This window comes from Pinus tabuliformis, chromosome 6, assembly GCF_031772625.1.
Source record: "Pinus tabuliformis cultivar Carrire ecotype Pingquan chromosome 6, CPIR1, whole genome shotgun sequence".
Classification (NCBI taxonomy): Eukaryota; Viridiplantae; Streptophyta; class Pinopsida; order Pinales; family Pinaceae; genus Pinus; species Pinus tabuliformis.
The window spans coordinates 1,395,745,401-1,395,817,489 of NC_142292.1; the positions used below are offsets into that span (position 1 = coordinate 1,395,745,401).

Sequence of the window (72,089 nt, forward strand, 5' to 3'; positions counted from 1 at the left end):
ATTACCTCAAGACTTGCATGAATATGTAAAACAATGTTTTTGGTAGTTGGCACGGTCTGCACTTCCGGTCCCCAAATAGAGGTGAAAGTGAGTGTGCATTCAACCTTTTTTGGAACTCTGATTAACTCCAATCCTCTTACTCTAATCTAAACTACTGAAGCAATTTTGTTCATAACACTAACCTATGTAACCACACCAAGAAATTTGAATAAGCAAACTGTGTTCCCAGGTGCATGTAAAGGAAAAGAAATATAATGCTGAAAGAAAGAAAAGTAACAATACAAAGAAAGGAGGCCTATTGCTCTCAGGTTGGGCCCAACCCTGAGAGCTATAGCTCCTCTAAGAACTCAGAACTGAACTCGAATCTGCCTGCCATTTATTAAAAGATCATAGTCATAAGTCTAAAAACATGCCAAAAATGGCTTACAAAAAGCAAAACAGAGCTATAGCTCGTAATTCAGAATCTGCATCCAAGGTTCAAAAGTCTTTTCATCGAAGGCTACAGCCTCAATATTTATACATTATGAGGGCCAAGCTGGCCTCCTAAATTAGTGGGGCTTGGCTAACCAACTAAAAGTAAATTGTTGTTCCCTTAGAATCTGTTGGCTGCCTTCTAGCTCGATGGTGATAGCTATTGGAGCTCGGAGTTGAGGTGGAGATCACGAGGAAGGTCATTCAAGGCTGTGGACAACCTTCCTACAAAACCGCAATTCCACCTTGGCTGTCTCCTTGTCTTCATCTGCGTGGTTTTACTCCATTTAATGTCAAAAAACCTGAAATAAACATGTATTAGCCACCTAGGAATAGTGACTGCCCTCCTTCCTACAAATAACATGAATATACTAAAAAATGATGCATAAGTGATGAAAAATGAAGGGTTGAGCAAGGGTAAGTAGGCCAAATGAGCCCAAAATGTTACCAAATTTGGGGCTCATCATCACCCCCCAGCTAAAATATTTGCTCATCCTTGAGCAACTAGTCCAACTCCTCATCCTTCATCGCCTTTATTGCCACCCTTACATCCCAAGCCTCTGTAGTAGTGTCCTCCTTGCTGATGTGGAACCCAGCGTTTTTGTTCACCTCTTCCCACTGTTCATTATCATCCTTATCTGTGCTGCCTTCCATCAATCCTAGCAGTAGTGGTGGGCTTAGCTTGAGGCCAATCCAGCTGGCTTAGAGGTTTTGCATGGATTTCTTATAGAGGGCCACCCGTACTAGAGCTTCCCTCATCTGAGTTGGGGTATGATACTCTCTGATTTTCAGACTGTGGGCCAATGTATTCCATCGGCAGGTGCAAGCTTGGACAGCGTTGTCTCCTAACAGTCTCTCCATGTCCTCAAAATGCGCTATGGCTTGGGACTGCTAATCCATATATCTCAATGGAGCTTGAGGGTCAGTGGACAAGTGTTGGTGTGCCGAGATTAGTGCAACTGGATCCCCTGGTTCTGCTCGAATTAGCAATGGCTCATTCAGCTCTCGGTTCATGACCGCTTTGGCTTCTGCTGCTCTTTTGTCCTCATGGTTCAACCATGAGGCAAATGCCATTAATTGCATATCTCCTAAGGCCGTATTGGGATCCCATGAAACTACATTAGGCAGGGCCCAATTATGGAGATAGAACTCCGCTAATTTGGCCTTATCTTCTGATGAACTGGTGCTGCATAATTCAGTGAATTGTTGTGGGTCTTGGAGCTGAGAGATAACTCTTTGCGCCAAGGTATTGATTTAAAATTGCAGCCATTGGTCTTTCAGGTACAGGCCATAGGATTTGGTCGGCTGTCTGCATTGTATAGCATCCATGGCCCAACTGGCCATGCAGGCCAATTGTGCCTCTTTCTGCTGCAGCTGTTGTTTGAGAGCTTGTACCTCAATTTGTGATTGCAGCTCTATTTCCTGTAGATGTGTGGTTGGCTCCCCAAGACCGGTGTGCAGTTCCTTTTTGCCTTGCTGTTCTGCTGTGGTGTCCCCGGAGGATGTACCTGTTCCTGTCCTCAGCTCCTGTAGCTGCAATCTAAGCTTTTCGTTTTCTTCCTGTAGGAACAATCGTTGGTAATTTGCCATGTGTTTAGCCATGGCTAATTCACTTCTGGCCTCCCTGAGCTGCTCCTCCAAAGGGCCTATGTCCGCCACACCATTTGACTTGGCTATTTTCATCCACGTGTGCGTACGTACTCTCTCTTCCTCCAATGCAAAGAACAATGGCACAGTGAATTTCTCAGGTATAATTTTGCCAGCCTCTAAGAATTTGTAATATGAACTCAGGCTTGGCTGAGGGCTAGGCTCTGGAATATGTTCTTTCTCCACTTATTTTGGTGGCTCTACTTTGCCCTCCCTCGGTAGTGATGAGGGTGCTTCTCCTTCCATTCTCTCCGTTACCTTAAGTCGGGCTAAGGTTTCCTCTAAAGCATCCTCAGCATCCTGTAGTCGAGCTTTTGAAGCCAATTGGTCTAACCTTTCTTTCCAAGTAGTTTTTTTCGGGCTCCCCCTCTCATAGGTGACTGATATCCTTGAGGGGGACCTCTCCTTGGGCGAAGTAGGGGCATCATCTATAGTGATTGGGCTGCAGGACGGAGGCTGTGGCTTGCCCATCTTTATTCTCACACTTCTCCTAGCTTTAAAATATAGAGGGGTATCCCTCTTTCTCTTCTCCTTGGGCTTTGGAGGTGTACTGAGGGCGGCCAGTACAGCTGCTACCTCCCTAGCAAGAATGTCAGCTTTCTTCTCCTTGGGTTTCGCTTTCTCAGGGCTTCTTGTAGAAGACCCTTTTTCAGTTGATTTCTGGCTTCCTGTAGAAGGCCCTTTTTCAGCTGATTTCGGGCTTCCTATAGAAGCCGGTTTCAGTTTTCCTGTAGAGACAGGTGGCACCACTTTAGGTTGCTTTGCTGTGGGTGTTTTACTTTTTGACTTGGTTGCGGCTGCTGTCGAGGTGCCTTTGCTGACGTGGACCTGCTCAGCCTTGTCCACTCTGCTTTGTAATATTTTCTCTCTGGTCATCAACATGGGTGTGTCATCCTTCTCTTTGGCACCCTTTTTCTCTTGTTTCTTCTCTTTCTTTTTCTTCTGCTCCGTGGTCGTGGTCTTCTGGCCTTTTTCTTTCTTCCCTGCGGGCACTGACTCTTTCTCCTCACTGCTGGATGAACCGAGCTCTTCGGTCAACATCTTTATATCACCATCCTTGGTCAAATTTCTGAAGGCTTCCCATGAGAGAGGAACCTTGTATTTGTGGAGCGCATCCTCCACGAGGAGTTTAATGAGTCCATGGTGGGCTACCTAGTCTTGTGTGCCTTCTTTCAACTTGGTGGCACATTCAATCATAGACTGTAGTAGAAAGTAGGGGATACTTAGTTTGTTTTCTACAGGTAGGTCCATCTGGTGCCTTAATTATGTGAGTAACCGAAAATGGTACCCATATACAATGCTAAAACGACCTTCGCAGGTGATGTACTTCATAATCTGGAGGCTAACTTCACTCCACAGTTGCAGTAAGCTGGTTCTACGAACCCCATTTTTATCTTCTGAGAATTCCTCCTCTGGGGGGAAGAATTCCTTCTTAGCCTTCTGGCCCAATTTCCTCTCTTCTTTATCCCATGGTAATCCCATTAGGAGCTCAGTAACTCGATTGATGAATTGTGGGGTGAGTCTGAGACTCAAACCCCTGAAGTTAACGGTGGCCAATGTTTTGGATTTCGGCTTCAGAGCTTGCAAAAACTCCTCTGCCACTTCATCGTCATAGCCCTGCAGTTTGTCGCAGAACAACATCCACTGCGCTTGCGTGAACATCTCCACCACCTCAGGATTTTCTCTTAGCTTGGTTGAGTCGGTTGGTTCCCTTCTGATGAACCCACCCGGCATGGTGAAAAACTGCTGCGTTAGCTGGAGGTGGTGAGTGCGGAAAAAATTGGCCTACTGGGACAGGGTGTAGAATTACGCCTCTATCACGCATACAATTCACGAAAACTTATCTCCCGATGACCTTAACACGGCTTAATTATGCTCACATCCTGTAGGACGACAATTCATGCAAACGGCAGACAAGACTTGCAATTTTTTACGACCAGGCTGTAGAACGTCAACTCTGCCACCCTCAAAACCAATTGCATGGAAGGTTCAGGCTTACCTTTTTAATCCGCCACCTTTTGACGTGAGGAACCCAATTTCCTGTAGAAGTAGCTTTCCTGTAGAAGCAGTGCACGAATTCTGGAGGATACTGCAGTGGGTCTGCGCTCTTTGTGCTGCTTAACAGGCGTTCGAACGGCTGAAGACTTGGAGTGTCGAGCTTTAGAGGAATTCGGATGCTCACTTGACTTTCAAATGGCGAATGATAAATGTGTGGGGTGGCAATCTAGCCGATTAGATTTGAATCCGGCGGAATCCGTGGCGCGGGGGTGAGCTGTCCCTGCTGGACCGTTGGACGACGTCACTCCATCATTCTTCTGCAAGTTCCCTTACTGCCGCGTCATTCCCCGCAGATACGCCGCCGTCATTTCTATTAAAACGCGCTTCTCCCCGAGTGGATGGCTCTCACGTGTGCACTGCTCGTTCCTTTTGCCACGACGACCGTTTACCCTCTGACTAGACCATCTGACTGGTTGATGTGGCCAGTCGAATGGCCATACGACCACTCAGCCCATTCACTTCACACTCGCAAACATTTCAAAGTAAAATTCATGCAATTCGACGGAAGAAAGGGCGAGGCATTTACCTGTGTGGCCGCGACACGATTTTTCAGGCTCTTGGACGATGATGAGTAGATTTGTTTGCTGTTGGTGGATTGCACAGGCCCGGAGGTCCCTCTTCACAATCCACTGACGATGAATCTCATGATTCGGCTGCATGTGCCTGAATTAACCTTGCATGTTGCGGGCAATGGAATGGTGTACACTCTAGTTGGCTTAACTGCTACGGGACTCCTGCAGGATGTCCTGTAGCAGTTTTTCCTCCTCGGGTGCATGTTGCACGATGAAGACAGTGGCCTCACGATTGCGCTCACAGGGCTCTTGGATAGCTAGGATGGGTATGGCATGGCATCTCAGCGTCTTTTTTCATTTAAAAATTTATTTCTCTTGATAACTCAATGATCTGCTTTGATTCTGCAGGTATCTTTATTGCATGTCAACAGGGGTGGTAGAAGAAGGTGACAGCAGTGTGTGAGGGAGAAAATGGTAGCTTGCATGCATCCATACCGGACCTTGGTCGTTAGATCTCCTCATACAATCAGTTCTGGGTCGTCCAAAACTTCTACAGGAAGTTTCCTGTAGAAATACATAACTTCCTGTAGAAAGTCTGCACCTTCCTGTAGAAAGTCTGCACCTTCCTGTAGAAGACTTAGGGTGTGATGAAATCATGCCCATACCTTGGAGAAGATGAGTATTCTTGGAGGAGGTGCTGGTGAGGTCTCCTAGCAGCATGATAAGGATCCTCGACTTTGAGTTGAGAGACCTCCTCTCCTTCATAGAACACCTGCAACCTGCATGCATTTCAACATTATAAACTTGTTGTCCCTGTCTTTTTTGCTTATTGTTTTTTTCTTTCTTTTCTCTTTTCTTCTTTTTTTTTTTTTTTTTTTTTGAAAGATAGCAGGAGTGCCTCAATGAGGTTTTCACCCTTGCCACCTGCCTTAAGCGCCTCAGAGAGGTTTTCACTCAAGGATCTTTTTTCAAATCCTTTTTTTTTTTTTTTAAAGACAATAGGGGCGCCTCAATGAGGTTTTCAACCCTACCACCTGCCTTGGGAGCCTCAGAAAGGTTTTCACCCAAGGATCCTTATTTTTTCTCTTTTTTTTTTTTTTAGATCTTTCAGGGTATGCCCAAAGCAGAGGCAGAACCCTTCTCTATGACCAGCACTGATTTCTCCACAGTTTTGATGAACTCTTGTCTTGAGAGAGGTTTCCTGTAGATCTTCAGTCGATGCCCATTGACAAGCATGGGGATGGCCTCCTCATCAATGGTCCGAATAAGAACAGATCCATTGTCATGACATTTTTCCACTGCATATGGTCCCAGCCATCTGGTTCTCAGCTTTCCCTTGAAATCTTTATGCCTGGAATCATACAACAGCACCCAATCTCCTGGCTGGAATTGCTTGTCATTGAGGTGTTGGTCATGCCACACCTTTCTCTGAAGTTGAACCACTTCCGAGTGAAGGAGGGCCTGCATTCGGTGCTCGTCCAGTCCATTCAGCTGCAATAACCTTTCTTGTTGTGCATGGCTAAGATCTAGGTCCAGCTGAGCTGCCATCCTCAAAGTGTTGAATTCAAATTCAATGGACAGCAAAGCTTTCTTCCCATAGACCAGCTCATAAGGTGTTAAGCCGGTTGTGGTCTTCCATGTGGTGTTGTAAGCCCATGTGGCCTCAACCAGGCGATCTTCCCAATCTTTCCTACTGCTGCTCACCACCTTAGTCAAAATCCCTTCCAATGCTCTATTGGTGACTTCCACTTGCCCATTTGTCTGAGGATGATAGAGGGTGGAAGTCCTATGCTTGATTTTGTGATGAGCTAGTAGGTCTTCAATTAGGTTGGATGTGAACTGGCTTCCTTGATCGGTGACTAGCTCTCTTGGGTAGCAAAATTTGTAGAAGATGTTTTCTCTTAAGAACTCAACCACCTTTTCTTCTGTTGCTGCTTTGATTGCCTTAGTTTCTGCCCACTTTGTCAGGTAGTCAGTGCACACAATGATGTAAGACCTTTGCCTTGAAGGAGGGTTGATTGGACCCACAAAGTCCATACCCCACTTCTCAAATGGCTCAAGAGTCACTTGAGGTTGGAGAGGCATCTCATCCCTTTGAGTTGGTTTCCCCATTCTTTGGCATCGGTCACATTGGCTGATATACCTTCTAACATCTTGATGAAGTGTGGGCCAATAGTAGCCTGCCTGTAGGATTTTGAAGGCAGTCCTCTTTGGTGCAAAATGTCCTCAACAAGGCCCATCATGACAGGTGAGGAGGATATCAAAGACTTCCTCCTCCCTTACACAACGCCTTAAGATCTGATCAGGGCCAAGCTTGAACAGGTTGCCCCCGATCCAAGTAAATGAGGCACTTTCTCTGATGATTCTGCTCTTCTCTCTTGAGGATAGGTGCGGAGGGAACTGTGCTGAAACAAGGTAGTTTGCTATATCAGCAAACCATGGAGAGAGTACTGAAATAGCAAACAGATGTTCATCGGGCATCTGGTCATCCAGTGTTCCATCCTCATCTGTAGATAAATCCAATCTAGATAAAAAGTCAGCAACAACATTTTCTTTACCTGGTTTGTCAACAATGGTCAAATCAAACTGCTGCAACAAAAGTAACCATCTAATAATACGAGCATTCACATCTGGTTTATTCATTAAATATCTAGTTGCAGCATGATCAGTATGTACAAATGTTTGATAGCCAGTGATATAATGTCAGAACTTGTTCAGTGCATGGACCACAGCCAAGAATTCTTCCTCGGTTACAGTGTAATTCAGTTATGCTTTGGACAAGTTTTTGCTAACGAAGTAAATGGCATACGGAAGTTTTTGTTCAACTTGTCCCAAGGCTGCCCCTATGGCTTTGTTCTAGGCATCAGTGTGGATGTGGAAAGGTAGGGCCGAGTTTGGACCTCTCACGATTGGGGCAGACACCAACTTGTCCTTTAATTCATTCAAAGCCCTCTAACAATCGTCAGTCCATTTAAACTCCACATCTTTTGCCAACAAGCCAAAAAATGGCGAGGCTAGCTTGCTAAAGTCTTTAATGAATCTCCTGTAATACCCTGCTAATCCTAAGAAACTCTGAACATCCCTTACCTTTTGGGGAGGTGGAACTTTCTTGATGAGAGCAATTTTGTTAGGATCCACTTGTAACCCTTGGCAAGAAATGGTATGGCCTAGCACGGTCCCTTCAGTCATCAAGAATTCACATTTTTCAGGACTAAGGGACAGGTTCATCTCAATGCATTTGGTTAGGACTTTTCCCAGATTGGACAATGCTTCCTTGAAGTTGGACCCATAAGGAGTGAAGTCATCCATATAGATTTCCACCACATCATGGACCAGTTCAGAGAAGATGCTCAAGACGCCTCTCTAGAAGGTAGCAGGAGCATTGCATAGCCCAAAGGGAAGAACTCGGTAGGCAAAGGTACCCCAAGGACAAGTGAAGGTGGTCTTATCTTGGTCTTCCGGGCTGATTTGGATTTGGTTGTACCCGCTAAACCCATCTAGGAAAGAGAAGAACTTCTTTCCTGCCAGTCCATCCAACACTTGATCTACGAAAGGTAGAGGGAAATGATCTTTCTTGGTAGCTTTGTTCAGTTCTCGGTAGTCGACACAGATTCTCCACTTCCCATTTTTCTTGGGAACCAACACCAGAGGGGACACCCATTCGCTATTCGAGATGGGGTAGATGAATCTGGCATCCAACAGTTTTTGCAATTCTTCCTTGACAATGTCCTTAAGGGCTGGATTCATTTTCCTCTGGGGTTGCCTAACTGGTTTACAATCCTCCTTGATGTAAATGTGATGGGTACAGACCAAAGGATGGACTCCTTTCATCGCCTTATAGCTCCAAGCAAAAGCATCTAGATGACTGGCCAACAGGCTACATAGCTCCTTTTCCTGGGAAGGAGATAGGGAGGAGCTGATCTTTAACGTTCTCTCAGGGCCGAACTCCACATTTTTGACTCTGGGAGTGATAAGGTTGGTTGCACAAAGGTCCACTAAGGCGTTGGCTTGGGCATCCTCCACCAATTCCTCTAAGGTCAGTGCACTGGGAGGTGGATTCTGGATCAAGGTCTCAATCAAGTCATCCTCGGTTGGGGGGTATCTTCTAGTGGTGTCTAGGGTGCACAAAGGTGCTGAGTACACCTCGTCCTCTTCTCCTTCCTCCAACCGAAGTGGTAAGTCATGCTCTAATGAGGGTTGGGCAGGAGGGTATAGGACTAGCTGCTTGGACATAGGATCATTTTTGATGGTCATGTTTCCTGCACGACAACTTATGTAAGCATCTGCAGTGGCTAACCAAGGCCTTCCCAAAATGAGAGGGTATCCAGTATGCTTTGACTTTGGTTGCAGAACTAAGAAATCTGCAGGATATTCCCAAGAGTCAACAGAGACCAAGACATCCTCCACAATCCCTTCGGGAAGATCTGCTAGTTGTAGGACTGTCGAGGTCTTCCTCAAGGAACCATGAAGGTTGAGTTTGAGCATGGTATCCCTAGTCATTACATTAATGGCAGCCCCCAGATCAATCAAGGTGTGAGGTATGATGGTGCCATTGATGTGGACATTTACTACAGGACTCCCAGGATCTAGGTACTTTGGGCAGATGACTTGTCCCAACATAAGGTCAGATAGTTGTCCTATGACATTGATGGTTGAAGTATCTCTCTTTCGCCTGCCTGGGTGTCTGAAACACTTTTCCTTAACTAGTTTGTTGTATATCGGTACATCTTTGATGGCTTGGAGAAGTGGTATTTTCACACACAACTGCTTGAGCTCTCCTAGAAGCTCATCCTCCTCTGGGTTGGTTTGTGTGGTGGCTGTTAGTCTCTCAGGAAAGGGTGGAATAGCCTTTGGTTCACTTTCCTGCTTATCTTCCTCATCCTTTGGGGGAGGAGGTTGGCGATCCGGAAGAGTCTTTCCAGATCGCAGATTGATTTCCTGGATCTCCACAGCATAGGTAGGGCATGATGTTTCCCCAATGTATACCTGCTGGGCCTGTCTGTTGTTGGGGTTCAGGTTTGGTTGAGCAGGCATTTGAGGTTGCCTTGGAGGAGCAGGAGGTAATGGTTGAGGTTGAACTGGTGGTGGAGGCAAAATGGCGGGAGGATTGTTGTATTGGGGCCTCCACCCCGATTGAGGTGCATTTCACTGAGGCTATGGCTGGGCATGTGAGTGATATGAATGAGTAGTGGGTTGAGTATGGTACTGAGGTGGATAAGACCATGGAGGGGGCATAGACCAGGAAGGATGAGCAGGGGGGCCCCAGGAAGGCATTGGAGTAGATGGGTTGGGGCTGTAATAAGCTTGGGGTGCCCCTTGCATCCCCTGTTGGTAAGGTCTAGGTCCTTGTGGCCTCCTTTGGTTGAGGAAATAGAGAGGTTCATTGGGGGCTTCTGTCCCTTGATACATGGCTTTAAGCCCAGGTAAGGTTGGACATTGATTTGTGGGATGGTCCTCCTCACAAAAAAAACACACCTCAACCGAATGTAATGGACATTCGTTCTTAGGGTGTCTCCTTGTACATCTAGGGCAGAAGATAGCCAAGGCCCTCTCAGCGTCTTCCTTTTTCTGCTGGATCCTGAATGTATCAAGTTGCATGGCAATGGTCTGTCTCACCTCACTTTTGAGATCCTCTAATTGATTTGCAAACTCATGTTTGGAGAAAGGAATACCAGCTGAGAGGAGGTTTCCTCTACCTCATTTCTGGGCTGCCCTAGAGTGGTTTCTAAACACAGTCTTTATGTCCTCATAAGGCAGTTGGTAAATATCTCCTCCAGCTAACATGTGAAGGGTATCTAAGAGGTCTTCAGGGACTCCCCGGAACAGGACCAACTTGAGGGATTCAGGGTCAAGTGTGCCCCTGGCCCGTTTATAGCTAAGTTGGAACCTTTCCTCATAATCCTCTAAGGACTCATCATTTCCCATGGTCATCCGAAAGATTTCTCCCTTGGTTTCCTTGGACCTACAGTAGTCCCGGTATTTAGTGTTGAAAGCTTGCTGCATCTGAGCCCAAGTGGTGATACTGTTCCCAGGTAAGCCCATGAACCAACGTAATGCTGAGATGAGATGCATGGGTCTAAACTACTTTCATTTGAAGAGAACATGTTTTTGTATTTTTGCTCAAGTTGCGGGAGTTATTATGACTGTGCGTCTTACTGGGTCTTGACTGTGCAGGGGTAGATCAAGGGAAGGAAGGCTTGAAAAAGGCCAGGAGGACTCTGACGGGGTCTAAGGGATCCCTAACATCATTCCACAGGAGTTCACAAAGTTCAAATGCCTAGCAACCGTGTTTGCAAGCTTCTACAGGATGTCTGCAGGGGATTCTACAGGAAGTTCAGGATTTCTACAGGAAGTCTGCTAATTTCTACAGGATGTTCTGCAATCGGAGTTTTGGGTGATGGATGAGTGGGAGAGGCTATAGGGATGGTCAAGGAGGTAGGAGGGGAGCTTGTGATGGCTTATGGACAGAGAGATGAGATGGAGAGGGGGTGTGTAAAGCTGGTTGGTCTAGAGGAGGATAGAGGCAATGGAAGGCCGAAAAGATAAAACAACGTGGATGATAGAAGAGTTGGGAGGCAAATGATCTAACTGGGAGATGAGTAGATGGCCTAGGCATGGCTGAGAAGGATAAGGGAATGATAGAGTGGTGCTGTGCAGTGTAAATGAAACAAATCACCCCTGTCTTGCGTATAACCGATATGTCATAAACCTACTCTAACTGTTTTATTAAAAACCAAAGAACAACAATGTAGTTTAAAGGGAAATCGTGCATGTTGCTAAAACAAAGAGTTATTCCGCAAGATCTGAATGCATGGACACTTCTACAACTGAAAACATTACCTCAAGACTTGCATGAATATGTAAAACAGTGTTTTTGGTAGTTGGCACGGTCTGCACTTCCAGTCCCCAAACAGAGGTGAAAGTGAGTGTGCATTCAACCTTTTTTGGAACTCTGATTAACTCCAATCCTCTTACTCTAATCTAAACTACTGAAGCAATTTTGTTCATAACACTAACCTATGTAACCACACCAAGAAATCCGAATCAGCAAACTGTGTTCCCAAGTGCATGTAAAGGAAAAGAAATATAATGCTGAAAGAAAGAAAAGTAACAATACAAAGAAAGGAGGCCTATTGCTCTCAGGTTGGGCCCAACCCTGAGAGCTATATCTCCTCTAAGAACTCAGAACTGAACTCAAATCTGCCTGCCTTTTATTAAAAGATCATAGTCATAAGTCTAACAACATGCCAAAAATGGCTTACAAAAAGCAAAACAGAGCTATAGCTCGTAATTCAGAATCTGCAACAAAGGTTCAAAAGTCTTTTCATCGAAGGCTACAACCTCAATATTTATACATTATGATGGCCAAGCTGGCCTCCTAAATTAGTGGGGCTTGGCTGACCAACTAAAAGTAAACTGTTGTTCCCTTAGAATCCATTGGTTTCCTTCTAGCTCAATGGTGATAGCTGTTGGAGCTCGGAGTTGAGGTGGAGATCACGAGGAAGGTCATTCAAGGCTGTGGACAACCTTCCTACAAAACCGCAATGCCACCTTGGCTGTCTCCTTGTCTTCATCTGTGTGGTTTTGCTCCATTTAATGTCAAAAAACCTGAAATAAACATGTATTGGCCACCTAGGAATAGTGACTGCCCTCCTTCCTACAAATAACATGAATATACTAAAAAATGATGTATAAGTGATTAAAAATGAAGGGTTGAGCAAGGGTAAGTATGCCAAATGAGCCCAAAATGTTATCAAATTTGGGGCTCATCAACATCCTTCACAAAGGCTGTCCGGTTTCTCTATCAATGGTAATCCTCTTACCATTCCTTTTCTGCTCAACAAGTTAAGACCTCCAAAGTTGAGATGTCCAAATCTCAAGTGCCACAACCAATTTTCATCTTTTGGCACACTTTGGAGAGCCTCTTGGGAAACTGCTGCAATTACTTCTTTGTTTTTCAATTCTGCTCTTATTCTGAGAGGGAACATCCTGTTCCTTGTCATCTTCACTTCAGCAATGCATCGCTTGTTGGGTGCTCTATCCATGATGGTGCATACATCATTCTCAAAGAAGACATTGTAACCCTTTTGAACAAGTTGTCCAATACTCAAGAGGTTACATCTCATTCCAGGAACATAATAGACATCTGTTATGGTTTTCCTTTCTCCTTGCTTTGTAAATATTTTAACTTCTCCTTTACCCATAACAGAAATTTTGCTATGAGTCCCAAGTGTGACTTGTGACTTCACAGTTTGATCTAAAGCAGAAAACAAAGCTATGTTTCCTGTCATATGGTTGCTGCAACCAGAGTGTAGAAACCATATATCTTCACTATTTGTTTCAGCCATGTTACAAGCTAACAATACATTATCTTGGTTGACATTTTCTCTAGTAATATTTGCATTAGATCTATTATTCACATCATGCTGCTTCTTCCTACATTCACTGGCATAATGCCCATATTTTTTACAATAATAACATTGGACATTGGGTTTTTCATACCTTTGTCCTTCAGCATGATGTTGTCCACTTTGTTGGGTGCCGCCTTGACCTTGGTTCTGATTTGGATTGCTGCGGCTTCCTTGAGCATTCACTGGACTGTTCCTTCCACCTCTGTTCTGGCTTCTGCCTCTTCCTCTCTTGTTTCCTCTGCCTTGACCTCTTCCTCTTCCAAAGGACATCTGGGTCTTGAAGGCTTGCTCTAGAGATGAGTTTTCATTTCTACTCAACCTCTGCTCATGTGTGATGAGTGATGCATGAAGTTCATTAACTGAAAAGTTTGAGAGATCCTTTGTCTCTTCTATGGTGGTGACAATCACATGGAACCTTGTGGGTAGGCACCTCAATAGTTTCTCCACAATCCTCCTTTCTTCAAGTATCTCTCCATGAGATCTTATTTGTGTGACCAGGCCAATTACTTGAGTGAAGAATGAGTCGATATTGTCTGACTCCTTCATGCACAGGTTCTCAAAATCTTTCCTCAGCAACTGTAGTTTTGTTGTCTTCACTTTCTCCATGCCTTGATAGGCTGTCTTGAGAGTTTTCCATGCATCTTTGGATGTCTTAGCTATTGCTAACCTTGGAAACACGCTTCCATGCACTGCCTGATACAAGAAGAATAGGGCTTTTGAGTCCTTCTTCTTGTGGCTCTTTAACAGATCCTTCTCTCCCTGAGTTAATGCATTAAACTCATTTTCATCTGCTGGTTGTTCAAAACCATCTTCAACTATTTCCCATAAGTCTTGGGAAGCAAACAAGGCTTTCATTGTTATTGCCCAATAGTCATAGTTTTTACCATCAAATAATGGGAGCTGCATACCCATGTTATTGTTGGTGCTGGTGCCAGCCATTTTTGCACTCTTAACTATGCTTCAAATACTTCGCTGTGTATTTAAAATAACAGACTGTCTTCAACAACAACACACACAAAAAAACATGAGAAATACCTTCGATTCTTTTGCCTGAGTCTTCACACTGCTGGAGAAGTTACTGCAATAAGAATCCTTCCTTCAGCTTCTTTGACACCTTCAAAGAGCCTGGACAAGCTCTGATACCACTATTGGGAATTTTTCTGTTAACATTTCAAAAACAAAATGACTAAACACAGAGACAATGCTCTATTTTCTCCACAGGATCTTGGCACAAGGAAGCTTTAAAATTTTTGAGCAGACAGAGATTTCACACACAAACAAATTCCTATTCATTATTAAAAGCAACTGTTGTTACAAACTTCTTCCTCTCTCTCAGAGGGATTCACCAAGAACATTTAACACAAAAAAAATTACTTTGTCTTCTCCTGAGATTTTACACTACTGTGTGTAAAGATCTCTTTTACATTCACTGTTTTTAAAAAAACTTTACATTTACATTTACTGGTTGTTTCATTCACTGTTGTTGCGTGCTCCTTCTTTTCATTGCGCTGCTGTGCATTACAATACAGTTCTTACATGGGCGCTTGCGTCTCCTTTGCAAAAAAAAAACTTTTCTTCACGTTGTTGCGTGGGTTACAATAAATTATTCATCGAATACAGGAACATTACATATATATGACAACAAAAAAAACAAAAGAACTTACATCATTACATCAGTTTTCACTTGCCATGCTTCCGTAAAAAAAAAAAAATGTTTTTACCAGCCTTTACTTGTGCCCATACTCCTGCTGAAACAAAATTAAAAATTTCATCAAAACTTACCAACCCATAGTAAATTGCATTTACTATTTTACTCACATTTACTGATGGTAAGTAAAACTTTTACTTCATGTAAAATTTCATTTAATGCTGGCCTGTACTTCAACCATTGACTTCATTTAAATCGCATCGCATAATCCCATTTGGTCGGAACACAAAATTGGAGCACACACATATGATGCAATCTGTGATATGCGATTGGATCGCATCGCACCATCGCAATCGGAGAAATCAAGTGAACAGACGAAGGCTCCAAGCATACTTGTGATTTGCAATCTGCGATCTCATCGCATCGCAAATCAAATAAACTTGCAGTTGAAATTATTAATTCAACAGGGAATTCTCTCCACTAGACAAGATATCCTATACATCAAAGTTTGTTGTTTCCAGTTAAATTGGCTTTGCTTTTAAATCTATGGTATTATTTTCTGAACATCTGTGACATCCCTTGGCTTTCATTATTTTCCCTGCACCTTCATGTTAGTTAAGGATTCTTCTCCATAGCCTCATAATGCACCTTCATCTTAGTTATTCTCTCTACCTCCTAATTTCATTTCCATCCTTTTTCGTTGGGTGACCAATCCTAAGGAAATATGTATATGGTTGTGCAATTGCCTAGTTCTGTTGGTGCCAACAAATGTGTGGTTATTACTTTGACATTATTGCTTTCAGTGTTTCGTTTGATGCAATGCGGGCATGTAGCCAATTTATCAGCACCTGAAGTGGATGGTGTTACAGTACCTCACAAACGCCCTATTAGATTTAGAGTCGATCTTGTGCACAGAGATTCACCTCTCTCTCCATTATTTCCAGGTAATATTACATCCGCTGAGCGCTTGAAACGAGCAATAAAACGCAGTCGAGTAAGACAACGGATATTGTTGACGTCTGTTGGTGACAGACGGTTCAATGCGCAGGCTCCAGTAAGGTCAGGAGGCAGAGATTATTACTTGGCAGCGGCCATTGGCACGCCATCCATACCCTTTCTTGCAATAATGGACATGGGCAGTGACCTGATATGGATGCAGTGCAAGCCCTGCTTACTATGCTTCAACCAGTCAGATCAAATCTTTGATCCTTCCAACTCTTCGACTTACCGTATGGTTCACTGCTCAAGCCCTCTGTGCCAATATCTACAGTCACATAGTTGCACCCGTCCTGACCTCTGCAGCTAGACGTACGTGTACGCTGACCTATCGACAACGGGCGGTATCCTTTCGTCCGATACGTTAGCTCTTTCTTCTCAAAAACTTTCTGGTATTCTGTTTGGTTGCTCAAATTTGAGTCACGAAAGTACCTTCAATGGCACAGATGGATTAATAGGGTTCGACCGAGGTACTCTATCCCTCATCTCACAGCTTGGCCGATCAGGGGGTAATAGGTTTTCTTACTGTCTAGTTTCTCTTAATGATTCTGCTTCCAAAACCAGTCCTTTGTTTATAGGCAACTTTGCTACCTTGAAATCCGAGAAGTTCACTTCGACTCATCTTTTTCAGATCTCTGAGAAACCAAGTCTATTATATTTGTTGAAGGGAATCAGCGTTGACGGTAAATCGTTGGATATCCCTGATGGTATTTTCGATTGTGCACCCGATGGCTACGATGGAGTTATCATAGACTCTACAACCACCATCACATACCTGAAAGATGTTGGACACGAGGCTGTGAGTAACTCACTGATCTCAGCGATTAGTCCCGAAGACCGATAGTCCCTCGAGACTGGACCTCTGTTTTAAACTATCGTCTGGCTCTTCAACTGTAAATAACAAATATTTTATTAAATTTGGAATTAAATAGTCGATCTAGAATTTCAAAATAACCAAAAAACTCAATTCTATTGATCTCGTTGTAATAAACAATTTCCAATTTTAATGAAATATCTGTTAAATGGTCTGGCTCTAACATTCCACTTCGATGGAGCAGATTGGGATTTGCCAACAGAGAACTACTTAGTCCCTGATGGGAGTGGCGCAATCTACCTTGCCATGAGAAATGGGGGATGGCAATCAATAATTGGTAATTTCCAACAGCAGAACTTCCAAATACTGTATGATAATGAAAAGAACTTGTTGTCCTTCACGCCTACAGTTTGTGATAGTTTGTAAGACAAAAATATGGTTCTAGGCTAGGGTGCTTTTCTCCCAGGGTATGGATTGGATTTTAGATATGTTTAGTTTTCTTAATTGCGCAGTTTAAAAAATTTAAAAATTAGTTTGGAAATTTGAGTAAGATTAGGATAAAATTTAGTAGAATTTTTGAAGATTTAGGTTATATGTTTAAATTTTAGTATTTTGAAAACTTTAAGCATATTTTAAGTTTTTAATATTTTTAATGGTCTTAAATTTATTTTTACAATTCCTGCTCATTCTAAATTTTAATTTTTTTTTAATCGAACTTTGAAAAAAATTTAACATCGGAATGAATATGTACCATCAGTAAACAAGCCCCAGCTTTTTTATTATTGTCATTGGATACTACATTATCTATTTATCTTATTTTAATATATATATATATATATATATATATATATATGTTTACTGTAACAATTTAATGCAACCATAATTACCAAATTCAGTTGTACTAGCTGAATAAAAAAGAAAATTTGGTTGTGGTTCCTTGAATAATTTGCTAATTCGAAGTTCGGTACCGGAAAAACAGTGCGGATAGCATTGAAATTTTGGAGCGTAAATGAGACAACAAGTTTTTAATGAAATTCATACTCATATATATTAGAAATTGTCCTAAAAGGTACAAAGATAGGCCGATAGGATTATTAAACTGGAATTGTTGAATTTTTCTAGAAGAGTTGTTGGTTCAAGCCTAAAGGATGAGCAATTTGTGCTGGCATTATGAGACAAGTGTTTTCCTTGATGGCAAATCACACATATGATAAATTATAGTGTAGCAAAGTTATTTTCAAGTTCACGCACTTTCATAAAAATAAAAGTTTTTTTCATGTAGGGAAAAGTTCACGCACTTTCATGCAGTGAAAAGTTTCTTTCATGTAGAGAAAAGTTCACGCACTTTCATGCAGAGAAAAGTTTCTTTCATGTAGAGAAACGTTCACGCACTTTCATGCAGAGAAAAGTTCCCTTCATGCAAGAGAAAAGTTCACGCACTTTCATGATTGGTTCATGGTATTAGTCCGACAGTTTTTGATCCTATGGTTTTAGTCCGTGGTATTGCATCCAAAAATGTTGATCTCACGCACTTTCATGGTTGGTTCATGGTATTAGTCCGACAGTTTTTGATCCTATGGTTTTGGTCCGTGGTATTGCATCTAAAAGTGTTGATCCCAAGTATTGGGTCCGTGGTATTGTGTTATTATGGTTTTGGACCATGGTATTGTGAAAGGCCTAAGACTATAAAAGAGGAAGGAGATCATTTGGCAAAGCATCATCTGAATTATTGAATATTTGATAAAGTGCTAGATCTGGAATATTGTGATTGCGTTATGATGCAGATCTGGATCTGATCTAAAGAGGGATCTCACTGGTTGATGGAGAACAAGATCGAAGGATAGATCGGGATCAAATGGTTTGAAATGAACTATCTCTATATAGTTGATTATGCTTATTCTAGATCTGTATACTAACGCTTGTAATGATCTGAAATGGGTATAACTTAAGTTTGAAATCGCTGCAAGTCATGATTGCATATTTATAGATCTGTACACAGGTTGGCTTTCGTGAAAGCGCATATGTACGCAGGTTTGGTTCATTGTAGTAGCGTATACCATTTGAGCTATGATGTTTAAAGTTACAGGTGGTTCAGGTTGTTGATGTGTTTTGATGACTGTTTAATGTTGTCAGTATTCTACATATTCAGTTTGATTGATGGATGAGATCTAATAATGGATCAGGATCATAATGACTCATATTTATGTGATCTAATGGACTAGATCGAGTTTCTAACACACATGTTATCCTTGATCTAGTCATTGGGTGATTCATAAGATTGATTTATTATGTGCTTCAATGATATTTTGATGAAACATGGCCTTTCAAATTATGTGTTGTGCTTCAGGAGTATCCAGTCTAAAAATGTATAAAACGTGGTACCCAAAGGAGAGAAGATTGTAGGACGGTGCCTACATACTAGTATGTTAGCTAGTACAAGAGCAAAGGGGGTGGCAGTTCCCTTCCAGTAGCAGTTGAAAACTTTGGAGCATTGTAGCAGGTAGCAGCCTGCGTACTAGTAAATGGATTGGCTAGTACAAGAACTATGGGGGTTGTAGGTCCCTTCCAGGAGAGACTAGAGAACAAGAGAGCGTTGTAGCTCTCTGCAGGTAGAAGCATGCGTACTGGTATAAGACTGCACCGGTACAGAAATATTGTAAAAGGATTTTCTTATTAAGAAGATTGAGATGACTTGAAGCAGGTGGTTTTCTCCCACATTGGGTTTCCACCTTATATCATGGTCTTCATGTGTGTGGCTTATGTGTGATGATCTGTTCTATTTTATTGCACCTGTTTGCTGTTAATATGGTTGATAATGTTCTAATGCACTCATTGAAGATCAATTAAGTAAATCATAAGTTCACTGAATATACGTGGGTATTCTTAACTGAAGCAGCATATATGAATCAGAGTATGGAAATGAAAAAGTTTTATTGACTTGATAATACTGATTCACCCCCCCCCTCTCAGTATTATTTGCAACAATTTGGGATGGCTAAAGGCTTTCTAATTGTTTTTTATTATAGTAAAATTTGATAATTCATTGGTTTTACTTTCAAAAGCTTGAAGGAATTTGAAGAGCATGTACAAAATTGTTTTGTGGGATCCCAAAATCATTGATTTGTAAATACATACTCAATGAAATGTTAATGGGTTGAAACCCTACACAAATGTTTGATATAAGCAAATAAGCTGGAAATTTCTCCAGAAAATTATTTGGTCATCACTGTAAGCATGCATAGGCTTTGACATACTCTATTAGATTCTCTACCATGTATTAGAATGATATGGCATACCTTCAAAAACATCATTGTTGATTAAATTTCTCGTCCTTGAATTTAAGGTAATTTATCTTTATGTTTCAAAACATTTTTGTTTATGAATTTGATTTCAATTTACAACATTCAAAAGAAGCTTTTTTTCCTGAAATAAAGGATAAGATTGCAGGATTAAATTTCTATAATCACTCTGCACACTCGGTGAGGGCAGTCTATAAAAAATAGTTTCAAGTAGATGGTTACAACTTATAAACCCCCAAGTTTGGTCAGTTAAACATCTTTGAAGGTTTTAGGGTTATATTTGATCAAATTTAAATTAATTTGGAGTAACACTATCGTAGCTTATAAGCTTGCATGCTGTAAGGTGCTACACATTTTTACCTCTTATAAACCTACCAAGCATGTAGATCAACACAAAAATACTTTAACCATCTTATAAAAACATAATAGTACATGAATTATTTGACTTCAAAACGGCACATTTGACTATTCTCCCATATCATTCAGAAAGAGATATCCAAGATTAAGTTAAAATAGAAAACATTGCTTTCAAATCAAATGCATATGTTTTAGGAAACCGCATCACACAAATGAATCCGTCATAAAAGACTACAACTGGATTACTCGTTTAAAATCATGAATGAAATCTTAAAACATTTTAAGAACAAATTATTCACAAAATTCATTGTTTAACTATACAACAATCGAGACACTCTCGTTGCATGTCCCGAGCATTCCCACCATGGTAAATACCTAGCAGAATTGAGGATTCAGGGTGATTATTCACATATTTATCGAAGAAAACTTTTTCTGGCCGTTTAAAAATAGTTGGCAAGTATATCTCTCTTTTGAACTCTCACACTTCAATGGATTTCAATACATTCATTATTTTATACCAAGAAATTATGCTCTTCTCCAAGCTAAATAAAGGCAGAACAGGATACTTCACCAAATCATCCAATGAAAGACCCGCAGATTTAACCATAAAATCTACATTAAGCTTCAATTTTTCCATAGAATGGGACAATAGCTATGGCTATCGACGAACTAATCCAAACATTTGTTTTCTGAGAAACTTAAACATATCAAACTCTACAATTTTCATTGTAATGTTTCTTTCCCTAGTCCCGAAATCGCAGGTATACGTGTACAATAAACACTGAACACATGAGGAAGAAAACACGATTTTTTTCATATTTTCCTTTACATATATATTTTTCTCCTTCATCAAAAGCTTTCTTTTAGAGAAAGAGAGCCTAAACTGTCAAAGCCAAACCGGCAACACAACCTCAGCCTCTTCAGACCTACATGATCATTTTTTACAAGAGATTGACAAGATAAACGAACAGCTCATCTTGCTCATAAACCTACCTTGAAAATGCAAACATACCATGGAGCCAATTGTCAATTTAGAGAAATGAAGACCATGTCCAAAGATCCATTTAGATATTTTTGAACACACTCGATTGAGAAGAACTCATCTCGCTCAGAAACCCATCTTGAGGATGCAGCCATGCCACGAATCTAGAGAAGTGAAGAACATGTCCAAATACCTATGTAGCTAAAGAACCAATCAAGACCATAGAAGTGTTTCAATGCACAGCAGAAATCGGAGGTGAAAAAAGGTCAACTCAATCGATATTAGGAAAAAGCAGTCAATGTGCAATGTATTCTTGGCTCTAATAATAACAGCGGGGATGCATGCAGCCCAGCCTGTAAATAGAAACAATACCGGGTAATAATAAATAGCTTCCCACTCTGAGCATTGTGCCATAAACTCCACAGCCCGTAAATAAATAGCTTCCCACTCTGAGCATTGTGCCATAAACTCCACAGCCCGTAAATAGAAACAATACCAGGTAATAATAAACAGCTTCCCACTCTGAGCATTGTGCCATAAACTCCACGAACTACTCTCGGAAGCTTGGCAGACTCATGTCAAGTGGAGGGTAAAAGTGTGAAATTCAATCCAAAAAAATTGCAATATATAAGATTTAAATTATAATTTAAGTAATCTAAAAAATAAAATAAAATAAAAATAATTGTATAAATTTAATAATAAAATCATATTTAAAATAAATAAATAAATTAAAGTTTAAAAAGATTAACCAAGCCGATAAAAATAGAACTGTATCCATTGGCCAGAAACAAACTACCGCATCATCATGGATGAGGAAAAGGCACCAGTCGCAGTTTCCCATGTTACCGCAACTCAAACCTCAAACCAAAGTCGATTAAAAAAGCAGTTGTCTATAACGAGACTTTTTGAAAGTTTTTTTGGCGGGTTTTTCCGGTGAAAATTTGGCAGCAATTTATTGGAATCGAAAGTTTGATAGCTAGTTTCTGCACAATCAAAGCGTCCCAGGGGTTTTTCAGGGTGCTGAATCCGAATATGCAGTTAAAAAACCATTTTAACTGCAACAAATCATGATTTAATCTCAATTTCTTCCGCCGGATTTCGTCACCGGAATCTCCAAAAAGTCGCATTATAGACAACTCAATTAAAAAATATCAAAACACTGTATTTTATTGATAATCTTTTATATTCTAATGATTTATATTGCATGCCACAGATTCTGGCGACTTCCAATTCAGAAAACACGTGAATGTTTACGTCATGGAGGTTTCACCGCTTAGGTAGTAGTCAAATAAAAATAGTTCAGTGAAAGAAAAAAGGGAAATGCTTATGGGCCTTCGCTCCCACCGATCAATAGCACCCAAGAAATGCATAGCATGTCCCAAGGAACGCGTTAACCCTGCAGTCGAGGGATGATCCTCTAAAACACAAAATTTAGATGTTTATTGACAGCATTCAGAGTCCAGCTAAAGGATACCATGCCTGTTACTCACTTTATGTTATTGAATAGATGCTCCTCCAAAACACAAAATTTAGATGTTTATTCACAACATTCAGAGTCCGGCTAAAGGATACCATGCATGCCACTCACTTTAAGTAATTGAATAATAAAATCCGAAAATTCAAGTGGACAAGTGGAAAATACAACATTGAAAGAAATAAGGAAAAAATTATATTTCCTGCAGCTCTAGGTTCCCTCTCGTCATCGTCATTCAATTATAATTTTAAATAATAAAAAGTATGATCTCGTCTTTCATATGGATAAGGATTTATCTCTATGGGCAGAATACAACGTTGAAATAAATAATAAAATTATTTATTGAAGCTTTAGACAAAAAAATGGTTAACTATAAACATACATATACTATAAACTAATCACCGCTTCATTCAAAATAAGCTTCTACAAGCATCGTTGCTACTTTTTACTGGAGGAAGAGATATTACAACATTAAGAGAAATATGCTGATGTTATAAAACAAAGTGACAAATAATGATTACGTAACTAATGGATGCACACAATCGCACAGACATATCAAAACAAAAGGAAGATTCCGAACCAAATCAGATCAGAACACAGCACACAAAAGCGAAGAAAAAAATTCAAGAAGAATCCATGACCGTCTCATTTACTTATAAAATTCTACAGTAATACTAAGAGTATATCCTTTGTGTGATTCCTTTCAGCTAAGTGCAAGGGCCGCGTCGGCACTAAAACCGCAAAAGAGCTTCTTGATAATGACTTAAAACAGCTAAAAAAGGACAAAAAATACCAGCAATAGTAAGAGTATCTCTATCTATAGTGTGATTCCCATCAACTAAGTGGTCCCGCCCCGCGGGCACTAAAACTGGAAAAAAACCTACTAATAATCACTGAAAACAGCGAAAACGCAGTAATACTAAGTGTATCTTTATCTTTAGTGTGATTCCATCAACTAAGTGGGCACACCACGCGGGCTGTAAAACTGCCAAAAAGTCTATTGATAATGACAGGAAACAGCAAAAAATTTGCAAAAAACAGTAATACTAAGAGTATCCCTATCTTTTGGGTGCGCCGCGCGGGCGCTAAAACCGCCAAAAAGCATATTGATAATCACTGAAACCAGCAAAAAAATCTTATTTATATTGACTCAAAACAACGAAGAAGCGCAAAAAATCTTGTTTCTAATAATAACAGTCGATGTGCATGCAGCCCGGCCGTTAAATGGAAACAATACCGGGTAATAATAGACAGCTTCCCACTCCGAGCATTGTGCCATAAACTTTATGAACTCTCCCGGGAGCTCACAGATGTCAAGTCGAGAGTAAAAGTGTAACGATTATTGATGAATAAGAAAGCCTATTTGCCTAATTAAGTTAGTTAGAGTTTATGAGATATACCATAATCTACAGAATAGGTTTCCCACAGCACAAACCTTTGTAAAACATAATATTGATATATGTTATATTTTTAATTTATAAATTAATAATTTGTAAATATGTGTGAGAGGTATATTTATTTAAGTTAAATAAAAACAATTTGGTTTTGCTTGGTTAATTATTAATCAACAATTTCATTTTATTAAAATGCATGATAATGTGAAATTAGTATGTTTCTGTAATATAAAATTTATATAGAAATTTATTTTTTATTAAATATTATATTATATAATTTATAACAATCTCAATGGCTAGATTGATTAGTTTCTTGGTTAAAATATATATTTAAATAATTGTGATATGTATTTCTTTACACTTCTGGAATCAAGCTCCAAGGTTGAGCCAATGGTAATGAATTTTCTTATTAGGTGAATATATTAGTCACCAATCACTAATATTTTGAGTAAAGAAACACCTAAAGAAAGAAACCACATAGGAAGAAAAATAAGAAGAACCGCTCTTCTGTGAATAAGGTAATACAATCACCAATCTTTGGAGTAAGGAAACCATATAAGAAAAAAGAGAAAAGAAAACGACCACATAGGAAGAAAAAGTAGAACAACAATTGTTTTGTGATTAATGCAATACATAGAAGTATGAAGTTAAAATATTTCATTTATGTTGAGTCAGCATACATTACATTCTCCCCGATCAGGGTGGGAGCTGGCCCCATTGGGCCTGTCATGGCCCAACAATTAATGTGAATGATCCAAGATCTTTTACTTACAGATGCATCAGAATAAAATAAGAATAAAATAAACAATGCAGAAATAAATAGAAGAACATAAAAACCATGACACAATGATTTGATTACGGAGTTCGTCCAGTTTGGACTACATCGATGGGCCCTTCTTAATAGTGGAGAGGCTTTCATTCATTAAGTGGCATAAAAAGAGATAAAAGTACAAGTAACATTCTTTACAATCCTTATACCTCTAAGTTGGAAGACGGAAGAAGAATGGAGAGCCCACCTTCAGAAATAGATATTACCACTAAAAACCTAGTGAAAAATCATGCAAAAAAGCTTATCCAAACAACCAATTCGGATAATTGGGTCTTTTGCAACTTCTCGGATCCTCCTTGTTGCTCAAGGCGAGGTCTCGGCCTGCTTCTAGGTTAGGGTTTTTTGCGTGCAATGCTTTTGAACTATACCACCCATTCTCTCTGCCTTCTTCCGACATAAGTGGTCTTTTATATAAGCATGGCAGCAAATCCATCAATACCTGAGCAGTTTCCAAACATAGACCAAATTAAGCAGGCGGGCTTGATTCCGAACAGAGGTTCTCTAGCCTAACTAAGATGTGGAAACAACCTTACAAATATGGAGAAACTCCTTTAAACTGTGCTTTTAACTTGGCGGCATGACTATTGGCATTCCTGGCAAGACGGTAGGACCCAAGCCCAAACAACAAGCACTTTGTGATACAATGGACTAGTGGGGAGTATTAAACGTGACATATAAAATATTGCGTTTAATATTTTTAGATCACCCTTCATTGGTATGAAGCTTGGCAGTGTGACATTTTCGTAGAGACAAATTACAACAATCCTCATTTTAGGAGGAGTCATGATTTCTTCAATCCTCCCGCAAAACTTATTTTGAGAAAAAGTATCAATCAAATAAATAAAATAGAATATTATTTTTAATTCTAAAATTACTAAAAAAAAAATTCAATTTTTTTTTATTTTCCAAAATATAAAAATTGAAAAACATACCAACAAAATCGTTTTTATTATAAAATCGTTTATTTCTCATCCTAAAAATAATTAAATAAAAAAAAAAATGCTAATTTAAAACACCACATATAGTTTAACAATTTTGTAATAATCACTTTAAATATTTACATAAATAACATAAATTAGGAATATTTGCATATTTAAAATTAAATTAAATTGATTTTAAACTTAAATTTATTAATGTAAGAGATAGATTATTTTTTTTTAATTTAATTTTTTATTTATTTAATTTATATAAAATTTAAATTCTAAGAAATATAACAACTTAATTGCTATGAGTATTTATTATATCATAATTTAAGATAGTTTAAGGGATCAGAATATAAAGTATTGTGTGTATTGTTAAGTCATTTTGTGATGTGAAGATTATAGTTTTAAAATTTTGTAAGCAAAAATCCATCCAGGTTATTGACAGAGGCAACCCCGAGTAATTTTGATGGCTCAAATACTCCTAAATCAGTCACTATTTCTAAAACCACAAGTCAAACTTGATATAACCTTTAGAAAAAATTAACTATGAGACAAACAAAATTTAACAATCCTTAGATGTGAAATACCATATAATTATTTCGTATTTAATAATATTAATAATATGTCATAATATTAGTTTACTATAATTAATATCAAAACAACTAACATTTTATATATTGAAATTATATAGGTTTAAAGATTAATTTAATCAATAAAGTTTTTATTGTTAAAATAAATTAAGTTATTAAAATATTAAAATTCAATTTTCTAAACACTCTATCTTAAACCAATAGTAATAGTGAATATCCTTATTCATGAATATAGTAATCACCAATCAAAACCATAGTGAATCTGCTTACTCGTGAATATAGTAATCACCAATCAAAAGCACAAGAAAAAAACGACGACCAGAAGTACTCTTCTGTGAATAATATAACTAGCAATTGTCCCAAAAGGTACAAAGAGAGGCCGATAGGATTATTAAATTAGAGTTGTTGAGTTTCTCTATAGTAAATATTAGTGGATGTAAGGTAAGTTCATAACAAACAAACATTCTTTCAGGACGTAAATTTGATAAGAATATTCGAAGTAGACGACTAAAACGGAAACGAATCTTGTAGAGTGAAATCCCATCATATTAAAAAATGAAATCTCATTATATAGGATTTATTAGGGGCAATACAGAGAAAATTAACATCAGTGGAGAGCTGATTCAGAAGGTATGACATGGACTCTGTAGAGTGGATCCCCTAATCTTGTAGAGTGAATGACATCATATTACAGAATGAAATAGAAGTCTAAAGTTTTTATCAGAGACATTACAAAAAAAGCTATCACAGTGGAGAGCTGCCTCACAAGGCAGGACATGGATTCTGCTTATTCACCACAGAAACTCTTGTTGTTGAAGATGAGAAGCAGCACAAGAGTCAGGCATTCCAGAACTACTACAAACTTACAACAATATGAACATCCTGCAAATATTCTCATCTATGAGGAGCTTTGGGGGCCAATAGATTACAAGAGAATAGCAGAAATTCTTCACTAAACATGGTAGTAGTGTACTGATCATCTTGGCGGTTGGAGACAGAACTGGTGTTGAAGCTCTCTTTCCTTACAAACCAAGCAGGGGCTTTCTTGTGATAATTCTGAATACAAAATTTGAGACTCCTGTACAAAATTTCCCACAAAAGAGAAACAAAAGATGAAAACCAACATGAAATGATGATTCAAGCACTACAATGCTAAAGCGTAGTTTTCAAAATACGTTCTGTATTAACTACATGTGGGCATCAGACTGTCCTTGTATAGTGACTTAAGGGACACAACCACCTTTAAAGGAAAAGAAATGCAGCAATAACCCTTTACTAACCGTGAAAGAAGAGCAATATCTACTTGTTCGTAAGAAACGAGTACATTATCTGTAGAGAATTGCTTACCATAACCTGAAGTTTGAATACCATGACACCATTTATGTGCAAGTAAAAAACATGTAAATAGTAGAGTTATGAAGCTCAAAGTTCTGGAAAGCTGGGATGAGTTCAAGAATGTAATCACTAACGGATAATAGCCACTCCATCTATTCGCCACATTGATTTCTTCTCCTGCACCAGAGGTTCCAAAAATAGTAGCTGCCACAAGAGATCCGCATGTTAGGAGTTAGTATCTTGAAATTAAGTGAAAATTTATGTCTTAAGATTAAGTAAAAAATTTTGCTTAAGACTTGCATAAAATCCTGTGTGATTCCAGAACAGAATTAAAAATGTTATACCTGAGAGGTGTGTAAAAGCATTAGATATTGCCAGGGTTGTACATACTCCTTTACCACCACCTGACATGTCTTCAACCAGCAACAACTTTGAAAATCTTTGTGTCATCATTTTAACTTCTGCAAACATAAGCTGGAAAACCTTATCATGTTAAAGAGACCATACCAATAGTAACTCTGGTTTAATCATGTTACTCAGCTTTCATAATGTGGTGAGAAAACGTGAATGAAGGGCGATAAATGCTTAAATGCTCATAGTGTAACTCTGCTCTCCTACTATTTGTTACAAATATTAGCTCTACTTTAAATGATGTGAAAAAAAGTGTATCAACGACGCTATTTTAATGATGGTCACCCTATCTCTTACAGATAGTACCTCTGGTTAAATGATGTTACTCTGTTTTCATATGAAAAAGATGTTACAGGACAAATGAATAATTTAAAATGCAATATCAAAACTATCTTATCTTGTTAAAGAGTTTGTGGACGCAGCAAAACTATCTGATCTTGAACCAAATTGCTAAATGTTATAGATTAGGATAATTGATAAACTGTGGAAAATTGTGTGCAGTATCAGAGTAAGATAGACCTTATGTGCACTTAATCTGCTGCTCACTTTTGAATTAAAATCTGTTCAGCCATCGGTATAAGCAATTTACAGTGTGATTTGTATTAAAAACATGCATTAACCCAAGACATCCCTTGCACTTGTATTTTCATATTTCACTTACCTACATTAAAAGTAGGAAAAAAAAATAATAAATATAAGTACTGAGTATGCACATAAATAAACCACTCCTGAGAACACTAATTGAAGTAGGGGCTTCATCATACTGCATTCGTTTGGATGATGCAACCTTGGTGATATGCTCACTTTTTAGGTGAAACAAAGGTGTACAACACATGAGTTAGTGCAGCTGTAATCTACAGTAAAGAATGTCAACTGAACAAACCTTGAAGAGCCCAGAATAAAAGAAATAGTTCATTGTAAAGAAAAATACTTTATTCACCGATGATATATCAACATGTGAATGTGGCTCACAAAAAACACTGTTATGACTTGCCACATGTTCATGCTAAAATTGTCTTCAAAACTATCAATAATCAATGATGGTTATAACTTATCAAATTATTAGTTATAGAACATGGATGGCTAATTGTAATATGCTTGAGAACTCTTTTTTTGGTTATGGTTATTCGCAATAGTCCTCTTTTTTGTTTATTATAAAAACATTCTTATAATTTTTTGTAATTGCCATTTCTGGATCCCAGTTTTTCAAGAATTTGGTGGATCCATATCCATAACATAAGCTTGAGGCTCTTGAATATGGCCACCATCATATGTACATGATGCAATAAGTTAACAGGAGTTGGAGAAGTCAGTTTATTTACTGACTAACCTGCAATGAGCACTACATACTGACTTTCAAAGCATATATTCAGCGTGCTTTTAAAAAGCATTATATTTTGTCATTCTTGGTTGACATGTTAATGACAGCTAGGAAATATCCATATGCATTATATTTTGTCATTCTTAGTTAAGATGTTAATGCAGCTAGGAAATATTCATCATAACCCCAGACCTAAGTTGCATGAAACATGTGCTGGTTTCAGACACGAGAAAGGCTGGAAACACAACCCCCTCAAAATGGGTGCGTGGGGCATGCATGTGTTTGTGTGTAAAACACATTATCTTGCAAGCAAGTGAGAATGATAAGCTAAGTTGTAGGTAGGCTTAGAAATGAATTAAAGGTTGAATTTTCCTCATTTTTCTTAGATTAAAGTCTTTCAGGCTTCCTATAAGTCCCAGGCCCCTCATGGAAACTTGGACATTTCGAGCAAGCTTCAAAAGTTCCACAAGTTTCTGGTACTGGTACGTGGGTAGTATTAAGAGTCTCAGGCAACAGAAACCCCGATCTACTAAGCATCACAAAGGATTAAAGCTCAGGACATAAACCTCCACATTTTTTCAACTCTTACACACTTACAAGAACTAAGGTTGATGTATCTATGCTAGTTTATTTACTAAAGTTTAATTATGTCAGCACTTTTTTCAATTTGGTTCTACATCTATTATAATTTAGAGAAATAGGAAGCTGGTTGTTTTTTGAACTTTTAGCGTTACAACTTACAAGCACACCCACCATTAATAAAGTGCTAAATATCTCCCACCACTCAGGGTGTGAAGCACCTCATTTCTCTTGGTGCATCAGCAGAACAAGATCTCAATGAATTGTTAAACAAGCTATGGTGTCCAGTACACTCTTTTCAGCACATCCTTTTACTGTGATCCATGTTAACTTTACAGAAAAGCAAGTGTCGATTTCAAGACTAACCAATACTCTCACTGTTATCAATGAATTTGTTTACTATTACATTTCATTCCGCAAAACTATAAAAAAAGGACCCTGTAACAGGAATTAAAAGGATTCATTGAGTGGACTATTTCAAACCAAGTGTTTAGCCATAGAATACCAAAATGCATATATGTATTCGATACTGGGAAATTTAACAATTAAGAAAGGTACTGCTGAAATCCAGATACTGAGAGATTCAGCGCTAAATGAAAAGTTCCCTAATAGGTTGATGTAAACAGCGACCTTTCTAAAGTCAGAAACGTGTTTCTTTATACAAAAAGTTGTTGGTTGAATCATAAAACCGAAGCGACCTATCTAAAGTCAGAACATGTTTCTTTATACAAAAAGTTGTTGTTTGAATCATAAAACCCAAAACGAAGCGCAGTGGACCACGTACTTGAATACTCTTTGTTCATACAACAGAGAAGAGTTCTATTAAGATATAACTAAACATGCCATATATAAGTGAAGATATATACAATGAAAGTTTTGTTGGCTTGTAAGCATATGTACAATAACAACATTATGTAGAGATGTCATTGAGAATGAGCCGCTAATCATATATGCATGATGGGCCATGGCATCGGCAACACCAGTTAGTGTTTATTGTGCTGCCATGTTGTGCGAGCTGTTCCTGTAGTTGATGTCGCATCTGCCTGTGTGCATCCCTTTCATGGATGTGAATTGTAATTTTAAGTAGTTTCCTTATATTCTTTAACAGCGAAATTGCTGGGCGCAAACGGTATAGTGGCATGGATGGTTGTGGCAGGATCCTTGTTTGCATATCCTGTAATGTAAGCTCTTGTTGCTGGATTTCTTCGCAACACTCGTACAATTGTCGTAAATAGCATGTATTCATACCTGTTGGCATCAGAAAAGGGAACACTGTAAATGGCAATGAATATGTTTGACGATTTTGTTTGAAAATGTGAAATAAATTAAACGATTCCAAATGAATATAAAAGCGTATGAAATTAAATGTGATAGCAAGGAATCTATGTGAAACTTTTGTATGTAGTGACTGGTGTTTACCATGTGGGTAAATCTGGAAGGCAGGCTGTATGATTGGCTAAAGTGTATTATACTGCATAGATTTTGATGCAAGGAATGATTCCTCTTGATGTCTATGCTTAAGATATGGATTCTTGTGCATGTGTGCAATGCGGGAGAATGGGAATGCTGGATTGATGTGTATGTCCGATAGTGACCGCACTCTTGAAATTGCAGTGAATGTTAGCCCTTGGCGTTCTTTGGTCCCGATGTCCACTGTTGCTTTGTCTAATTTCATTCCTTGTGACTTGTGTATTGTTAAAGCCCATGCCATTTGAAGTGGTATCTGACGGCGTGCACCCCTTGTGATGGGAGGAATGGGTACATATGTTGGGTGTGAAATGTCCCACGTTGTTCCTCTGTATTGTTGAAAGTCAACAACCGCAAAGGATGGTAATGCTGGGGGCTTTGAGTCAGTTGAATAAAATATTGAGACGACCTTCCCAAGCGCGCCATTGACAAGGCCTGCATGTACCCATAAGTTGTTGGTGAGCATAACTTTTTGTTCATTGCATAAGAGCACCTTGGCAGGGAGGTGCTCATCTTCTGTTGTAGTAGGATTTTTCTGTGTTTGTTGTTCGGCAGAGCAAAGTGCTACTGGGATGTTCAATTGTTTGAGCTTTTTCTTATTATGCAAGACAACTGCGTTGTTTGTTGCGAATAGGTGCATGGACTCGCTGAATGTGCAAGAGCAAGAGTCTTTCAGGTCCTTACGAAATAATGACAAGATAGTTGTTCTTAAAGCAGATAAAGGAGGAGCAGCAGTTATCCTCGATAAAGAGGACTATGTTAAGAAAATGAATGATCACCTAAACTGTGGCAGTTACAAGAAGCTGAACAGTAATCCCATGGCCAAGATTATGAAGGATGTAAAAAAGATTATCTCAGATTCCAACCTAGAGGAAAAATTGAAGAAGAAATTAACCCCCTCGTGTGAAACCATTCCCAGAATCTATGGATTACCCAAGATCCATAAGGAGGGGGTCCCCCTGAGACCGATAGTTAATACCATTGGCTTTCCAACATATGAGCTTGATAAATATGTCGCCAAGATTCTGAAGCCCCTGGTTGGAAATACAGACTCCTTCATTAAAGACTCGCACGACTTTGTGAATCTGATTAAAAATGAAAGAATGGAAAAGGATGACATCCTTGTGAGCTTTGACGTGGTTTCCTTATTCACGAAGATTCCTCTTGATGAAGCCATTCAGGTCATAAGAAATGTCACTGATCCAGAGACCGCAAAGCTGGCTGAAGTCTGTTTAAGGTCAACTGTATTCACATTCCAAGGAACATTTTATGAACAGACATCTGGTGTAGCAATGGGATCCCCCCTTTCGCCTATTGTGGCCAACTTATACATGGAATATTTTGAGAAGAAGGCCTTGGAATCTTATCCCTTAAAACCAGCATGGTGGAAGCGCTTTGTCGATGACACCAATATAAAATGGACCCATGGTAAATCAGAACTCGACAAGTTTTTCAATCACCTTAACTCCATCTCCCCTGATATAAAATTCACTATGGAGCTTGAAGAAAATATGTGCATCCCTTTCTTGGACATTCTTATCATCAGAAAAGAGGATGGCTCGCTGGGCCATAAGGTTTTCAGGAAATCAACTCACACGGAAAGCTACCTTCATGCAGATTCCCACCATCACCCAGCCCAAAAGCTTGGCGTTCTGAACACTCTTGCCATTAGAGCCCTCCGTATTTCTGACTCAGAACATATAAATGAAGAAAAGAGAAATTTAGTTTCAACTTTCAGAAATATAGGCTACAAGGATCATGAGATTAAAAAAGCCATAAAGAAAGCTGAAAGGAGGTTGTCCTCTCCCAAACCTAAAGAGGAGGATCAACCTCATGGTGGTAAGGTTTTTCTACCTTATATCCACGGGGTCACAGATAAAATGGCAAAGATCCTAAGAAAGAAAAACATTCTAACTCAATTCTCAGCTCCTGGTACCATCAGACAAAGTTTAAAATCTGTTAAGGACGATATTGACAAACAACAACTTAAAGGAGTCTATAAAATAGACTGTTCATGTGGAAAAAGCTACATAGGTGAAACTGGTCGCTCCCTCCAGACAAGACTTAAAGAACATGGCGCCGACATCAGGAATGGAAGATCTCGTACCTCAACCTTAGCAGAGCACTCCTTGAAGACTAAACACCACATCTGCTTAGAAAACGCATCAATTATCGCAAGAGAAGAGCAGCAGCAGAGACGGAAAATCAGAGAAGCCCTCGAAATCCTGAAGCATCCTTGTAATCTGAACAGAGACAGCGGTTTGGAGATTAGCGGAAGCTGGCTTCCCCTGATCAGTGAAATCAAGAAGCGTCAGCCCGGCCCCAGGTAGGTTGTCAAACAGGTAAGTTGTCAAGCAGGTAAGATTGTTATTATCATAGATATTAATATATGTTTACATATTAAATATAAATATTATTATAGATATATTGTTTGATTTTAATATTAATCCTGTCATTAGGTTATTTATATTCTATTAAAAGCTCTAATTACTAATATAACTTCTAGGTTGAATTTAGGCATTAATGTATGTTCTAATGCAGTCTAGATTTTAACATTGAATTAATTTGGAATTTAGTCTATACTAATATTATTTTATTTAGATTTTGATATAAATATTAGCTTTTATTGATATTATTACTAATTCATATATTAAGTTATTTAGAGTTTAAGTTATATAATTATTAAGTTTTATAGTGGTCAAGTTTTATATAAAAATATTAAGTTATATTGTCATTAAGGTTTGATAGTCATTTATATTAATATTTAGTTATATTGTCATATATATTAATATTAAGTTATATATTCTTATATATTAATATAAAGTTATATAGTCATTTTTAGTCATTAGGTTTTATTGTCATTAGGTTAAATAGGAATTTATATTAATATTAATATATATATTAGTTTTTAGATATAAAATTTATATAGATTTTAGGATATATAAAGATGTATGGTATTAATATATATATTTTAAGATAATGATATAGGTTTTAGGTTTTTTGATATTAATTCTAATATATATATTAAGTTGTATAGACTTTAGGTTATATAAATATTAAATTATATAGTAATCTTGTTTCATCATTATTAAGTTATTTAGTCATTAGGTTATACAAAAATATTAATGTTATTAAGATTTATGATATCAATATTAATACATTTATTAGTTTTTAGTTTCTAACATCATTATAGAGTTTAGGTTATTTATAGTTTTTTGATATTAATATTTATGTTCATATTAGTTCTTTAGATTTTAATATTAATTTAGTTTTTAGTTTAATATTTTGTTTTAAAAGATATTAAATAAATTATATTAATTTATAATAAATAAATAAAAAATTAGGTTTCATTATAACTTCTTTCTGGCCGACCTGTGCTTTGTCTCTAATATGCGTCCCTCTTGAGTATTTATTTCCTCCATCTGGCTCTCCTTTTATCATCTTTCTCTTTACCCTGATGATGGATCCCATTTGGGATTTGAAACGTTGGTGTAAAAACTCTATTACTGTGGATTCTCCGGACAAAAATTCAAAGTGCATTTCTCCTCTGGTGTAAGAGAGGAACTTGTTCTTGACATTAGATGTTGCCAATCTTCAAGTGTAGATATTCCATTCCTAAGATTTGCAAGTATTTGTCGAAAAGCAACCTGGGACAAGCTAGCTCCTTGTTGACGGAAAACGGTCGAAAGTGTTATGAATATGTCGAAGCTGTGCCAAAGTGCAGTGCCACGCGATGTCCCAGCATATAAAAGGAATGTCTTTTACAGGTGGGAGTTGGCCTAAATCTCCGACAAGGATAATTGAGCGATTACCAAATGGTGTATTCCGATGAAGAGGGAATGCCTCTCTTAGACGATCGTCAATGCGAGAAAGCATTTTTGGACCAATGAAGCTCATTTCGTCAATGAGGATGTATTCTACATGACGGAGATGCTCTTGCAGGTGTAGGAGCGGCTGTCCTTCGAGAGGATGCATTGTCTGGATAGGGATATGAAGGGCAGCATGAATTGTGAGGGCATTTATGTTGAAAGCTGCAACGCCGGTTGGTGCAAGTAACAATAAAGGGTTTTTGTTGGCTGGCGAGTTTTCCACAAATGCTTGGTGAAGGCATTTAATCAAATGGGATTTTCCTGTGCCAGTTGTTCCTTGTACGATGATCTTCAGTGGGGATTTTGGCGAAGGGGCTTTGAAGTGTGAAAAAACAGCGGTGAAAGCTATGCTTTGGGTAGGGGATAATGTATGCTCATGGAGAAGGTTGGAAAATGATTGATGCTGGTTTTGAATGGGTGAGCGGTTGAATTCAATGAAATTGATGGCGGTTTCTTGCAATGGGGGAGGGACAGTATTTTGTGACCAATTGTGGTTGACATCGAAGTCGCGGTAGCCAATCATGTCGAGGTCATCAATTGCAATATTGTAACCTGGGTGTAGTTGAGAGAGGATTTGCCATTCATCCATCTGAATGGAGTCAGGGGGGGTGTGTGGGGTAGGTTGATCTTCAGTAGGTGGGCTTTGTGGGTTTTCAAGTTCACGATGGACATGCCATGGTGTATATGCATTTTTTTTTTGTTCCCAATGTGCAATAATTTCTGCATCATTTGAACCGATATCATCAGGGAGTGTTCGGAAGGGGAAATACAAGAGTAATTCACTCCAACAAAAGGTGACATAAGAAGGATTAGTAGATGAAGGAATGACATTGTAATGGGGCAAGACATGTACAATCATTGGGGGAAATAGGTGTTTCCAGTGGTTGCTTCTCCGTTGGGAAGAATATGACCATGAGCGAGCAGCTTCAAGGAGGGGCAGTGCTTCTAGTGAGGCAGGCCTGTTCATATACGCAACGATAAAGTTTGGTGCCGAACCAGGATTTTCGGTATCTTGCGAAACACGTTTGAAAACAGTTCTGTTGACATTCAAAGAACGGAATGTACGGCTGGAAAGAGAGAGAGGTAGCTTTTGTAACATATGGCATATTTCCTGTGCCCCAATGTCTCTATCTGCAATGGTTTCTGTAAGGAGTTTCCGGATGACACCACTAGTAGGTGCTTCTGGAAGGGCACTTTGTGATAGTTGCGATAGCATTTGACGGTAGCTCTCAGATCGTGTCTCTGCTTTTGTTGCATATTTTGAAATATATTTCAATACAGCATGGCGAGAAAGGACTGGTTGGCAATCAACATTTGCTCTCCAAATAGAGAGTAGATCGGCGTTGTGAATATTCAATCTCTCATCATTGCGAGCAGGGACGTAGGTTTTATGACCCTTATCATCAATGAAAAGTGAAGAAGTGGACTTCAATTCCCACGGTACTCCATATCGGCAGCTAAGCACATTGTCTTTCTTACGAAGACAGGAAGATTCATGACACTTTGTATGGCGTTGGACGCAGTTGACAAGCTCTGTGTAGTCTTCAAATTGATTGGATGCGAATATTGTTGTTGTGTCAAGGAAACACGGGTTACGAATTGTTGACTGATGAAGCAGAATAGTTCGGTGTTCTGCCGGACGTGGATTCCAAGCAGTTACGTAGTGGTCGAAATATTTATGTGCATTAGCAACTTCCAATGCATTGTCCCAATCAAGTGTGTCCATGTCTGGTGCATTTTGTAGCCAAAGGAAGCCATGAATGTGTGCGGATCCTCTATGTTGCCATTCGTATCTGAATATAACATGGAGGGTACATTCAGTTAATACATGTATATGCAACGTATAAAATTAACGTAGAGGGATATGGATATTAAATAATACCTGCACCAGTAGTCGGTTGCATGCAGGCCTTTTTGAAGGATTTCTTCAAGGAATATTGTAAATCTCCAATGCATATATTGGGCTGTTAGATGTGGGTTTTTAATTATGTTTTGGATTTTCCATTGGAAGGGGTTGACTGGAGTGGAATGAACACTTGTGGGCATGATCGCGTGCAAGTCATGCCATTTAGTATCAGCTGCACTGAGAGTGAAGAAGAATGTTGGGCTTCCTATTTGTGTGATCATGTCAGTCAGCTCAGTTCGGCATTTGTTCCAGAAAGACCGTGTTCCTCGTAGAGCTGACCCAAACCTCATTATTTGCTCTGGCAATCTTGAATCCGGAGACTCATGAAGACACTGGCGTAGTTCTGATACCGTTGTTGGCAAGTTGTTCTCAATGTACTTCTTCACGAAGACAATGGCTGTTGCTTGGCTACGGTGGCGCATTAGAATGTTATAAAGATAGTAGCGGAATCTTGGGTGTTGGCCAAAGCGGTTATCATGGTAGTGAAGCAAGTGCAAAGCATATTCATGCATTTCAACTTTTGTAAGTCTTGGTTGCATGATCATTGCAATGCCTGTAGGGAAGAGTGTGGGGAATGCCATGGCAAGGAGGCCGATGGTGTTGTATTCATTTATAGTGGTTGGAGATATTGGAGGCCAATCGATAGAGCTTGTTGAATTTTAATGGGTCGAGTGCAAATAGTTAGAAATGTGGTCACGCTCGGTACATGAATTTGGGAGGACTGGAACGAAAGAAGAGGGTTGGATTTCTAATGGAGGTAGCATGACATCATCAGGATTATAAGTGGAATCAGTACTGGTTTGATGGGGTTCAAAAGACGAGGTGGTTACACTGTGGAGAAGAGAAGAAATGTCTGTAGGGAGATCTGGAAGTGTAGAAATTGTAGATGAATCCAATTGAACATCATGGTAGTAAGGGTCATATTTTATTTTGTATTCAAGGGCTGCAAGGACACGTGATTTGCAAACGTAGAATTCGTAAGCCTTTTCAGATGGATTTTGCCTTTTCACAATGAGGATGTCTAAGTCAGAGAGCATCCAGGGTAAGTATTTGGCAATACTGGTAATATCTTGAGGGAAGCTAATTGTATGGCCACTATATTTATATTGACCACCATGGGAATGAGTGACTTGTAGAATAGGGTTGACACGTGCAATGAGCATTTCTTCAACTTGCGTTAATTGGTGAAGGACATAGGGTTGTTCTCCAGGGTCCATGTTGTTCAGTTCAGAAAAACGATTGGTAGATTTAGATGATGCACAGCGAAAACAAGAGAGTCTATTGTGGAAGAGCTTTGTTTTCATGCCTGGGTATGCTTCCTTGCATGTTGTGCAAACATGCAAGGTAGAAAGTCCATCAATCCTTTCTCGAAAGCGACGATGCTCTTCGTTAAGGGGAGGGTTATAATCGATATGATGAATGTGTGCTGGGTTGGTTTGTATAGGTGGGAGAGCAGTTGAGGTGGGAAGGGATGTAGAGGAAGTAGTAGGGTTTATGTGCTGTTCATAAAGTAGTCGACGTCGTGCATTTATTCGATCCTTTTGTTGCGCATATAGAATACGCCACCGCTTGTTTTTGTCCGCAAGTTGATTGTTTGGTGGCATATCTAAACAAGTACAAGTAATAGTTGTTAGTTTTCGTAAAAAAGTAGTGCATGTTTGGTATCTCATTTTATTGGGTGCACATCCATTGTGAATTTGGAACATTATATTTTGAACATAGTTTTAAATGTTTCTTAGTTCAAAATCGGTGAAGATAGGTAGAGTAGGTAGAAGTGAAAACATGCAATTAGGAATGCTATGAAATCATATGTTATTTAAGTATCTATCATTGAGAGGGGAGAAACAAGAATCAAAATATTTTGTTCCCTTTACTTAAAAAAACTTTTGTTTCACATGTTTGAGCGATAAAATGAATAGCTTAGCAAGCAAGGGATCAGTGTGTAGCATGTAGAGAACGAACGAGACACATAGTGACTTTGTACAAATGTTGATATTTATATTACGTAAAAAGTAAATGGCAAACATACATATGTTGGAATGACTAGAAGAGAGTATTTGCAATGAAAACTATAGCTTTCATCATAATAACATGGGCGTGTAATTTACAAAGATGAGACAATTAGTTGTGTGGAAATGGTTCTATATGTACAGACAGGCATGGTAGATGAAGCCCTAAGAAAAAGTTCATAGGCGGCGAACAATAGGTCGTTTTGAAGCGGACAGTGCTTGAATGTCAGTGAGCGCTTCCTTGGATGCAGAGGCATATTGAATTTCCTCTGAATTGACCAGTATTGGTTGCAAGCGTTGAACACCGTTGAAGTAATCGGTTTTAATGGAAAGTGTTAGCTGGAAGCGATGTCCTGAAATGCGGCCACAAATTTCTTGTAGATCAGTTGGTTCGATAGAAAGTAGGAACAAGTCTTTAGCCGTGATGCCCATTAGCTCGTTCCCTACATCATTGAAAACTGTGACATTCTGTAGATTCCCGGTGTGGTCATGTAGTTCAATTTTGAGTTTGTAACGGTAGTCGCATTCTGGGAAGTCACCGTTACATTTTGTACAATGCCAAAGATTATTGGAATGCTCCACAACCTTCTTCATGCATTGTTTGCCATTGAAATCTAGTGGACATGCTAGAAAGTAGAAGTCATCCATATGAAGAGCAGTAATTGTTGCTCGAACTGAAACCCAGACCGCTTTATCAGAGGGCTGCATACAAGCAATTTCATGAAGTGTCTTTCGTGGCAGGGCACGTTTCGAAGAAACACCATAGTTTCTACTCAAAGATGGAGAAGAAGATCTATAGCCGGTTTCACGGAACCATGCATGTAGTTGTTGAGTTTCTGGAACCTGTGGATTTAATGTGAGAGTGCTTGTTGGTATTGTCCCTATCGTGGTGCCATTAAATTCAGACACGCGCCCTCCTTTGATTGAAAGAATTGGTGGGTTGTCAAAAGAGTAGAAATCAGAAAGATGCTGTCCGATATAGTCACAGTGGTCTCCCCATAATGTTACATCAATGCTAAAACCGGACATGTCCTTTAGTATGAGTGTTCTCCTTAATGTCTCACAACCATCTTTTCGTCGAATTGTTGATGCAGGTGATGTGGAAGTAACAACACCAATGACATCTACATTTGTATTTGGAGTTGCATTTCTTACTTCAGCAATATTCTTGAAGTGAAAGCTTTGGTAGGGAAACGTTGGATCATCTGTAGGACATGGATTGATAATGGAAGCAGCAGATAAGTAAATCTCCCATTTGTTCTTGAGGTGGTTGTAGTTTGGATTTGCTTCTCTCACTGTGCCATTTGATACAATGTATAATTGCCCAACCTGAATTAGATTGTAAAGAGATTCGGCCAGTTCAGCAAATGCAGAAAGGTGGATCTCTTCCTTATCACGGTTGATAAGGTCAAATCCGAAAACTTTTCCTGAGCCTCGCACATTGTTGTATGCCTTCAATGACGTCTTTGCAGATGCTCTGCCTTGGATAGACCAATACTTTCGATAAGGGTTGAGTGCTGTGAATGGAATTGTTGTCATTGTTGCTGTAGGTGGTGGAGTAACTAAAGAGGGCAAGGGATCTTCAGCTGACGAAGAGCTAGATTTGGCTGAACCCGCCTGTGCATGTTGCAGCGTTGATGTGTCCTTCATCAACACTGCTGAGTGCTTCACAACTTCAAGCTCGACGATTCGGATGGACCTTATGTAAACAAGTAAGAAATGAATTAATAAAGATTGCATTTTCCTTTTTTTGTTGCAAAAAACGGCTAGGCGGCTAAAGTAAAAGAGGGTGGTTTCAAATGGTGGGTCTTACGAGGAGTTTTGGAGCACCGTGCAAGATGCTTTTTTGAGCAGAATTATTGATCCAATTTGGATGTCTCCAGAGACAACTTGTGGGCCATATGCGGATGGTAACAAAGTCTTATGTTGATGTGCTCCATCAGATAGAGTAATGTGGAAGTGCGAGGATGTTGTTTTCAATGAGGTAACAGAACCTACATCGATTATCTGAAGTAGTGGTTGAATCTCGGTGCAACCATTCAGCAATAGAGAAATGGCATTCGGTGTCAAGGTTGTCTCCATAAAAGAACAAGAGGTTTCTTTTTCCTGTGATAGGAGTACCTGAAATTCATCAATTTCACCACAATACAAAGTTATAGTCGAAGAAGATATGACATGAATGCGGAATCTAATCTAAGAAGCTTAAAGCACTCAACCACTCAAATTAACCCATCTAACTAAATCACTCAATTATGAGAACACAATTTCAAAATTGCCAAAAAAAAAAATTAATAAATCAGATTTTAAAAAACTGCAAAAACTTGCCAATATAGAAACCTGGAAATTGAAATAGATTTAAGTTGCACAAGACCAAAAAAAAATTAATAAATCAGATTTAAAAAAACTGTAGGAACTTGCCAATATAGAAACCTGGAAATTGAAATAGATTTAAACATAATCTACCATTTAGCTTAACCAGTTGCGGCCAAAGTTGCTGGTAACTCAGCTAGCTCAAACATTCTATAAGTTGGTTTTGTTAGCTCTGCTACAGTTCGAGGAGCTGAGGTGGACTTGGTTCTAAAGCTGCTGCTAATTCAGCTAGCTCAAACCCCTCTGTATTTGGCACACGAGCTGCGTTTCACAGATGTGGGGAAATATCTTTTGGGTTTCACCAGAGATATTATTTGGAAATTTTGGAAAAGAAAAGGCATAAATCTATCCTGTGAAAGCCAAGTAAATGAAAATTCAGAATTACACCGCACCCAAATAAATGGAAATTCAGAACTGTACTACACCCATATAAATGAAAATTCGGAATTAGATTGAGATTAAAGGTATTAATGCATGATCAGTCGGTAAAGGTGCAAAGTTCAAATCACTCTTCTTGTTAAAGTGGGTATTGTCGTGTATTATGAAGTGGGGTTCATATCTCCTAGTGACTTAAGAAAAAGCATACTTATCAAAAAAACAAAAAAGATGAAAGTGAGTACCTGTTGTTGGGGCGACTGTGGCTGGTCAGCTCTGCGAATGAGCTTGTGCTGGTTGACAAAGTATCGGTAAAGCTGTTGACGCGGCATTGTGATGATTTCTCTAGAGAGATTGTGCTTGTTGTTATGAAGCCAATCTTCGATCTCATTGTGCATGACATTCCTCCGCCTGGGCAATGTCATCAACCATGCACGAGCTGCTTCCCACCCATCCTTGTTGATGTTACTATTGATCGTTTTGGCTTCTTCTTGAGAAGCAGAAACAACCACAACTCCATCGTTATTATTATCACCACCACCATCTCCTGGTTCTGCAAGAGGGCATGGAATTTCAATGGCAGACGAGTCCGGGGTCTGTACATCCTTGTTCTCTTCCCTTGACATCATCATATGTTCTAGTGGGACTACAATTCCAATCCCAACAAGTGGTGAGAATCTCTATGACAATCTCGATCACCTAGATATCAAAAGGCCTGTGAGTGTTGTTTTCTTAAACACTAGATTTCAAGGCTGCCCATACCCAAATTCCCAGATTAATTTCAAAGCAATTAGAAGCTTAGTCTCGAACGCCCACATGGATTTCAGATGAAAGCGAAATAAAGAAGGTAATAAAAAAAAGCACCCGAATCAATATTCAGATGATGCCTTTGCGAGTTATCCACATGATAAGCCCATGTGCAGTTTGAGGACCATGGGAGAAGTGAAGGTCCGACCTTCTATGTGCGAAGTGAACCGTAGGGGCAGGGTTCATAATCACAGTGAAAGTAGTGGCGTATATAAATGGTAATTAAAGCAGCCGACACTCACAGGTAACTCTTAGGTGAATTTGACAGATTTTAACAATTTATCCACCCCACGAAGTACAGTTTTAATGACCACATAATTTTTCCAGTTAACATATTCACACTTATTGATTAAACAGTCCTTTTTAAAGTCTACGTAATGTTTAATAGAACCATGAAAGCAACAGCATAGGTGGAGAGAAAATAGAAATAACCAAATTGCAAAAATAAAAGAACTTTCCATCTGATGCTTTGAGGAATCAGATTAAATCAATACATTCTATAGTTTCTTCTGGGTTTATTTGAGAATAGGTAAAGAAGCATCTGAGACAATAAACCTTATGTAATCACCAAATTGGTCCAAAAACCATGGACAGGAAGAATAGAAAGAAACACAGGCACGGCATTTGCGCTCGAGAGCACTCACCTGCAAGGTAAACAGAAGAATTCTGAGAAACTGAGAACCTGGGTGAACAATTTCTGAACCTGGGAACAGCTCTGTCCCTGCCAGTGAAAAGCACAAAAGAGAACACTAAGAAAACACTCGAATAACAGAATTCTGAGAAGAAGTCCATGGCCCTTCTGCAAACCAACATGTCAATGTACATCTCTTGGTAGATAAAGGTTGAAACTTCTAATAGATGAGACAGATGTATAAACATTTTTTGGTTTTAGTCTACAACGGAACATCCTGATTTACAGCGCTCTGAAAGTTAGGAGTCATAAAACATAAACATGTCACCGTAAATGAAGGTTTGAATTTTTTTGAAATAAAAAAAAAGTTTTGGGGAAAAAATAAACACTTATGAATCAAGTAATATAAACTTACCATAACTGTTCAATTAAGCATTTAGAAATTAAGTAATATAAAATCAACTTCATTTATGTTAACTAATATTACAAATTCCATAAAAATGGACCCAATCACAATCTTCTTAATATATCTTATCGATGAAGCTCTTAGAAGATACAAATAAATCAAAAAAATATTTAGACATATATTTAAGTATTATTTAATTTTTACACTTCCACAGCTCCTATGTAGCAGCGCAGTAAATCAACATGTAAAAGGTTGTGTTTACCCAGAAACAAAGAAATTGAGCATAAAATAAATATATGTAGAGGGCATATCTTATGTTCATTCAAGTTTGGGAACAATTGGCAACTGCATTTATTAGGGTACCACCGGGAGATGTTATCACTGAAAACTGCCCTTGAGGATCTTGCTTTCAACAGGGTCAAATGAAAGGCTTAAACAGAGTGCACTGTCTTGTAATCACACTTCCTCTCTCTTGCGTGTTGATATTTGTCATCAAAGAGGAGATTCGCCAAAATTATGGAGGCTGAACTTCAGATAATCAGGAAAAAGTGCCTCGCACCTGGAATCTCCTTGCTGTTCGGTTCAGATCTCCAAGGTATACACAGAACAACAATATTTCATGCCCTAAAGATGGCATATTATCAATTGATTAGGATAAACTTTCAACATAAAACTGGTTCAATCAGATCCAATGCCTTGTAGGGGGAAATGCGGTCGAAGAAACAAGAAAAACAATCAAGTGAATATGTCATATATGATTTCTTGAGAAGCATGCTCAGACAGGAACTTATTGCACAGATTTCAGTGTGAATGTGCAGTGAGTGGTTTGAGACATGCCGAAAGTGACCACTTCGAAAATGGGTAAATAATTCTATTTTATAATTCACTAAAAAAAAGTGAAATATATTATGTTTTACAGTTGACATAGCCTAAGGAGTCTAATGAAGTGTAATTAATACATTAATGAGTTATATTTAAACTGGGTCATACATCTCAGGATGAGATCAGGGTTTTGACAGTTTAGGGGTTTTTTAGTAAATCATAAATAAAACAAGATAGAAGAGGTAACTTACAGTGGAACAGATCTAGCAAGCAGGAGAGGAACCAGAAGTCAGTGAGAAGGCCATACAGTAGAACCATATATCATATTATCAAGCCTTAAAGCAGCCATACAGGTCCATACAGCACATATGTGCTGCAAGCCATACAGAGAAGGATTTTGGTGATTTGTCTGACTGTACAGCTGCTAGTTTAACAGCCTGTGGAGCTTAACTCTCAGTTTCAATTGTTTGGCTTGAGATTATAACGATAACAGTCATCTACGGCTAAAGATTTTAAGCTCTTCAACATATCGAGCATAAAAAATCTGAAACAAAAGGTCTAAGGCTTCATCAATGATCAATGCTTCGAAGTTATACACGACTCTAGGTAGAAGAATTATAATGACACAACACTAAAGAACTCCAGCAAATATGTCACAAATGCAGTCAAAATCTTCTGTTCTATTTTCCAGATAAGCACTCGTTTTACAGGTTTATCCTTCAAAACAAGTACTCAACAAATACACAATATAGTTCATTTCAGAATAAAACTCACTACTCATTTCATAAAGTTCAAACTTTTCAGTCAGATATGCCAGTAAAGCTCTGGCAGAAATCAGAAACAATAGACAACTCAATGAGTGTGTTCTAGCAACATGATTTGATCCAAAACATTTGAAGAATGACATCTAAAGGTTCTTTGCTGTAATCAGAAGGGTAAAAGAATGTTTCACTTCATGCCTAGTATTTCATATAGTCAAGGAACTGGGCTCTAATGTTTGTATAAACGAATTCTACGTCTATTTAGTGGAGAAGGTCTGTGAAACTGAAATATCAATTTCATTAGTTTCTTTGTACTACCTCTTTCACCTGAGACCTATGTTACTAATTTTCTAGTTTAATAAAGTTTGCAACTCTTGAAGCATGAAATTACTGGCCTAAAATAAGAGGGGACTAAAGAAATGATTTATTTAATCTCCAAAAGATTTAAAAAAAAAACAGTATATATTTAGTGCAAAAGTCATAACCATCTGATAAGGAACACTATAAAGAATCCTAAAAACATGGGTGTGGCTCATTCCTTTGGACAGGTAGATGGTGCCCAATTCAGGGTATGGATGCTAATGCTGCGTGTAAAGCAATAGTGCAATAGGGTATGGATCATTCCTTTAGACAGATAAGTGGTGCCCAAAAAGGGATGTGAGTGCCAGCATTGCACATGTCAGGAATAGTGCCACCGAGAGTATAATTCCCCAAGATGTGCATAGATTTTGTAAGTAACGATTTCTAAATCCATGACTTTCATTTTCACATTGATGCATAAAAGAAGCAAAGCATGCCTTAGAAAAGGAATGTGTACTATAAACGGCATATTGACATAAAACCAAATAGGAAAAATCTAAATTGATGAGCTTACTAATTTCAAGCATACAGATCAATTATCCACTGCCTAAGGTTATGTAAGCATAATAGTTTCAGGCATGGAGACCAACTACCTACAGCCTAAAATCCAAGCTAAATCTAAGTGTATTCTCTCTGACTTCTCAAACAATTTCCTGGGACATGAAAACTGAGAAAGTTACATATTTTATTCGTGAACGATCTGTAGGTGTAATACTTGCCCACAACACTCATTCATTTGGAAAGCTCCACTAAGACAACCATGTTATGAGGCAAATACGGTTAATCAAACAACATAAATTATTTAGAAGTATCGGAACCCTACAGATTGTTCATGCAGTTTACAAGACTTGATGTCCTAGCCTTCCGGAATATTTCAATCTAACACCACTCTCATTTGTGAGGCTGGGAAACAAACAAAGCCACAATGATTTCCAGAATGTAACTCAATATGCTAGCTAGCACAGTACCATTCATACAATGCATTGAATCTTCCGACAAGAGTGCTCTGTAGTCAGATTATCAGAACTGAATCTATTTGTGTGAATTCCGGCATATAGCTGCAGAAGTGCTAATAACTACCAATGACATCACATGCAAGATATGCTAAGACCTGACACAATTTTCCCTCTGACGTTACAGAAATTGGGCACAGGAGTACAAAAGTTATTCAAATCCCTTAATATAGAAGACAATTAAACAGCAATATCCCTAGATTTCAAAAAACGAGCTTATATTTTACTAACTTTAAATGTTATCTGCTCTAAAAAAATAGGACAGAAACTGCAGAAAGCAGAATCTGCTTGAAAAATACTCTATGGTTTCATTTTCACATTGATGCATAAAAGAAGCAAAGCATGCCTTAGACAAGGAATGTGTACTATAAACGGCATATTGACATAAAACCAAATAGGAAAAATCTAAATTGATGAGCTTACTAATTTCAAGCATACAGATCAATTATCCACTGCCTAATGTTATGTAAGCATAATAGTTTCAGGCATGGAGACCAACTACCTACAGCCTAAAATTCAAGCTAAATCTAAGTGTACTCTCTCTGACTTCTCAAACAATTTCCTGGGACATGAAAACTGAGAAAGTTACATATTTTATTCATGAACAATCTGTAGGTGTAATACTTGCCCACAACACTCATTCATTTGGCAAGCTCCACTAAGACAATCATGTTATGAGGCAAATACGGTTAATCAAACAGCATAAATTATTTAGAAGTATCGGAACCCTACAGATTGTTCATTCAGTTTACAAGACTTGATGTCCTAGCCTTCCGGAATATTTCAATCTAACACCACTCTCATTTGTGAGGCTGGGAAACAAACAAAGCCACAATGATTTCCAGAATGTAACTCAATATGCTAGCTAGCACAATACAATGCATTGAATCTTCCGACAAGAGTGCTCTGTAGTCAGATTATCAAAACTGAATCTATTTGTGTGAATTCCAGCATATAGCTGCAGAAGTGCTAATAACTACCAATGACATCACATGCAAGATATGCTAAGACCTGACACAATTTTCCCTCTGACGTTACAGAAATTGGGCACTGGAGTACAAAAGTTATTCAAATCCCTTAATATAGAAGACAATTAAACAGCAATATCCCTAGATTTCAAAAACGAAGCTTATATTTTACTAACTTTAAATGTTATCTGCTCTAAAAAAATAGGACAGAAACTGTAGAAAGCAGAATCTGCTTCAAAAATACTCTATGGTCTTCCGGCCAAACAGGGGGAACAATCTAGTCCAAACTGTGCAGGTGAGCAAAATATTGATGTATTTTTGGGCATTCTGTAATATAAAACGCAGTTTTCGCAAATGATCAAAACAATCAAAAACCAATTCCAAAACTGCATACATCTTTAAATGGCAATGATGGCTAAGGACCACTGCATGCATGGTAAAAAGTCAACAAGGATCAAACTAATAATTGTCAGCCTCTGGTTGGTTAATATATGCAGGTTCACAAAATTGGTGCCACAATATGCTTGACTATTTATAGAATTTTCACAAACCAAACCCTTAACAAGTGAAACCAAACACTAACTCCACAAATTTCAGTAGGAAATGACAATTTGCTAAAATATTGATCATTACTTGACCAAAACAATCCACCAAGGCATACCGGAAACCTAGAACCCAGCATCATAAACAACCGCTTTGCACAAACCAGTATCTGAGATTAATCATTCTTTCCGGATCTAGCCCCAATATCCTGAAAGTATTACATCTTGCAGTGTGTAACTTGAAATTGAAGAGCGCATGTGTGTGCAAGATGGTTTTGCACATCAACTCGGAATGCAGAACAACATTGCAGTGCAAGGAGAAACTTTGGAAATGATAACCTTCCACCCTTGACAGATGTTGGCCGACATGGCGAGCAACTATAATCTTCATCAGTTTCTTGAAAAAACTGTTTCTCTGAAATTATCGTACAATCCTTATTGTTTTTGGTTAGAAACTGTTCTCACCGTAACTATTTCTACAAGCAAGAAAGGCCACCCTGATAACATAATGCATACAGATCGAAACTCTCCTAGAAAATTTCTCACAGCACCTCTGAAGGTCTATGCAACAGCACAAACAGCAATAATTTAGTAAATTCTGTTCAAACTAACGCCTGACATGAATCTGTTTAGATGAAAAAAGCTGTGAGTGTGAAGAACTGAAAAATAATCATTATACTGTCCAAATCCATCTACCATCCAGAGGCATGCTTGGATGTGATAATAGAAACTTATTACAAGTCTAACTAAGCCAGTATTCACTAATTGATCAAAAAATTGTAATCAGTGAATGAAGACCTCCCAAAGCCCAAAGCCACAGTGAGGATGCATTTCCTCACCTGAAAAAGAATGGAGATTCTGGGCCCTCAACTTGACCAGGTCAAAATCAGAGTTTAGTACAAAATATATAATATTATATTGTTAAATAACAAAAAAAAAACGAAAAACAAAACAATCAAAACAAAGTCCAAACATAAATTATGACGCTATAAACTCAAACCAGGGCTGAGAGGCTCGAACTTGAGAGAGGCAAATATACATGTTCATACAATAAAGTAGGTTGAGGGCCTTGAAACTCCAGAAAAACCCATAACAGTTATGCAGAGCTCCCACAGCCAATAATTAAAACATTAACCGGGAACAGAGACACTTAGAATTCCAACCTGGAAAAGAAGTAAAAGCAAGACGAAGTGTATCCTTGAACAATTGTCGTGCAAGTCAGAAAGCAAGGTGGGAAGAATATCAGTTTTAATACATACCTTGGATACCGGATATCGATGCAGTGAGACGTATTTGCTGTGGCAGGCTTCAGGTCGAGGACGAGCACAAAGATGCGGACAAAATATCAACCAAACAAACGCAGAAGGGTTTTTGAATATGTAGAGTGAGAAAAATGTGCAGAAAGTTACCAGCAATAAGCCCAGAACGCAGATAAGCAGATAAGACAGCAAAAACTGGAGACATAGTGCAGCAGTGAGTGGAAAAGCAGAAAGACATTATTGCAGAGGGCGTGGAGAAGACATGAAGAGCAAAATATGGATGGATTTTCGTTGAACAGGGTGTTTTCTGTTCCGGCAGGCGCGGGCGCATCAGATTCCGAGAGCAAGATTAATGAAAATGGCCGTGATGAGATCCGGAAGCTCGCGGAACAGCAGCAGGGAACAGCTTATACAAGCTCTGCAAGAGTGCCGATATGCAAGCCGATATGCAGGACGGAGTTCGCGAGGGAGGTTAGGTATTCGTTTCCTGCACAAACACGAAAACGGAGTACAAAACAAAAACGGAGTATAAACGAAAACGGAGTTCGCCAGTGTCGTTGGCCAGATGTCAGCGCCAGAAAAAAAAGGACGACGAAAGGTCCCTTTCAAAGAAAGGCCTATCGGCCTAACATAGAATTCACATAGAATTATGAATTTATAAGGTTTTCGTTTATGTTCAATCAACATACATTATATACAAATTCTGAATTGTCGTCTAAAGCGTTAAATTAAATGTAGTCCAATGTATTATATGAATGGTCGTAGTCTAAAAGTAGAGAAATAACGGTTACATGGCCATACCATATTTTACGAGCAAGAATTTCTGAGTATATATTTAGCTTATCCGTACGGTGAATAAGGGGATTGGGTTTCTACAAATAAGGGGATTGGGTTCTACAAATAATTGTATTGGTGAGTCTGGGTGCCACGTTGCTCATTTTAATAGGTTACTAATTAATAATCGCTCAATTTAAATAGTTTACTAATTAATTATCAGAATGCTACTTTGACCGGTTGCGTATATAAGTTGTACACTCCTGGGGTATGTCTTAAAATTGCTTCTATTTGGCTAAGAGCTCGTCTTCTTCGGACGTAAGGAAACAGGTTAACGGCCCAAGACCCAGAGGCATCTGGCAGGAGTGAAAGCCTGCTCCCTTACGGACCACCAGCGGGTTATTTCAGGTGGCGTGGTTTTCCTTGATAACAGTGATGTGTCAACTGACATTCGCGGATAGCAGCCAGAGATGGTTGTCCTCACTGTTGGTTTGACAAAATGATTTTGATAGGTTTTTCCACCTTTTGAAAAAAAAAAAAAAAAAAGTTGTACACTCCTGCGAATTAGAAGCCGTCTCTCCGAATTTAATTTTCTATATATAGAAGAGGCTATAAATAGCCGGGATGTTTTCATTCATTAAGTGGTATAAAAAGAGATAAAAGTATAAGCAATATTTTTTACAATCCCAGTTTCAGAAATAGATAAAACACTCAGGAAAAATCGTGCAAAAACGCCTATCCAAACAACCAATTTGGATAATCAGGTCTTTTGGAACTTCTTGGATCCTCCCTCTTGCTCAAGGCGAGGTCCCAACCTGCTTCCAAGTCAGTGTTTATTGCGTGCAATGCTTCTGAACTATATCAGCAGGTCTCTCTGCCTTCTTCTAACATAAATGGTCTTTTATATAAGCACGGCAGCGAATCCGTCAATACCCGAGCAGTTTCCGAACATAGAATAAGTTAAGCAGAGAGGTTTGATTCCCAACAGAGGTTCTCTAACCTAACTAAGACTTGGAAACAACCTTACAAATATGGAGAAACTCCGTTAAACTATGAGTTTAACTTGGCAGCATGACTAGTGTTCCCCGCAATTGACGGTCAGACCCAATCCCAAACAACATACATTTTGTGATACGATGTACTAGTCGGGAGTATTAAACATGCGATATAAAATATTGCATTTAATATCTTTAGATCACTTTTCATTGGTATTAAGCTTCACAATGTGGCAGTGTGGTAGAGACAAATTACAACAATTCTCATTTTAGGAGGAGTCATAATTTCTTTAATCCTTCTCCAATCCTCACTTTAAAAAGAGTCATGATTTCTTCTAGCTTCCCCCAAAACTTATTTCGAGAAACTATATCAAATAAATAAATAAAATAGAATATTATTTTTAATTCTAAAATTACTCAAAAATATTTTCAAAATTTTTATTTTCCAAAATTTAAAAATTAAATAAAAATGGAAAAACATACAAACAAAATTGTGTTTATTATAAAATCATTTAATCCTCATCCTAAAAATAATTAAATAAAACAAAATTAAATGGTAATTTTAAAATCCTATTTTGTAATAATCACTTTAGGAATATTTGCATATTTAAAATTAAATTAAATTGATTTTAAACTTAAATTTAGATATTCACATAAATAACATGATTTAGGCATATTTGCATATTTAAAATTAAATTAAATTGATTTTAAATTTAAATTTATTAATGTAAGAGATAGATTAATTTTTTTAATTTAAATTTTTATTTATTTTATTTATATAAGATTTAAATGCTAAGAAATATATCAACTTAATTCTTATGAGTATTTAATATATCATAATTTAAGATAGTTTAGGGGATCAGAATATAAATTATTGGGTGTATTGTTAAGTCATTTTGTGATGTGAAGATTATAAGTTTAAAACTCTGCGAGCAAAAATCCATCCGACTAGTATGGTCCATGTGAAAGCAATCCCAAGTGATTTTGATGACTAAATACTCCTAAATCAGTCACTATTTCTCAACCCGCAACTCAAATTTAATATAATCTTTAGAAAAAATTAACTATTAGACAAACAAAATTTAACAATCCCCATCTCCCATACATAAATGTGAAGTACCATATAATTATTTCGTATTTAATAATATTAATAATATATCATAATGTTAGTTTACTATAATTAATATTAAAACAACTAACGTTTTATATATTGAATTTTTTTATAGAGCTTTAAAGATTAGTTTAATTAGTAGAGTTTTTATGGTTAAAATAAATTAAGTTATTGAAATATTAAAATTCAATTTTCTAAACACTCCATCTTAAACCAAATAGTGAATATGCTTATTCATGAATATAGGAATCACCAATCAAAACCATAGTGAATCTGCTTACTCGTGAATATAGTAATCACCAATCAAAACCACAAGGAAAAAAACGACGACCACGACCACGTAGGAAGAAAAAGAAGCAGAACTACTCTTCTGTGAATAATGTAATATATAGAATTATGAATTTATAAGGTTTTTGTTTATTTTCAATCAACATACATTACATACAAATTCTGACTTGTCGTCCAAAGTGTTTAATTAAATGTAGCCCAATGTATTATATCAATGCTCGTAGTCTAAAAGTTTAGGAATAACGGTTACATGGCCATACCATATTTTACGAGCAAGAATTTCTGAGTATATATTTAGCTTATCCGTACGGTGAATAAGGGGATTGGGTTTCTACAAATAGATGTACGGTTGAGTCTAGGTGCAGCGTTGCACAATTTAAATAGGTTACTAATTAGTTATCACAATACTACTTTGACCGATTGCCTACATTAGTTGTACACTCCTGCAAATTACGAGCTGTCTCTGTCGGAGAACAATGTAACGCAAACTCATCTATTTTCTTCGGGCAGTGTCTTCTTATTTTTCCGTGAATTCCTTGGGAATTCTCAGAATTAGATGAGACATCCAATAGATCAAGGCCTTTGTTTCCTGTTAAATTGGATTTTCTTTTAAATCTATGTTATTATTTTCTCAGCATCTGCAACATTCCCTGACATTCAATATCATTTTCCCGTTAGTTAGGGATTCTTCTCCCTAGACTCATAATTTCCTTTCCGGAATTTTTTGTTGGGTGACCAGGAGATATGGCTGCGCAATTGGCTAGATCTGCTGGTGTCTGCAAATACCTGCTTTTTACGTTGACATTGCTTCTCTCAGTGCTCCATTTTATGCAATGCAGGAATGTGGCCGATTTATCAGCACCTGAAGTGGCTGGTGTGAGACTGCCTCACAAACGCAATGTTGGATTTAGAGTCGATCTTGTGCACAGAGATTCGGCACTCTCTCCATTAAGTCCGGGTGATATTACATCCACCGAGCGGTTGCAACGAGCAATAGAACGCGGTCAAGCAAGACAACTGAACTTTCTGACGTCTCTTGGTGGCGAGAAGTTCGATGCGACGGCTCCAGTAAGTCCAAGTACGGGAGAAGGAGAATTTCTGCTGGAGGCGAAGATTGGCACGCCAGCCCATCCTTTTCTTGGAATCATGGACACGGGCAGTGACCTGATATGGACGCAGTGCTTGCCCTGCACTGATTGCTATAACCAGACAGATCCAATCTACGATCCCTCCAAGTCTTCCACTCACCGTAGGCTTGCGTGCACAAGCAGTCTGTGCACGCATCTTCCAGCGTCTACGTGCAATGCACACAACCAATGCCACTACACGTACGAGTACGGTGACAATTCCATGACAAAAGGGATCCTTGCGTACGAGACGTTGGCCCTTTCTTCTGAAAAACTTCGCCGTATTGGGTTTGGTTGCTCGAATGACAATACGGGAACTAGCTTCGGTGGCGCAGATGGGATAATAGGGTTCGGCCGGGGTCCTCTATCCCTAATCTCGCAGCTTGGCCCGTCTCGGGCTAATAAGTTTTCTTACTGTCTGGTTCCTCTCGTTGATTCTACTTCCAAAACCAGTCCTTTGTTAATAGGCGACTCTGCTAGGTTGAAATCCAAGACGCCCGGAACGACTCCTCTTATTCAGAACGAAATTATACCAACTTATTATTATCTTATTTTGAAGGGAATCAGCATTGACGGTAAATTATTGAAGATCCCTTCGAGTGCATTCAATTTGACAGACAATTGGCGCGGTGGAGTTTTCATAGACTCTGGAACCACGGTCACAGTGCTGAATAAAGTGGCATTTCGTCGTGTGAGAACAGCACTGACCTCAGCGATTAATCTCCCAAAGAAAAAGACTCGCATAGGACTGAACATCTGTTTTGAAGAACCGTCTGACACTTCAAATATAAATGCTCCGCCTGTAACATTCCACTTCGATGGAGCAGATTGGAATGTGCCAAAAGAGAACTACTTAGTCTCCGATGGGGAGGGCGCAATCTGCGCTGCCTTCCAACGGAGCTCAACCGAAACAATAATTGGTAATCTTCAGCAGCAGAACTTCGAAATACTCTATGATAACGAAAGGAACTTGCTGTCCTTCGCGCCTGCAAATTGTGAAACGGTGTAAGAGAAAAATATGGTTCTAGGATAGGATGCTTTTTTCCCAGGGTATGGACTTTATAAGTCTTTTTGTTTATTGTTTGTACTTTTTCTATTATTGCTGTAAGAATGGGATGCAACAGTATATGTTGCATCGTATCTTAATAAATAACCGAAGTTGGTTTGCTGTGGAGTTTTTATGAAGTGTCTTTTTAAATTTGGCGAGACTATATTTTTATTAGGTTAATTATATTATTTAGAAAGAATGGAGTCATATATACTATTTAGAACGAATGGATGACTCCAGGTTAGAGAGTCATTATTAATTTTTAACAAAAACATTCATCGCAGTTTATCCAAAATACATGGACATAAAATTATTTTAAATTAATTTATATCATTTGTAATTTTATTTAATTAAATAAAATTTAAAATTTAGAATATATTAAAATAATAAAAAAGAGTTACAAAATAGCTAAATATTTTATAATGCAATTCGGAGAGATGGGTTCACTAAAGAATAGAAAGTTATATTAAAAAATTGAATAAAATAATCTAATTAAAAGAAATACAGATAAATGGGTATGTGTATATTTATTTGCATATGTATATAAATATGTGTAAGTTTAACCTAAATTGTCACTTGCATATTGCATATTGGTATTAATTTTTAAATGTGTAACTATTTTAATTATTTAATCTGAAAAATTAACAAATTAAATAATAAATAATTTCTCCATAACAGATAATATGGAATTAAATAATAAATTAATTAAGAAAATATACATTAAAATATTAAATTTTTCAGTGAATTAAAAAAATGCAAAATTTGTTTTTGTTATATATTTTATAAATTTGAGGTTTAAAAAGAATGTTTAATTAAAAGAAATATCATTATTATAAATAAATTTAAAAAATATACATTAAAAATTTTGATTCTTCTATATATTTAATAAATTTGAGGTTTAAGATAAATTTTAATTAAAAATGATATCTTACTTAAAAATTTGAATTAAAATCTACCATTATATAAATTTTGTTTTCACTTTCTCCATACACACTACCCACTCCCCATTATTGAAAATAACAGACCAATAAAATTATGAAAAAAATTGCACATTTTGCCCATTATTGGGGATAAGTGACCAATAAAGTTATGAGATTTTATATGGTCTAGTTCAAAAGTAGGAACGAAAACTCACTTGATTACTAGGGATACTATCACAATGAAGAAGGAATTTGGTGATTGGGGCATTATCAATACTAAGAAGCTTGAATGGCTCTACTATCAAAGAGGTTTTGGTGGGAGATATATGTGTCTAGCATCTGGTAGGAGATCATCCTTGGAAAATATTTAAAGGACAAGGTTTCGAAGGAATGGGTCAAGGAATGGATTGTACATATAGAGAGGTTTTCTGATGATCAAAAGATAGCTCATAGAAAATATTCAATGTTTCATTAGATTAGGGAATATATGGTGTCGCTCGCAAACATACCCTTCTAGCTCAGATCATCAATCATCTGTTGCAGATCAATGCTAGCTAGTCATTTAGAGGAGGACCTATGTACATAGGTTTTATTGAATTTGGACATTTTTGGTATATGATCATGAGAATGCTATATGTAAACATCATTTTCTATATGAATACATGTTCTATGTTTTCATTATTTTCTATATGAATAATGAAAGCATTTCCTTCCACTATTCTTCAAAAGTAGATGTTAGAGGTGTGATTTGTAATTCATATTCCATAACACTGAATGCCTATAACTAAGTATATCTTTTTTCATATTAACTACTTTCTTCTATTGAACATTGAATTTATATTTTTTCATACTAACTATTGTAAGTTTGGTAGGACTACACCTTCATCATGTCCAACTCCTTACCCTGTAGCACAAGATTTGAACCCAAGACTTCTAGTTCAATGGGACTTCATTTCCACGACCATTGCCAATTGAGCTTCCCCAAACAGACTTATATTAACTAACTTAATTTTTTATAATAACTAGCTTAAGTTCTTAGTAAAAAATTAATTTTATAAATTAAAATAATAATAATAAAAATCATAATTTTTAATTCTAAAATTGCTTTCATATATATATATATATATATATATATATATAATTTTCCAAAAAAATAAATTATATAAAAATGATTAAAACAATATTATTTTTTTTAATAATATCATTGTAATAATCATTTTAAATATTTACATAAATAACATAACTTAGGAAAATTTACATATTTAAAATTACATTAATTTTTTTTTAACTTAATTTTTTTTGTAAGGCTGGTAGGACTACATCTTCATCATGTCCAATATATCACCCCTATCGAGGTAGGGAATTGAACCGATGACTTCACATGAAGGAGTGCCTTAACATAGATCCAATCATTGTTTATCCAAATGCTCGTGGACTATTTTTAACCTAAATTTATTATCTAAAGAGATAAATTAATATTTATTTATTTATTTAATTCATATAATATATTTAGAAATCTAAACCCTAAGAAATATAATTGTTATTAGTAATTAATAAATCATAATTTAAGATAGCCCATGGAGCTCAGAATATATGTTGTTGTGGCATACTATTAAGTATTAAGTCACTTTGTGATGTGAAGGTTACTGGTTTGAAGGTGAACAAGGTCGAGTGCAATCCCGAGTAATTTTGATGGCAAGTCCTTGTTTCTCAAGCCATTTATCAAGTCCTGATATATTCTTTGGAGAAATTTGACAAATAAACAAAAAAACAAAATTCATAATTTAAGATAAATTTAAATTAACTTATTTTTTAAATATAAAATTTAACAATCCCTCACTCCCATACTTAAGTGTGAAATACCATCTAATTACTTTGTATTTAATAATATTAATAATATATCATAATATTAACCTATTATAATTAATATTAAAATAACTAGCCCTTCATTTATTAAAGTGATTATTATGTAGCTTTAGTATCTGTGGTCAGGCAAAAAAAAAACGAGAAAGATCCACTTGGTAAGATGGTCAATTCTGGCAAGGAAAATCAAGGAGGGAGGTTGAGGCATCTTAGATATTGGCTCATTCAACAAATCACTTATAATAAAGAACATGTGGAGGGTATAGAATGGCACAAGCCTTTGGTCCGCCATCATGAGAGAAAAATACATGTGTGGTCTAGCACTTACTTCTTGGGTTTGTAATGGAGCCAAAAGCTCGACAAATAAGTTGGCTGTTTGGGGTGGCTTGAGGAAAAAGTTGCCCTGCTTTTTGATGTTCATGAGATGGGAAGTCAGAAATGGAACCCACGTTGAGGTGGGACTTGATGCCCTGAAGGGGATGATATGGAACCATTCCTTATCATTTTGTTTACTATAAATCATCCACCAAAATTGAATTTATACTCTGAATTAGTGCATCGATGATAATAACAATACCTTCGGATTGCAAGGGTGGAAATTAGAAGATATGATGGAAATTGTTCGGCCATATGCAACATAATGGGCATAATATGTACTACAAATTAGACAAGTTGGTATTGTGATCACCATTGGGGAGGATCATATGGTATGGGATGGAAATTTTAAGAAGGGGTAGCCACAAATAATGAAATTTATCGTAGAATCCTCGAGCATGAGAAGATGATTGATGAAAATGCCCGGTTTCAAGTAACCTGGAAAGGGGTTGTGCCAAAAATATTAAAGATATTTAGTTGGTTGGTACTTAATGACCAAATACTTACATGGTATAATTTATAGAAACGGGGATTCGTTGGCCCAAGCTTTTGCATTCTATGCCAAAATGAATAGGAGGATGTGGAACACCTGTCACTTTTCTATACACATGACCTGACTGTCTGGAAAGGTGTTCTTGGTAAATATAATATTCCATATAGAAGTTATTTTATAGTCACATCATGTTTACTTTATTGGTACAAGAACCATAAGAAATTTGCTTTCTCCTAATTTATATTTTGTGGACGATTTGGAGAAGCAGGTATGCAGGAATTTTTGAACAAAAAATAGTTTATGTATATAGCAACATCATTAAATCTATGCCATTTTTCAATGAGATTGGCCTTGTAAAAACAAAATTGAATCATAGATAGGTCAAATCCAAAAATATATGGAGGGTTTTCCAGTTGGGTTTCTTTGACGGTGCCTACAAGAAGAGGAAATGTGGATGTGGCGTTTTCATTAAAATGAATCCATTTTTCCACCATTATTTCTGGTGGGAAGGAGTTACACGAATCGACAATAGAGCAGAGATCATTTCATTATGGGATGTGTTATCAACTGCAAAGTTGTTGAGAATTGAGAAATTGTGAGTATACATAGATGCAAGGAACATAATCCACTGGATTAAGGATCATAAAGCTTTCATTCTGCATATACTATCAAATTGGATGAGACATATTAGATTCCTAGAAAATTACTTCCAGCATATCCATTTTGAACATGTCTTCAGGGAAAAAAATACGACGAATGACCTCCTATTGAAAAGAGGTTTGAAGGTGGATCTTGGTAATATCTTATATGTATTTTTTGAAAACCATGTTAAGCTCAAGGAAGACTACATAAATTTCATGTGAGGTTACTAGCTTTTTTCATTCACCATAGATGTCATGGACATGTTTTCTGTAACACCACTTTTTTTTTACTCTATTTATTTAGACTAGCATACGAGGAGTCAAGTTATAAACTCTTGATAGGAAGTATACGAGGAAAAGGCCATATAGCATAACTCTGGGAGACTGTGAGACGACCTGTAAAATCGAGTAGCATAGAAGATAATGGTTGACAAAGAGCTGATTTGTTTTTATAGAATTATAATTATGTAAATGGGATGGGTAGAGAACAACATAGATACTAAGAAGCATGACGTACTTATTATTTCCTAAAAAAATGAATTGTTTCTTTCTTTCTAAAATAATTTATCTTTGAGCGTTAATCTTAAAATAACAATCATTTTATATATTAAATTTATTTTTGTGTAGCTTTGAAGATTAATTTAATTCTATGATTCTTTTTCATTAAAGCATATTAACTTATTGAGAAGTCACGGTTCAATTTTCTCAATACTCTTGCAATCAAGCTCCATGGTTGAGCCAATAGTAGTGAATCTGTTTATTCCCTGAATATAGTAGCCACCCACTACTACACCAAGGGCACTTTTAAGACATTTTTTAAGACAAAATAAATATTTTTTCTTAAAAAGTCACTTTTTATTTTAGTTCTTTTACATTAAAATTTAATATCATTTGAATTGTCTTAAATATAGAATTTAAGACAAAAACAATTTGAGGCAAAGAAATTTTAAGACAAAAATATTTTAAGACAAGACTTTATATTTAAGACAAAAGCAATTTGAGACAAAAGTATTTTAAGAAAAACGTTATATTTAAGACAATGGCCACTTAAGATGAAACTCATTTAAGAAAATTAACAATTAAGACAAAAACATATCAATTTAAGGCAACATTATCTAACAACTACAAAATTGACTCTGACAGTGTGCCCTAAGTCTGCCAACTTGCATGTTACTAATGTCGCGCACCTATATCGAGGTTGATATTTCACTTACCATTCATGTTATCTTATATAAAGAAAACGATTTATTAGGCTCTTTATTTTGTGGGCGTAGCCGATTCTAAAGAAGGAGACAACTTTTCCTAACAAGATTTCTTGGACATCAATCACTCTTATGTCCCTTCAATATTTGTTGATATGGTTATAGACAACTTGTCTTTTGTTGCGTTCGACACTACTACATGAATGGGGCTTTAAGAAGAAAAATCAAGTCAAAAGTTTTTTGTCTTAAAATTTAATTTTCCTTAAAATTTTCAATAAAAGATGCTAGTTAAAAAGGTAAAGGATTAGGAGTTTGTCTTTACATTGTTAATGGGTTCTTTAGGAAGCAGAGTAATGGAGACCGATAATTAGTGATCGGATTTAGGGCGATGAAGGTCGACAAAAGAGGTGTGCTTTGAGCTAGGAGAAATGGAGGCACTTTCGCTGAATGTGCATAGGCAATAACATAGTTAGAGAACTTTTTGAGGTCTCCATCGATTGTGGTTTTTTAGTGTTTCATTTATTTTGAATGCTATTTTTTTCACAAAGAAAAAGAAAAAGAAATGGTATATTTGTATTAAAATATAAGGATAGTACATAATTCAGATTTCGTTCATTATATTATCCTTTCATACTTCTCCTATTATTCCTGTGCCCATACATTTCTATTTTCCTATTCTACAAAAATTGTCTTTCTTAACATCGAACTTTAGCTTACAACCATTACATTTTCATAAATGAACAATTTCGTTATCTAAAGATACAAACTTCCATAAAAATCAAGTCTATTTTAAAATGTCTAAGAGTAGTTGATGTTACCTGCATTTGCCATGATACCCTTGCTTGAAGACTGAGAATTTTTTTTACTTGTTTCATTTGAAGTACCTCTGTTAGATAGGAGGTCCATTGTCCAATTCTATTCTCTGTATATATGTTAGAAAAGTATATGATTAAAAGTCATTGCTAGGTTCTGAATCCTCATCATCCAATTTGCAAGTATGGGGGGGTTGAAATTAGTATGCGTGTTTACCTAGTCAATGATTCCTTTTGCATCTCCATATGCCTGAATTTTGTCTAGCCTTAGCCATTTTGTTGTGATAAGGACTCCCCATAATGTTGTAATCTCTAATTTGTTTTTTGGGCCCATTCCACCCTCCCACTAGCAGTGGAAGAAATTATCAGGATTAGTAACTATGATTACACCACATCCACATTTCCTTCTATTGTTAGCTCCATCAAAAAACCCAACTCGATATTCTTTCCAAATGTCAATGAATTTTCATTTCCTATTTTTGTTATACTTGATCATCGGTCCAATCTCATTGAAAACAACAACTATCTTAATAGTGGCTTCTCTAATAATCACAGTTTTGTGATAAAAAATGCTAGTGTTCCTACTTTGCCATATAATACATATAATATGATATATAATGGGAGGGACATGTACTTCCTATGTGATGTGAACCATGACAAAAGACATATGAATAACGGTTGATAAGTTCCAATGAAAGGAAGCTTAATTTCCTCCATAACCCCATCCCAAATGAACCTCGCGTATGACCATTTGATCAAAAAGTGATTCGTATCTCCCCCCTGCCCCCTCATGCATTGAGGGCATATTCCAATACTAATGAACCCACACTTTTGTAAGTTGTTCCATGTTAATCTACAATCATGTGATTCCAACCAGCAAAAAAAATTAATTTGTTCGAGAGATTCCATCTCCATATATCCTATAGATGCTTATTATGATCATTGATACTCGTAGGCCTTGGAAACTTCAAGTAGGTGTCTTGGACCATCAGATTCTTCTTTTTCATTTTACCCCCCCATATCATATAGTCGTACTTATCACTAAGATTGATGTCATCAAATTGAAGTTTTGTTACATTTGACGCCCATTCCTCATGATATGTCTCTGGTATGCCAAGATTTTCGACCCTTCTCAAACTCTGTTGATCAATGTTTTGAGTCCCGAACAGACATATCTGTTGCAATCAGATAATTTCCTTTCTATGAAGGATTTACAACAACTAAAAGGATAATGAATGATCTCTAGCCTTCCCCATGATGTTGTCTAATCCAATTTTTACCTTGGATCAATATCTAGCCCGATAATAGACAAATCCTAACATCTAGTGTAGAGTGTGTTGAAAAGTGTAACTAAGTTCAATATTCATAATGACATGTGTAAATATTATTTTTGTAATTTATGTAAATAAGAAAATAAAATTATTTTTGTAATTCTTGAATCGAGGGGTTTCATGATCAAGGAATTTTATTTTAGTTAAGGTTGTCATTGTGAGCCTTTAGGTTTGTCATCAAGTCGTAATAGTATATTGAGTCAATGTTATGTATGGAAGACCCTTCTTGGGCATGTTACAAAAATATTTGAGTCATTTAAAGAGTTAAAGAGACCCTCCAAGATCAATCTCAAACATCTCCTTCAAGTTTGCCTTAAATGAAATTATAAAGCTTCCCCAAAGCACATGTTGGATCACACACAACTCAAGTCAGATAATTCACAGGGGAAAACAACTATAAAGAGGAAAACTCAACTTCATTTCAATGACATAATTTTAGTCAAGGAGAATCCAGCGATAAGGAGTGTGAGAATCACTAGGAAAGGAACCTCATAACCAATGAAGAGAAGGAAAGGAAGAGTGATGTCCTTAGATTTTTTTTGGTCTTTTTTAGGTTGAATCCACAGGTGAAAAGTATAGATGGTATCTATTACATAATTATTCAAAGTACTACAATCCCTTTTAAAGGTCAAGTCAAGGAGAAAACTAAGTATCTCTAGCTGAGTTGTCAAGGAGGTATACTCCACCTAAAGCAAAGGAAATCAAGGTACAACAGAAGGTCATCTACATGTACTAGGGTTTTTGAATTAGGGCCAAGAAGTTGTAGGTCTGAAGGAGAGAAAAGGAAGCCAAGATCCGAAATGTATTATAGGCAAAAACAAGAAACACGTAGTTGACTATCATTGACTCTATTAAGAAATAGAGGTCAAAATAAGAAGCTTTGTGTCTTGATATTGGAGAGGTCGAATAGGTCAAGGGTCTTGGTCTTAGTCTTAGTATTCATCAATTGAAGTCTCTATAAGAGGAAGAATTCATTTGAGTTTTTCTCTCAAGTGGGAGAGGTTTTGGCCGTGGTTGACTGCCTATATTTTGTGTCTCTTGTCTCCCTTTTGTTTATGCTTTGGTAGCAGTTTGTTGAATAACACTATTATAATTTGACTAACGAGAATTTCATAATCTAAAGGAGTAGAAAGCATTCACAAGCAGTTATCATAACAAAATAAATCACCTAATTGTTATACCCTAGATTTCTCAATAGAGTGTGCATCATACTTCTCCATATGTGTGATATAACAAATTTCTTCTTGGCACCGCTACTAATCCATGAAGAGAAAGTTTGACCAAACATATATTTTTCCTTATAGTATGAGAACACAAACCATTTCTAGACACTTCCCTCCACATTTTTTTATAATCAAAACCTTGTTAAATGTGGATGTATCTATGAAACCCAAACCTCCTTCGTCCATTGGCCTTGGAAGTGCTAACCATTGTACCATATGAATTTTGTCTTGTAACTATGTTCCAGCCAATTAGAAGCAACTCATGATAGCTTATATCTTATGGATGATCTCCCTTGGCATTAAATGAAGGTGCATTCAATATACTGAAATGTTTTTTAGCATTGATTTCATCATTACCATCCTTCGTCCCATTGTCAACCATATTTACTTCAAACTATCCAATTTTTGTGAAATATTTTGATTAACCATTCCCAATCCTAGTTATAGTATCCTTCAATTTCATATTAAACCTAAGGTAGGTGAAACCATCATTCAAGATTGACAATGCTACCCCAAACATATCACATATGTCCTTTGTTAAATTCTCCTCACTATCATCGTGTAACAAGATCGATTTTCCTTCATTCATACACAAACTAGACACAACTCCAAATGATTTAATGAGGTCTCTAATGGTTCTCCACTCCCCCACTGTGGATTCCCCACTAAGTAACATATCATCTATGAACATTAAATGAGAGATGGAAATATTTCTGGTTACTCTGATCCCTTTAATAATTCCATTATCCTTTAACACCCTCATTTTTCTACTGAAAAAATCAATAACTAAGAGAAAGAGAAATGTGGACATGTCACTTCCATGTCTAATTACTCTATATGGATTCAAAAAATGTAAAGGAAATCCATTAATATTGACAACAAAATTTGCAGCTTTATGACATGCTAAAATCCATGTAATGTTAAATAGAGACATACTAGATTTTAACGGGACTAAGAAGAGGAATTCTAAGTCAATATAATCATATGTTCTACTCAAGTCTACCTTTACAAGGTAAAATCCTTGTTTTCACGATTCAATAGTGTGCATCATCTACTGGGAAATACTAATTACATCTTGTATTTGTTGACCTTCTAAGAAACCAAATTGTTCCTCTCTAATATGCTTCAACATTACCGACTCCAGCCTACTCACAATCAATTTTGATATCACTTTTTACATTGAGTTGCAAAGAAATATGGGACGATAATATGTAAGTTTTTTGGTTCCACCCTTTTGGGGATTAATGCTATGAAATTCACATTTATGGCCCCTGAGATGAAACCATGAATCTTAGATTCTTTAGTTATTTCCAACAAATATAGGACCATCAAATCAATGAAGTGAATAAAAATTTCAATCCCCGTCCCATTCGGGCCCATACTTTTCTCCTTTTCACATTCCTTCAATATCTTTGGAAAATCCTCCCTTGTGATTTGTTGTCCTAATATGTCATTATCCTTTGATCTGAACATGTTTGGAACTTCTTTGATGAAATTATTTTGTGACCTGAAATATGTCTCTTGTCTTGAGAATTGGCCTTTGAAATGTGTGACTGTCCCCTATTCAATAGATCTTTGTGAATTGCATATGTTTATGGCATCATCTCTTATCTTCATGGAATTGGTTTGTTTCCTAGCATTGAAATGTTCATGGAAATATCTAGTATTTTTATCTCTAGCTTTTCTCCATGTCGCAATGTTCTTCATGTGGATGCCTTCTTCCCATGAATGAAGAATGTTCCTTCTCTTACACTCCAATTCAATGATGCTATGTTGATATTCCTCTGAGAATGAGTATCATTGAAATAGCATAGACAAATTTCAATCTCCCTAAGAGCTTTAGTTTCACCCTCCTTTATCCCCCCAATCCATTCTTGAGTGGCCCTTTTTATCTCTCTAAGATTTTACCATATGGATTTCAAGTGATTATGTGGAGGAAGCAATGTCTGAGACCAAAAATTTCATACTAGATCCCCAAATTCATCCATTTTAAGCCATTCTGGGTTGAATTTGAAGGGTGATGATCTCTTTTGTTCCAATTCATCCCATGTCATCATAATGGGCAAGTGATCAAAAATAAATGTTGGAATAATATAAAATCTTATATCTATCAGATGATTAACCATAGTTTAATTAACCATAAACCTGTTCATTGTCTTTTATATACCATCCTCACTAGTTATCTCATTCCTCCAAGTGGGGACAAGAGGATCTAGCATCACATCTAATAGGGAAAATTCCTCCATCAAACCTTTGAAATAAGCATCGATACTATCAATTCTAGACTTTTGTCAACAAATATCTTTCCTCCCCATCGAAAAAATGAAGATCTCCTGTGATGATCATGGAACTTAATCGAAGGATTCCAAATTGCGCAACCTAGTCGTAAAATAGTCTATGCCCCACATATGGAGCATATCAATTGACTATTAAGACCCTTTGACAATTTCCCATCATGTCCTGGGTCATGATAATCCTAGCACACGATAGAAATGCTTGCATCTCAATAGTTTTTGGATCCACCATAACCTCCCTACCACCAGATAATCCAATAGCATCAGTTGCAACTACATTCCAAGTAGAGCACACAGACAACATTGCCTCCCATGCCTTATCCTTGTAAACCATTGTTCCTTGGAAAAGGATTAGAGATGGCTTATGAACCCAAACTATACCTCTGAGGGAGCTTAATTTTGGCATCGCTCCCAAACCTTGGATTTTAATGAAAATAATAATCATGGACGCACCACATGTGCGGTTACATCCCCTCTAAGGACCCAAACTCCATCAAAAATTACAAATAGATACATTCCCAACTGTAAAATCAGAATCAATATAAAACTAGTTATTAGGACATCCTGCCTCATAAGAATATCCCAATTCAATCTTGTTATAGGTTGAAACCATTTTATATTTAGGGGGTTTCTTGTTCCTATGTGTGACATTTTTATATGATTGACCTCCAAAATCCGAAGGATCATGGAAAAGGGGTATTTTAATAGAAAGGGTGGACCAGATTCTAAGATGAGGAAAAAATAGCCTCAAATTCCTTGTCAGGGGAAAATCTACCAAGGGAAGAAACCATATCCAAAGGCTAGAATGGAAATGCAACTACATAGGATGACTTATTAGAGAGAAGAGAGGACTCTACTACAGGATGAGTTTGAGGGATATGATAGTCATGGCCGAAGTCATTCACATAGTTCGCAAAGGGATGGGGATAATGTAATGGATCATCAGAGGATATGGGATTGACCATTACCAAAGGCCGAAATGGCATCACTTGTTCGAGGGACGACTTTCCATAGGGGCTTCACTTTATTAATTATCATGTTCATTCATAAAGTGGGTTTTAAAATTGTGAAAAATAGAGCTAATATATTATAATATTGGGGGTGGAGATTTTGGGTAGAGGGTTACAGGATTTGGAGGTATTAAAATGAGTATTTGGTAAAACTAGGGGATCTCTACTAAAATAGGCATGGAGTAGTATTGGCTATTTAGTAATAAAAAGAAAAAGGTAATCTAAATTGTGAACACACTAATGGTTGTTCATCTCACTACTTGAAAAGATTTTATGAGTTCAAATAGCCATATGAGGGAGAATATTATACACTACCAGTGCTTTTTCTACAGTGTTTCAAATCAGATGTGAATGCAGAGGAATTTGTGAAAGTTTTCTGCGACGGTCAAGGGTTTCTAGTATATGATCGTTTATTAGAATTATTGCATGAGGAGGTGTTATCCAATGCAATGTGGTTAGAGGAGGTGGATTTGGTTGTAGATTTGGGCGTGGTGAAGATGCCAAAGGTTTCGAGGTGCATTATGGTGGCTCTGAGGTTAATGACAATTGTTCTTCATTGAGGAAGAGTAGGTTAGAATCATCTTCTTTTTTGGGAGATATATATAACAAGGGTCACTAGAAAATGAATTTGTGCCTTTAAACACCATTTTTGACGACATTTTCTCCTCAATGGGCTTTCGTGTTGGTTAGATGGTTCTGGGGCACAATATGATGGAGAAAATCAGGGATGAGGTTCATCAGTGTGAAGGATGTCGCGATGTCATGGCCGTTGTAGTCCTTTTTCTCTATGTATCTGCTAGTGTGGCTTATTGGCTTACATTGGGGTGGCCATGGTTGGGGCTTCACGATCGTTTTGGTTCCAATGAAATCTTCTCTGATTTATTCTATGGCAACTCTATTGGTGACCTTGTGCCATTTTATTCATGTTTATTGTGAATTCCCTATTCCTCCTCAAGTGGAGCACTTCATCTTGTCTATTGAATGAATAAATTTGGTCCATATTGCCACTTTCCACTTTCTATTTCATGAAATCCTTTTAAACCATGAATTTAATATTCATCTGAGGGTTTGATTATGTCAACAACCACATGGTATCTCCTCATGCAAATTTTCTTCTAGATATGAAGGAAGGTCTCAAAAAATATGTACATTGAGAAATGTAGCACAAGCAAGAACTTGTACATGTTTCATAAAAGCATAAATAAGACAAGATAGAGAGGTATTGCCCACATTGAACAACTAAGAGAAAGTAATGCACAATAAGGATGAACTTACATGTTTTCAATAGGTTGAAAGGAAATTGTATAAAGAATCAATACTATCATATGGATATGTATGGACATAAGGAGCAATACAACAATTGTACAACTTTTTCCTTTATTTTTTGTGTATATCATATACCTCATTCTGAGATGATTATAATGACCATGCAGTTGTTATTTTCGTAGCTTGTAGAGGTTTCTATGAGGTATGTAATGCTAATTCTGAGAAGGAATTACTTATGTATCTACAAGACTCTTTTATTCTTCCACTACTTAAATTTTTAGTTATTGTGTGATTGATGCTATGATCTGTAAGTAATTTCTACATGATATTAAATTTAGCAATTTATCTATTTAACTAGGATCATATGGATAATAGTCACCTAGGGTTGAATTTGTGTAATGTACTTAACCCAAAATACTTCAAAAGGTGAAATATGCCTCCAAATATGTGAAAATGTGTCCTTACCCCGAAAAATTTCTACTTGAGGGGGAAACACAGCTTCAAATACATGAAAGTTATTCCATTTGGGTTATTCCTCACCCCTTATTACCTAAAACATCCCCCAACCAACTCCTTGAAGAGGGTGTCCTACTTCAAGACTCAAGTGGGACTTTGACGAAACCCATATGTAACTTAGTTCTACATGGCATGATCTCAAGTTGGGTGTTCATCTTGTAAATGTCCCTTTTTTCTCAGATCCTTCATCCACATGGTCTTAGGCCCTAGTTTTAACCTAAGAACAAGAATATCCATCAATGACATGAAAAAAGAGAATCTAATACATGTAACAATTCCTCCAATTACATGTAAAACATGCTTGAATGGATCCTGATAGTGAAATGCATCTTTGAAAGAAACTTCATCAAGCCAACCATACACCTTCTATAGGCTTGTTCTTCCATTGGATGATGAAGATTTCTCGGGCTTGATGGATTGCAAATGACAATAGCATCCCAAAATACTACAACCTCCTCAATAGTGTTTTTGTCCCTACGTATCATAGCATACCTCTAGAAAAACTGAGTGTTTTTCTCCCCCGCCTTTAACCATATAACATGGATTTTCAGTCGCCATGTCTCCTCCTGTAGTCTAAGGATGTATCATTTATGAGGCTCCAACTCCCATAAATCATGTATTTGTGCCCGTGAAAGAAATTTGACATTGTGTAAAGTAATTTATGTGAACCATCTTAGCCTCAATCTCCTCCAAATCTTTTAGATGTGAAACCATTTTTTCTAACTCTCATCTCTTTAGCACCCTCTTGAGGATGTGAAGCTTCAAGTAAACTACCTCCATCTAATATAATCCATCATCCACAGATAACTGTGACAATGATTCACTAATTGTCTTACAAAAATCCTCATAAGACAGTCAGGTTTTGTTGAAGATGAAGAGAAATCCTTTCGACATCCTATTTCCCTTATGGTGTAAAATGATCAGAGAATGGTCAAAGAGAGTTGTTGGAGAGACCCAAGATCACATTTACCTCATCCTATCAAAGAGGTTTATATGAGCTAAAAATCGGTCCAACCATTTTGTAATGTTTTTGATAGCAGCCTTGCATTTCCTCAAAGTCAACACAATGGGCATTGGACATATATCCACCATAGAGTTTGCATATATAATTTTTTCTATGCATATCACATTAAAAAATTAAATTAAAACATATTATAAAATATATCAAATAAAATATCATTTTTATTATATCTATATATTTATATGTATTATAAATGACCAACATGTACAAGAGGTTATATAGGCCATAAGTTATACACTCTTAGATTTCGTCTTACACCCTCTGATTTCATTGTACACTATTGTTTGAGTTGATTTAATTGCTCGTGAATAATAGTTGGCTTAAAGTAGGGTGTATAGGTCACGTTGTAAAATTTGATCAAAGGAATTAAAATTTGATTTGAAGGAGAAATTTCTATATATATATGTTTTTATTTCTTCCACTATTCATTTTTTCAGCTATTGTGTGATTCATGAAATGTACAAAAATTTAATTTTCTACTATTAAATCAAATTCTTTCAGTTATTGAGTGTGAGAACATTAGCATAATATTCACATAGGCTTGAAAAAATTACATGGTATCGTAGCTCGTTTTCTAATTGAAATTCTCCAACATTTATAGTGGAAAAGCAATTTTCAGAAAGATGGACAAGTAGTTTGATGGTTTCCATATTTCTCTAAAGGACTGATTTTCAAATCTATGAGTTTTTGTATTGGATCTCAAAGATGGTGTTAGTTGGCATCAAGTTCGAGGATAGACTTGATGGTGCCTCTTTTTTGTTTTTTATAGAAAGTGAGGGTTATGCTCTTATTAAAATACTGATATCTAGGATATCATGTTTTCACCTATAGATCTGTAGTGGTTGGAAGTGCACACGAGGATGAAAACTAAGTCCAAGTGGATGATCATGGATATTGTAAAGGATCATTTGATCCCTCTATATACGAGAAGAAAATAATAAAGGATGTGTTTTATGCTCTAGTGGGCCTCTAGTAGAGTGAGAACATAAATAGGGGGGTGATATTGTGAAACAATATTAGATCTATAGAGATGACCTGATTACGCTTTGTCAATAATGACCTTATGGTGAGAAGGTTGTAGATTTAAGGCAAGTGAACATGGCACTAAATGGATTCCTCGCTTCATGGTAACCATTCGTCAAAGGTGTTTGTGATCATGAGAACCTTCCTCACATTGAAAATATGTAGGATGATTGGTTCCACGAGGAGACTTGGATGGCGTTGAAAGCTAGCAAGAGGGATGCTAACTAGAAACTTGTTTTATTTGGTTAGACAAATAAGAGAAAAGGTAAATGGCCTAGAAAGGTAAAGGAAAAAGTGAGGAGTCAAACTCATAGTTAGGAAAGGACTTCAGTAAAAATAAGTGCTTCATTCCTCGTAAGCATGGTCATTATGCATCACAATGTCTGGAAGAAACAACAAAAGGAGGTACTATTATCTATAGATACTTAGTTGGATAAGTTTGTTTCCAAGTTTGAGAAGTATTTCTCAATGGTATCGTGCCTTTCTATCATCAAAATTCTTAGGAATGTGTGGTATGTGAATATTGAGCTTCTCATTATATGGCACCAACCTGAAATTTATTATGCTAATCTATCTGTTATTTGTTTAGGAGGGTTTTCTAGGATATTTTCTGGTCTAATTTGTCTAGAATCGAGCATGGATTTTGTAGAATCACAATTTTGAATTCTAAACTCTCCACAATCCGAGTGCCCCATGGGTTTTTAGCGTGTTGAATCCATATATGTAGTCAAAAGCCCATTTTAAACAACAAAAATCAAGACTTCTCTAATTTCTTTGGCCAAAATCTACCAAAAAACTCCAAAATGTAGCGTTTTTAGACAATGTCAAATGATATTGACAAATAAGTAACTTGTCTCATGATATTTTTCACTTATATCATATTGCATATAAAATTAGGATAAATTTGGCCTTTCATTTCCATGTACTCTGCAATTGTACCATATTGAAGATAATGGGTGACATCTCACTTGCAATTTCTATTTACTCATAAAAGGTTATTGTTAGCAATTTAACTCCAACCACAAATGACTATTTTTAGATTTGTTTCATTTGTTTCTTTATTCATGGGATTGTTCCTTAAAAAAAAATGTTTATTCTCTTTAACTTTCATGTTGTAGTTTGTCTAATACTTATGCACAA

At 37.2% G+C, this 72,089-nt stretch overlaps 2 protein-coding genes and 1 pseudogene across 3 annotated transcripts; 2 read left to right on the top strand and 1 right to left on the bottom strand.

The window, feature by feature from the left end:
- The first annotated feature begins 15,477 nt into the window (after positions 1-15,477).
- Positions 15,478-16,587, top strand: LOC149263855 (aspartic proteinase nepenthesin-2-like). The gene is made up of 2 exons (XM_089391346.1): positions 15,478-15,981; positions 16,054-16,587. The coding sequence occupies exons 1-2, from the start codon at positions 15,478-15,480 to the stop codon at positions 16,585-16,587; spliced, it is 1,038 nt and encodes a 345-aa protein (XP_089247472.1).
- An 11,526-nt stretch (positions 16,588-28,113) lies between these two features.
- LOC149263856 (uncharacterized) lies at positions 28,114-50,101 on the bottom strand. 2 transcript variants are annotated; one of them, XM_089388483.1, is made up of 4 exons: positions 49,767-50,101; positions 49,617-49,663; positions 43,499-43,575; positions 30,863-31,299 (listed from the first exon to the last, which is right to left on the bottom strand). In XM_089388483.1, exons 1-4 carry the CDS (start codon positions 49,945-49,947, stop codon positions 31,131-31,133), a joined length of 474 nt encoding a protein of 157 aa, XP_089244609.1. In that variant the 5' UTR covers positions 49,948-50,101; the 3' UTR covers positions 30,863-31,130. The 2 variants fall into 2 exon arrangements, 1 of the variants encoding a protein (XP_089244609.1); XR_016250009.1 differs by lacking the exons at positions 30,863-31,299; positions 43,499-43,575 and adding an exon at positions 28,114-28,214 and having other exon boundaries at positions 49,617-49,911.
- Positions 50,102-53,528: 3,427 nt separating this feature from the next.
- LOC149263857 (aspartic proteinase nepenthesin-1 pseudogene) lies at positions 53,529-54,920 on the top strand (annotated as a pseudogene).
- Positions 54,921-72,089: the final 17,169 nt, after the last annotated feature.

Bases quoted from the DNA above. Each gene is read 5' to 3' on its own strand.
- LOC149263855 (XM_089391346.1), top strand. From the start codon at position 15,478: ATGGTTGTGCAATTGCCTAGTTCTGTTGGTGCCAACAAATGTGTGGTT. The intron at 15,982-16,053 runs GTTCACTGCTCA...CTCTGCAGCTAG, and splicing joins ACTCTTCGACTTACCGTATG to ACGTACGTGTACGCTGACCT.
- LOC149263856 (XM_089388483.1), bottom strand. From the start codon at position 49,947: ATGCGCCCGCGCCTGCCGGAACAGAAAACACCCTGTTCAACGAAAATC. The intron at 49,664-49,766 runs GTAACTTTCTGC...CTCGACCTGAAG, and splicing joins GCGTTCTGGGCTTATTGCTG to CCTGCCACAGCAAATACGTC. The intron at 31,300-43,498 runs GTGAGTGCTCTC...TGATGCCAACAG, and splicing joins TTCTTCTGTTTACCTTGCAG to GTATGAATACATGCTATTTA.